The following is a 72,089-nucleotide window of genomic DNA, read 5'->3' as shown; positions in this document are numbered from 1 at the left end:
CTAATGTCACTTCATTAAACACGCTTTGTAAATCATTCGTATGCGCCGCCAGATGGAGTAATATTTGGCGGCGCATGCTGAAATTCTCAAGATCACCCTAAAACGGTCGAGCGAGCAAGACTCTCTGAGCGTGCTTGTCATTCGAGGTCGTTAAGATTTCAAAAAAGACATTTTTCCTCGAAAATTTGCACCACGCACCAAACACCACCGACGGTTCATGGTGCTTGGCGTTTTGTGTCTTTGGCCAAAATGTTAGATCTACCATATCTTTCGACTCGTAGCTCCATTTTATTCACCGTTTTTTTAAAATCGTGTATTTTTTCGAGATCTATCCGTTTGCAAACTGCCGTAGGCGGTTTGTCCCAAATATTTTTCGAAACGAGACCTCGAAAACCTTCAATTTTGCCTTTTCTTAATATTTAGACGCTCTTTTGACCGTTTTGATTTTCTATCATATTATTCTTTTGTGTATGCATGACCTAGCATGGTACATATTGTTTTAAGGCATATTATTTCACTCACAATGTAACTATGTATAACGCATATAATTTTGAATCTAATGTCACTTCATTAAACACGCTTTTTAAATCATTCATATGCGCCGCCAGATGGAGTAATATTTGGCGGCGCATGCTAAAATTCTCAAGATCACCCTAAAACAGCCTAACGAGCGAGTCTCTCTGAGCGTGCTTGTCATTCAAGGTCGTCAAGATTTTGAAAAAGACATCTTTCCTCGAAAATTTGCACAACGCACCAAACACCACCGACGGTTCATGGTGCTTGGCGTTTTGTGTCTTTGGCCAAAATGTTAGATCTATCGTATCTTCTGACTCGTAGCTCCGATTTATTCACCGTTTTTTTAAATCGTGTATTTTTTTTAGATCTATCAGTTGGCAAACTGTCGTAGGCGTTTTATCCCAAATATTTTTTGAAACGAGACCTTGAAAACCTTCAATTTTGCCTTTTATAAATATTTAGACGCTCTTTTAACCATATTGAATTTTGTATCATATTATTCCTTTGTGTATGCATGACCTAGCATGGTACATATTGTTTTAAGGCATATTATTTCACTCAAAATGTAACTATGTATAACGCATATAATTTTGAATCTAATGTCACTTCATTAAACACGCTTTTTAAATCATTCATATGCGACGCCAAATGAAGTAATATTTGGCGGCGCATGCTGAAATTCTCAAGATCACCCTAAAACGGCCGAACGAGCAAGACTCTCTGAGAGTGCTAGTCATTCGAGGTCGTCAAGATTCCGAAAAAGACATATTTCCTCTAAAAATTTGCACCACGCACCAAACACCACCAACGATTCTTGGTGCTTGGCGTGTTGTGTCTTTGGCCAAAATGTTAGATCTATCTTATCTTTTGACTCGTAGCTCCGATTTATTCACCGTCTTTTTAAACCGTGTATTTTTTTCGCGATCTACCCATTGGCAAACTGCCGTAGGCGGTTTGTCCCAAATATTGTTCGAAACGAGACCTCGAAAACCTTTAATTTTGCCATTGTTTAATATTTAGATTCTTTTTTGACCGTTTTGAATTTCAATCGTATTATTCCTTTTTGTATGAATGACCTAGCATGGTACATATTGTTTTAAGGCATATTATTTCACTCACAATGTAACTATGTATAACGCATAAAATATTGAATCTAATGTCACTTCATTAAAAATGCTTTTTAAATCATTAATATGCACCGCAAGATGGAGTAACATATGGCGACGCATGCTGAAATTCTCAAGATCAACCTAAAATGGCCGATCGAGCAAGACTCTCTGAGCGTGCTTGTCATTCGAGGTCGTCTAGATTTCGAAAAAGAAACATCTTTCCTCGCAAATTTTCACCACGCACCAAACACCACCGACGGTTCGTAGTGCTTGGCGTTTTGTGTCTTTGGCCAAAATGTTAGATCTATCGCATCTTTTGACTCGTATCTCCGATTTATTCACCGTTTTTTAAATCGTGTATTTTTTTGAGATCTATCCGTTGGCAAACTGCCGTAGGCGTTTTGTCCCAAATATTTTTCGAAACGGGACCTCGAAAATCTTCAATTTTACCTTTTTTTTAATATTTAGATGCTCTTTTGACCGTTTTGAATTTTTATCATATTATTCCGTTTTGTATGCATGACCTAGCATGGTACATATTTTTTAAAGGCATATTATTTCACTCACAATGTAACTATATATAACGCATATAATTTTGAATCTAATGTCACTTCATTAAACACGCTCTTTAAATCATTCATATGTGCCGCCAGATGGAGTAATATTTGGCGGTGCATGCTGAAATTCTCAAGATCACCCTAAAACGGATGAACGAACAAGACTCTCTGAGCGTGCTAGTCATTCGAGGTAGTCTAGATTCTGAAAAAGACAACTTTCCTCGAAAATTTAGAACACGCACCAAACACCACCGACGGTTCGTGGTGCTTGGCGCTTTTTACTCGTAGCTCGAATTTAGTCATCGTTTTTTTTAAATCATGTATTTTTTCGAGATCTATCCGTTGGAAAACTGCCGTACACGGTTTGTGTAGTGTCCCGAACTTTTCCATGTTTATATATATTAATTGAGATTGATATTTACATGATTAAATGTTTCCAACATGTTAAGCAATCAAACTTGTTAAGACTTGATTAATTGAAATATGTTTCATATAGACAATTGACCACCCAAGTTGACCGGTGATTCACGAACGTTAAAACTTGTAAAAACTATATGATGACATATATATGGATATATATATATATAGTTAACATGATACTATGATAAGTAAACATATCATTAAGTATATTAACAATGAACTACATATGTAAAAACAAGACTACTAACTTAATGATTTTTAAACGAGACATATATGTAACGATTATCGTTGTAAAGACATTTAATGTATATATATCATATTAAGAGATATTCATACATGATAATATCATGATAATATAATAATTTAAAAGCTCATTTGATATTATAAACATTGGGTTAACAACATTTAACATGATCGTTAACCTAAAGGTTTCAAAACAACACTTACATGTAACGACTAACGATGACTTAACGACTCAGTTAAAATGTATATACATGTAGTGTTTTAATATGTATTTATACACTTTTGAAAGACTTCAATACACTTATCAAAATACTTCTACTTAACAAAAATGCTTACAATTACATCCTCGTTCAGTTTCATCAACAATTCTACTCGTATGCACCTGTATTCGTACTCGTACAATACACAGCTTTTAGATGTATGTACTATTGGTATATACACTCCAATGATCAGCTCTTAGCAGCCCATGTGAGTCACCTAACACATGTGGGAACCATCATTTGGCAACTAGCATGAAATATCTCATAAAATTACAAAAATATGAGTAATCATTCATGACTTATTTACATGAAAACAAAATTACATATCCTTTATATCTAATCCATACACCAACGACCAAAAACACCTACAAACACTTTCATTCTTCAATTTTCTTCATCTAATTGATCTCTCTCAAGTTCTATCTTCAAGTTCTAAGTGTTCTTCATATATTCTACAAGTTCTAGTTACATAAAATCAAGAATACTTTCAAGTTTGCTAGCTCACTTCCAATCTTGTAAGGTGATCATCCAACCTCAAGAAATCTTTGTTTCTTACAGTAGGTTATCATTCTAATACAAGGTAATAATCATATTCAAACTGTGGTTCAATTTCTATAACTATAACAATCTAATTTCAAGTGATGATCTTACTTGAACTTGTTTTCGTGTCATGATTCTGCTTCAAGAACTTCGAGCCATCCAAGGATCCGTTGAAGCTAGATCCATTTTTCTCTTTTCCAGTAGGTTTATCCACGGAACTTAAGGTAGTAATGATGTTCATAACATCATTCGATTCATACATATAAAGCTATCTTATTCGAAGGTTTAAACTTGTAATCACTAGAACATAGTTTAGTTAATTCTAAACTTGTTCGTAAACAAAAGTTAATCCTTCTAACTTGACTTTTAAAATCAACTAAACACATGTTCTATATCTATATGATATGCTAACTTAATGATTTAAAACCTGGAAATACGAAAAACATTGTAAAACCGAATTTACGCCGTCGTAGTAACACCGCGGGCTGTTTTGGGTTAGTTAATTAAAAACTATGATAAACTTTGATTTAAAAGTTGTTATTATGAGAAAATGATTTTTACTATGAACATGAAACTATATCCAAAAATTATGGTTAAACTCAAAGTGGAAGTATGTTTTCTAAAATGTTCATCTAGACGTCGTTCTTTCGACTGAAATGACTACCTTTACAAAAACGACTTGTAACTTATTTTTCCGACTATAAACCTATACTTTTTCTGTTTAGATTCATAAAATAGAGTTCAATATAAAACCATAGCAATTTGATTCACTCAAAACGAATTTAAAATGAAGAAGTTATGGGTAAAAACAAGATTGGATAATTTTTCTCATTTTAGCTACGTGAAAATTGGTAACAAATCTATTCCAACCATAACTTAATCAACTTGTATTGTATATTATGTAATCTTGAGATATCATAGACACGTATACAATGTTTCGACCTATCATGTCGACACATCTATATATATTTCGGAACAACCATAGACACTCTATATGTGAATGTTGGAGTTAGCTATACAGGGTTGAGGTTGATTCCAAAATATATATAGTTTGAGTTGTGATCAATACTGAGATACGTATACACAGGGTCGTGGATTGATTCAAGATAATATTTATCGATTTATTTCTGTACATCTAACTGTGGACAACTAGTTGTAGGTTACTAACGAGGACAGCAGACTTAATAAACTTAAAACATCAAAATATATTAAAAGTGTTGTAAATATATTTTGAACATACTTTGATATATATGTATATATTGTTATAGGTTCGTGAATCAACCAGTGGCCAAGTCTTACTTCCCGACGAAGTAAAAATCTGTGAAAGTGAGTTATAGTCCCACTTTTAAAATCTAATATTTTTGGGATGAGAATACATGCAGGTTTTATAAATGATTTACAAAATAGACACAAGTACGTGAAACTACATTTTATGGTTGAATTATCGAAATCGAATATGCCCCTTTTTATTAAGTCTGGTAATCTAAGAATTAGGGAACATACACCCTAATTGACGCGAATCCTAAAGATAGATCTATTAGGCCTAACAAACCCCATCCAAAGTACCGGATGCTTTAGTACTTCGAAATTTATATCATATCCGAAGGGTGTCCCGGAATGATGGGGATATTCTTATATATGCATCTTGTTAATGTCGGTTACCAGGTGTTCACCATATGAATGACTTTTATCTCTATGTATGGGATGTGTATTGAAATATGAAATCTTGTGGTCTATTATTATGATTTGATATATATAGGTTAAACCTATAACTCACCAACATTTTTGTTGACGTTTTAAGCATGTTTATTCTCAGGTGATTATTAAGAGCTTCCGCTGTAGCATACTTAAATAAGGACGAGATTTGGAGTCCATGCTTGTATGATATTGTGTAAAAACTGCATTCAAGAAACTTATTTTGTTGTAACATATTTGTATTGTAAACGATTATGTAATGGTCGTGTGTAAACATGATATTTTAGATTATCATTATTTGATAATCTACGTAAAGCTTTTTAAACCTTTATTGATGAAATAAAGGTTATGGTTTGTTTTAAAATGAATGCAGTCTTTGAAAAACGTCTCATATAGAGGTCAAAACCTCGCAACGAAATCAATTAATATGGAACGTTTTTAATCAATAAGAACGGGACATTTCAGTTGGTATCCGAGCGTTGGTCTTAGAGAACCAGAAAATTTGCATTAGTGTGTCTTATCGAGTTTGTTAGGATGCATTAATGAGTCTGGACTTCGACCGTGTTTTCTTTAAAAATGATTGCTTAACATTTTTTGTTGGAAACTATATATTATTAACATGTATATATTATGTGATATATTAATCTCTTAACATGTTTGATATTGTGTGATAGATGTCTACCTCTAGCATAAATCCCATTGACTCACCTAATAATAACGAAGAGTCGAATATATATTGGACTGATTCACAAGTTCCCGAAGAGGAACCGGAAGAAGAATCAGAACCGGAAGAAGAATCAGAACCGGAAAAGGAGGAACCGGAGGAGGAAATAGAACCGGTGGGCACAAGTTCCCGAAGAGGAACCGGAAGAAGAATCAGAACCGGAAGAGGAGGAACCGGAGGAGGAAATAGAACCGGTGGGGGAAATAATAAAACGGTTAAGTAAAAGAAAATCCTCAACCAACCGACCAAGGTTAATTATGGTCAATTGTGTTTCCGCCAAGGAAGCAAAATATTGGGAGGATTACCAATTCTCCGATGAATTGGATTCCGACGAGAATTCCGATGATGTTATAGAAATTATCCCAACTGAATTTAAAAAGGCAAAAGAAAATAATAAGGGAAAGGGCATAAAAATAGAGAAATCTAATTCCAACCCCGATGAACTTTATATGTATCGTCAACCCCCGAAGTCCTTAAGTTGTAACAATGACCCGGGAACCTCTAAACCACCAGGTTTTTCTAAACCAATGTGGAAAATTACGGCTCGTATTAGGGGAACATCATATATCCCTAGAAACTTGGCAAAACGAACCAAAACCGAAGAAGAAGAAACAAGCTTAGTCGGAATAAGATAGTTGTATTCGTGTGGTGTAATATATGTAATATAGTGTGCTTATGCTTTATGATATATGTAAAAATTGCTTGTATTAATAAGTATTTTTTTTTATGAATCTAACTCTTGTCTATTTTACAGTATAAAAACACAAAATGGATAGACAACCCAATATTTTAAGAGACCTACCCGGAGACATGATTTATGAAATCTTGTCTAGAGTCGGTCAGAATTCTTCGGCACAACTATTTAAGGCGAGATCAGTTTGTAAGACATTCAAAGAACGTTCCAAGAATGCCTTGGTTTATAAAAGGATTTCGTTCGAAAGATGGGGGATATCACATTGGGAAATCCATAAGTTACGATGTGTTTACTTTGACGCATATATTGCGGGGAACCCAAATGCTATTTTACGCAATGGGTTAAGAAATTATTTTGACTCAATATATCCGAATATTGGACTTCGTGATTTAGAAAAAGTGGCTAACATGCAACATAAAGAAGCATGTTATGCTTACGGATTAGTAATGTTCGCTTCTCACCAAAGTGAGAACAAGAACATCGGGCTACAACTATTAAACAAAACGTTCCCACAAGTGACGGAGTCGGTAATTGGGGTAAGAAATGAGGTTTTTAGATTGTTACAGGACTGTTGGACATTACGTAACCCTCGTCCCTTTGACGACGTTACAACACGCTGTCTTATCAACGGCCATAACGGTTATGTTCCACAAGACCAAGGATGGGAAGTAATCCTAGTAAAACCAGAATGCATGACTTGTTTCTGGATGTATGAATTACGTGTCTTTATTGCCTTTGCTGAACGACTTGTGTACTAGCTAGAATTATCTTCACAACCATCTTGTATCAAATTTATTGTGTGCTATATTTCATGCTATATGTAAAATAAGCGGTATTGTAAGTTTGTAAAATATTGTGTAAAAGTTTGAACGCGAAATATTATTATAATCAGTTTTTCATATAGAATTGTAGTAGTTGAATTGTATATTAGCTACTAAGTATGAACTTAACGGGTAGGTACTACCCGAATTTAAACTTATAAAACGCTAATATGAAGAAAAAGCTTTTATAAATGAGTTCATATTATGCTACGAAATACTATTAACTACTCTTAATATTCTGTATGATTAACTTGTTCCATTTGACTATTTTGAAGGAAATGGCACCGACTACTCGACACACCGTGAATATGAACGAAGAGGAATTCCGTACTTTTCTAGCTTCAAACATAGCCGCAGTACAGGTTGCGCTACATACCAACAATAACCTTGGATCTAGTAGTACAGGAAATCGTGTAGGATGTACCTACAAAGAATTCACTGCCTGCAAACCTTTAGAATTTGATGGAACCGAAGGACCGATCGGATTGAAACGGTGGACCGAGAAGGTCGAATCGGTGTTTGCCATAAGTAAGTGTACTGAAGAGGACAAAGTGAAGTACGCTACGCATACCTTCACAGGTTCTGCGTTAACATGGTGGAATACCTATCTAGAGCAAGTGGGACAAGACGATGCGTACGCACTACCGTGGTCAGCATTCAAGCACTTGATGAACGAGAAGTACCGTCCCAGAACCGAGGTCAATAAGCTCAAGACAGAACTTTGAGGGTTACGAACCCAAGGATTTGATATTACCACGTACGAAAGACGATTCACAGAATTGTGCCTATTGTGTCCGGGAGCATTCGAAGATGAGGAAGAGAAGATTGACGCGTTTGTGAAAGGATTACCGGAAAGAATCCAAGAAGATATAAGTTCACACGAGCCCGCCTCCATACAACAGGCATGTAGAATGGCTCACAAACTAGTGAACCAGATTGAAGAAAGAATTAAAGAACAGACTGCTGAAGAGGCCAATGTGAAGCAAGTCAAAAGAAAGTGGGAGGAAAACGGTGATAAGAATCACCAATAAAACAACAACAGCAATTACAACAATAATCGCAACAATTATCCCAACAACCGCAACATCAATCGCAACTACAACAAACGGCCCAACAACAACAACAACAACAACAACAACAACTACAACAATCATCCCAACAACAATAATAACCGCAACAACAACAACAACAATCAGAAGCAGCTATGCCAAAGGTGCGAAAAGTATCACTCGGGGTTCTGCACCAAATTTTGCAACAAGTGTAAAAGAAATGGTCATAGCGCGGCGAAGTGTGAGGTCTACGGACCAGGGGTTAATAGAACGAAAAGAACAAATGGTGTCGGAACGAGTAATGGCGGAGCAAGTAGTGCCGGAGCAAGTTATGCCAATGTGGTTTGTTATAAATGTGGAAAACCGGGCCACATTATTAGAAATTGCCCGAACCAGGAGAACACGAATTGACAAGGCCGCGGAAGAGTTTTCAATATTAATGCGGCAGAGGCACAGGAAGACCCGGAGCTTGTTACGGGTACGTTTCTTATTGACAATAAATCTGCTTACGTTTTATTTGATTCGGGTGCGGATAGAAGCTATATGAGTAGAGATTTTTGTGCTAAATTAAGTTGTCCATTGACGCCTTTGGATAGTAAATTTTTACTCGAATTAGCAAATGGTAAATTAATTTCAGCAGATAATATATGTAGGAATCGAGAAATTAAACTGGTTAGCGAAACATTTAAGATTGATTTGATACCAGTAGAGTTAGGGAGTTTTGATGTGATAATCGGTATGGACTGGTTGAAAGAAGTGAAAGCAGAGATTGTTTGTTACAAAAATGCAATTCGCATTATACGAGAAAAAGGAAAACCCTTAATGGTGTACGGAGAAAAGGGCAACACGAAGCTACATCTTATTAGTAATTTGAAGGCACAAAAACTAATAAGAAAAGGTTGCTATGCTGTTCTAGCACACGTCGAGAAAGTACAAACTGAAGAAAAGAGCATCAATGATGTTCCCATTGCAAAAGAATTTCCCGATGTATTTCCGAAAGAATTACCGGGATTACCCCCACATCGATCCGTTGAATTTCAAATAGATCTTGTACCAGGAGCTGCACCAATAGCCCGTGCTCCTTACAGACTCGCACCCAGCGAGATGAAAGAACTGCAAAACCAATTACAAGAACTTTTAGAGCGTGGTTTCATTCGACCAAGCACATCACCGTGGGGAGCTCCTGTTTTGTTTGTCAAGAAGAAAGATGGTACATTCAGGTTGTGTATCGACTACCGAGAGTTGAACAAACTTACCATCAAGAACCGCTACCCACTACCGAGAATCGACGACTTATTTGATCAACTACAAGGCTCGTCTGTTTATTCAAGATTGACTTACGTTTCGGGTATCATCAAATGCGGGTGAAAGAAGATGATATTCCAAAGACTGCTTTCAGAACACGTTACGGTCATTACGAGTTTATGGTCATGCCGTTTGGTTTAACTAATGCTCCAGCTGTGTTCATGGACCTTATGAACCGAGTGTGTGGACCATACCTTGACAAGTTTGTCATTGTTTTCATTGATGACATACTTATTTACTCAAATAATGACCAAGAACACGGTGAACATTTGAGAAAGGTGTTAGAAGTATTGAGGAAGGAAGAATTGTACGCTAAGTTTTCAAAGTGTGCATTTTGGTTGGAAGAAGTTCAATTCCTCGGTCACATAGTGAACAAAGAAGGTATTAAGGCGGATCCGGCTAAGATAGAAACTGTTGAAAAGTGGGAAACCCCGAAAACTCCGAAACACATACGCCAGTTTTTAGGACTAGCTGGTTACTACAGAAGGTTCATCCAAGACTTTTCCAGAATAGCAAAACCCTTGACTGCATTAACGCATAAAGGGAAGAAATTTGAATGGAATGATGAACAAGAGAAAGCGTTTCAGTTATTGAAGAAAAAGCTAACTACGGCACCTATATTGTCATTGCCTGAAGGGAATGATGATTTTGTGATTTATTGTGACGCATCAAAGCAAGGTCTCGGTTGTGTATTAATGCAACGAACGAAGGTGATTGCTTATGCGTCTAGACAATTGAAGATTCACGAACAAAATTATACGACGCATGATTTGGAATTAGGCGCGGTTGTTTTTGCATTAAAGACTTGGAGGCACTACTTATATGGGGTCAAAAGTATTATATATACCGACCACAAAAGTCTTCAACACATATTTAATCAGAAACAACTGAATATGAGGCAGCGTAGGTGGATTGAATTGTTGAATGATTATGACTTTGAGATTCGTTACCACCCGGGGAAGGCAAATGTGGTAGTCGACGCCTTGAGCAGGAAGGACAGAGAACCCATTCGAGTAAAATCTATGAATATAATGATTCACAATAACCTTACTACTCAAATAAAGGAGGCGCAACAAGGAGTTATAAAAGAGGGAAATTTAAAGGATGAAATACCCAAAGGATCGGAGAAACATCTTAATATTCGGGAAGACGGAACCCGGTATAGGGCTGAAAGGATTTGGGTACCAAAATTTGGAGATATGAGAGAAATGGTACTTAGAGAAGCTCATAAAACCAGATACTCAATACATCCTGGAACGGGGAAGATGTACAAGGATCTCAAGAAACATTTTTGGTGGTCGGGTATGAAAGCCGATGTTGCTAAATATGTAGGAGAATGTTTGACGTGTTCTAAGGTCAAAGCTGAGCATCAGAAACCATCAGGTCTACTTCAACAACCCGAAATCCCGGAATGGAAATGGGAAAACATTACCATGGATTTCATCACTAAATTGCCAAGGACTGCAAGTGGTTTTGATACTATTTGGGTAATAGTTGATCGTCTCACCAAATCAGCACACTTCCTGCCAATAAGAGAAGATGACAAGATGGAGAAGTTAGCACGACTGTATTTGAAGGAAGTCGTCTCCAGACATGGAATACCAATCTCTATTATCTCTGATAGGGATGGCAGATTTATTTCAAGATTCTGGCAGACATTACAGCAAGCATTAGGAACTCGTCTAGACATGAGTACTGCCTATCATCCACAAACTGATGGGCAGAGCGAAAGGACTATACAAACGCTTGAAGACATGCTACGAGCATGTGTTATTGATTTCGGAAACAGTTGGGATCGACATCTACCGTTAGCAGAATTTTCCTACAACAACAGCTACCATTCAAGCATTGAGATGGCGCCGTTTGAAGCACTTTATGGTAGAAAGTGCAGGTCTCCGATTTGTTGGAGTGAAGTGGGGGATAGACAGATTACGGGTCCGGAGATTATACAAGAAACTACCGAGAAGATCATCCAAATTCAACAACGGTTGAAAACCGCCCAAAGTCGACAAAAGAGCTACGCTGACATTAAAAGAAAATATATAGAATTTGAAATTGGAGAGATGGTCATGCTTAAAGTTGCACCTTGGAAAGGCGTTGTTCAATTTGGTAAACGAGGGAAATTAAATCCAAGGTATATTGGACCATTCAAGATTATTGATCGTGTCGGACCAGTAGCTTACCGACTTGAGTTACCTCAACAACTCGCGGCTGTACATAACACTTTCCACGTCTCGAATTTGAAGAAATGTTTTACTAAAGAAGATCTCACTATTCTGTTAGATGAAATCCAAATCAACGAAAAACTCCAATTCATCGAAGAACCCGTCGAAATAATGGATCGTGAGGTTAAAAGACTTAAGCAAAACAAGATACCAATTGTTAAGGTTCGATGGAATGCTCGTAGAGGACCCGAGTTCACCTGGGAGCGTGAAGATCAGATGAAGAAGAAATACCCGCATCTATTTCCAGAAGATTCGTCAACACCTTCAACAGCTTAAAATTTCGGGACGAAATTTATTTAACGGGTAGGTACTGTAGTGACCCGAACTTTTCCATGTTTATATATATTAATTGAGATTGATATTTACATGATTAAATGTTTCCAACATATTAAGCAATCAAACTTGTTAAGACTTGATTAATTGAAATATGTTTCATATAGACAATTGACCACCCAAGTTGACCGGTGATTCACGAACGTTAAAACTTGTAAAAACTATATGATGACATATATATGGATATATATATAGTTAACATGATACTATGATAAGTAAACATATCATTAAGTATATTAACAATGAACTACATATGTAAAAACAAGACTACTAACTTAATGATTTTTAAACGAGACATATATGTAACGATTATCGTTGTAAAGACATTTAATGTATATATATCATATTAAGAGATATTCATACATGATAATATCATGATAATATAATAATTTAAAATCTCATTTGATATTATAAACATTGGGTTAACAACATTTAACAAGATCGTTAACCTAAAGGTTTCAAAACAACACTTACATGTAACGACTAACGATGACTTAACGACTCAGTTAAAATGTATATACATGTAGTGTTTTAATATGTATTTATACACTTTTGAAAGACTTCAATACACTTATCAAAATACTTCTACTTAACAAAAATGCTTACAATTACATCCTCGTTCAGTTTCATCAACAATTCTACTCGTATGCACCCGTATTCGTACTCGTACAATACACAGCTTTTAGATGTATGTACTATTGGTATATACACTCCAATGATCAGCTCTTAGCAGCCCATGTGAGTCACCTAACACATGTTGGAACCATCATTTGGCAACTAGCATGAAATATCTCATAAAATTACAAAAATATGAGTAATCATTCATGACTTATTTACATGAAAACAAAATTACATATCCTTTATATCTAATCCATACACCAACGACCAAAAACACCTACAAACACTTTCATTCTTCAATTTTATTCATCTAATTGATCTCTCTCAAGTTCTATCTTCAAGTTCTAAGTGTTCTTCATATATTCTACAAGTTCTAGTTACATAAAATCAAGAATACTTTCAAGTTTGCTAGCTCACTTCCAATCTTGTAAGGTGATCATCCAACCTCAAGAAATCTTTGTTTCTTACAGTAGGTTATCATTCTAATACAAGGTAATAATAATATTCAAACTGTGGTTCAATTTCTATAACTATAACAATCTTATTTCAAGTGATGATCTTACTTGAACTTGTTTTCGTGTCATGATTCTGCTTCAAGAACTTCGAGCCATCCAAGGATCCGTTGAAGCTAGATCCATTTTTCTCTTTTCCAGTAGGTTTATCCAAGGAACTTAAGGTAGTAATGATGTTCATAACATCATTCGATTCATACATATAAAGCTATCTTATTCGAAGGTTTAAACTTGTAATCACTAGAACATAGTTTAGTTAATTCTAAACTTGTTCGTAAACAAAAGTTAATCCTTCTAACTTGACTTTTAAAATCAACTAAACACATGTTATATATCTATATGATATGCTAACTTAATGATTTAAAACCTGGAAATACGAAAAACATCGTAAAACCGAATTTACGCCGTCGTAGTAACACCGCGGGCTGTTTTGGGTTAGTTAATTAAAAACTATGATAAACTTTGATTTAAAAGTTGTTATTATGAGAAAATGATTTTTACTATGAACATGAAACTATATCCAAAAATTATGGTTAAACTCAAAGTGGAAGTATGTTTTCTAAAATGTTCATCTAGACGTCGTTCTTTCGACTGAAATGACTACCTTTACAAAAACGACTTGTAACTTATTTTTCCGACTATAAACCTATACTTTTTCTGTTTAGATTCATAAAATAGAGTTCAATATAAAACCATAGCAATTTGATTCACTCAAAACGGATTTAAAATGAAGAAGTTATGGGTAAACAAGATTGGATAATTTTTCTCATTTTAGCTACGTGAAAATTGGTAACAAATCTATTCCAACCATAACTTAATCAACTTGTATTGTATATTATGTAATCTTGAGATATCATAGACATGTATACAATGTTTTGACCTATCATGTCGACACATCTATATATATTTCGGAACAACCATAGACACTCTATATGTGAATGTTGGAGTTAGCTATACAGGGTTGAGGTTGATTCCAAAATATATATAGTTTGAGTTGTGATCAATACTGAGATACGTATACACAGGGTTGTGGATTGATTCAAGATAATATTTATCGATTTATTTCTGTACATCTAACTGTGGACAACTAGTTGTAGGTTACTAACGAGGACAGCTGACTTAATAAACTTAAAACATCAAAATATATTAAAAGTGTTGTAAATATATTTTGAACATACTTTGATATATATGTATATATTGTTATAGGTTCGTGAATCAACCAGTGGCCAAGTCTTACTTCCCGACGAAGTAAAAATCTGTGAAAGTGAGTTATAGTCCCACTTTTAAAATCTAATATTTTTGGGATGAGAATACATGCAGGTTTTATAAATGATTTACAAAATAGACACAAGTACGTGAAACTACATTCTATGGTTGAATTATCGAAATCGAATATACCCCTTTTTATTAAGTCTGGTAATCTAAGAATTAGGGAACAGACACCCTAATTGACGCAAATCCTAAAGATAGATCTATTGGGCCTAACAAACCCCATCCAAAGTACCGGATGATTTAGTACTTCAAAATTTATATCATATCCGAAGGGTGTCCCGGAATGATGGGGATATTCTTATATATGCATCTTGTTAATGTCGGTTACCAGGTGTTCACCATATGAATGACTTTTATCTCTATGTATGGGATGTGTATTGAAATATGAAATCTTGTGGTCTATTATTATGATTTGATACATATAGGTTAAACCTATAACTCACCAACATTTTTGTTGACGTTTTAAGCATGTTTATTCTCAGGTGATTATTAAGAGCTTTCGCTGTCGCATACTTAAATAAGGACGAGATTTGGAGTCCATGCTTGTATGATATTGTGTAAAAACTGCATTCAAGAAACTTATTTTGTTGTAACATATTTGTATTGTAAACCATTATGTAATGGTCGTGTGTAAACAGGATATTTTAGATTATCATTATTTGATAATCTACGTAAAGCTTTTTAAACCTTTATTGATGAAATAAAGGTTATGGTTTGTTTTAAAATGAATGCAGTCTTTGAAAAACGTCTCATATAGAGGTCAAAACCTTGCAACGAAATCAATTAATATGGAACGTTTTTAATCAATAAGAACGGGACATTTCAGTTTGTCCCAAATCTTTTTCGAAACGAGATCTCAAAAACCATCAATTTTGCCTTTTTTAAATATTTAGACCCTCTTTTAACCGTGTTGAATTTCTATCATATTATTCCGTTGTGTATGCATGACCTAGCATGGTACATATTGTTTTAAGGCATATTATTTCACTCACAATGTAATTATGTATAACGCATATTATTTTGAATCTAATGTCACTTCATTAAACACACTTTTTAAGTCATTAATATGCGCCGCCAGATGGAGTAACATATGGCGGCACATGCTGAAATTCTCAAGATCAACCTAAAACGGTCGATCGAGCAAGTCTCTCTGAGCGTGGTTGTCATTCGAGGTCGACTAGATTTCAAAAGAGAAACATCTTTCCTCGCAAATTTGCACCACGCACCAAACACCACCGACGGTTCGTGGTGCTTGGCGTTTTGTGTCTTTGGCCAAAATGTTAGATCTATCGTATCTTTTGACTCGCAGTTCCGATTTATTCGCCATTTTTTTAAACCGTGTATTTTTCGAGATCTACCCGTTGGCAAACTGCCGTAGGCGGTTTGTCCCAAATATTTTTCGAAACGAGATCTCGAAAACCATCCATTTTGCCTTTTTTAAATATTTAGACGCTCTTTTGACCGTTTTGAATTTCTATCATATTATTCCTTTGTGTATGCATGATCTAGCATGGTACATATTGTTTTAAGGCATATTATTTCACTCACAATGTAACTATGTATAACGCATATAATTTTGAATCCAATATCACTTCATTAAACACACTTTTGAAATCATTCATATGCGCCTGATGGAGTAATATTTGGCGGCGCGTGCTGAAATTTTTAAGATCACCCTAAAACGGCCGGACGAACAAGACTCTCTGAGCGTACTTGTCATTCGAGGTCGTCAAGATTCCAAAAAAGACATCTTTCCTCGAAAATTTGAACCACGCACCAAAAACCACCGACGGTTCGTGGTGCTTGGAGTTTTGTGTTTTTGGCTAAAATGTTAAATCTATCGTAATTTTTGACTCGTAGCTCTGATTTATTCACCGATGTTTTTTAAATCGTGTATTTTTTCGAGATCTATCCGTTGGAAAACTGTCGTAGGCGTTTTGTCCCAAATATTTTTCGAAACGAGACCTCAAAAACCTTCAATTTTGCCTTTTTTAAATATTTAAACGCTCTTTTAACCATATTGAATTTTGTATCATATTATTCCTTTGTGTATGCATGACCTAGCATGGTACATATTGTTTTAAGGCATATTATTTCACTCAAAATGTAACTATGTATAACGCATATAATTTTGAATCTAATGTCACTTCATTAAACACGCTTTTTAAATCATTCATATGCGCCGCCAAATGAAGTAATATTTGGCGGCGCATGCTGAAATTCTCAAGATCACCCTAAAAAGGCCAAACGAGCAAGACTCTCTGAGAGTGCTAGTCATTCGAGGTCGTCAATATTCCAAAAAAGATATATTTCCTCGAAAATTTGCACCACGTACCAAACACCACCGACGATTCTTGGTGCTTGGCGTTTTGTGTCTTTGGCCAAAATGTTAGATCTATCTTATCTTTTGACTCGTAGCTCCGATTTATTCACCGTCTTTTTAGGCCGTGTATTTTTTCGAGATCTACCCATTGGCAAACTACCGTAGGCGGTTTGTCCCAAATATTGTTCGAAACGAGACCTCGAAAACCTTCAATTTTGCCATTTTTTAATATTTATACGCTCTTTTAACCGTTTTGAATTTTTATCATATTATTCCTTTTTGTATGAATGACCTAGCATGGTACATATTGTTTTAAGGCATATTATTTCACTCACAATGTAACTATGTATAACGCATATAATTTTGAATCTAATGTCACTTCATTAAACACGCTTTTTAAGTCATTAATATGCGCCGCCAGATGGAGTAACATATGGCGGCGCATGCTGAAATTCTCAAGATCAACCTAAAACGGCCGATCGAGCAAGACTCTCTGAGCGCGCTTGTTATTCGAGGCCGTCTAGATTTCGAATGAGAAACATCTTTCCTCTTAAATTTGCACCACGCACCAAACACCACCGATGGTTCGTGGTGTTTGGCGTTTTGTGTCTTTGGCCAAAATGTTAGATCTATCGTATCTTTTGACTCGCAGTTCCGATTTATTCACCGTTTTTTTAAATTGTGTATTTTCTCGAGATCTATCCGTTGACAAACTGCCGTCAAATATTTTTCGAAACGAGACATCGAAAATCGTCAATTTTGCCTTTTTAATATTTAGACGTTGTTTTGACCGTTTTGAATTTCTATCATATTATTCCTTTGTGCATGCATGACCTAGCATGGTACATATTGTTTTAAGGCATATTATTTCACTCACAATGTAACTATGTATGACGCATATAATTTTGAATCTAATGTCACTTCATTAAACACGCTTTTTAAATCATTCATATGCACCGCCAGATGGAGTAATATTTGGCGGTGCATGCTGAAATTCCCAAGATCACCGTAAAACGGACGAACGAACAAGACTCTCTGAGCATGCTAGTCATTCGAAGTCGTCAAGATTCCGAAAATGACATCTTTCCTCGAAAATTTGCACCACGCACCAAACACCACCGATGGTTCGTGGTTCTTGGCGTTTTGTATCTTTGGCCAAAATGTTAGATCTATCGTATCTTGTGACTCGTAGCTCCGATTTATTCACTGTTTTTTTAAAACATGTATTTTTTCGAGATCTATCTGTTGGCAAACTTCCGTAGGCGGTTTGTCCCAAACATTTTTCAAAACGAGACCTCGAAAACCTTCAATTTTGCATTTTTTTAATATTTAGACGCTCTTTTAATCGCTTTAAATTTCTATCATATTATTCCTTTGTGTTTGCATGACCTAGCATGGTACATATTGTTTTAAGACATATTATTTCATTCATAATGTAACTATTTATAACGCATATAATTTTGAATCTAATGTCACTTCATTAAACACGCTTTTTATATCATTAATATGCACCGCCAGATGGAGTAACATTTGCCAGTGCATGCTGAAATTATCAAGATCACCCTAAAATGGCCGAACGAGCAAGACTCTCTGAGCGTGCTTATCATTAGAGGTTGTCTAGATTCTGAAAAAGACATCTTTCCTCGTAAATTTGAACCACGCACCAAACACCACCGACGGTTCGTGGTGCTTGGCATTTTGTGTCTTTGGCCAAAATGTTAGATCTATCGTATCTTTTAACTCGTAACTCTGATTTCTTCACCGTTTTTTTTAAATCGTGTATTTTTCGAGATCTATCCGTTGGTAAATTGCCGTAGGGGGTTTGTCCCAAATATTTTTCGAAACGAGACCTCGAAAACCTTCAATTTTTCCTTTTTTAATATTTAGATGCTCTTTTGACCGTTTTGAATTTCTATCATATTATTCCTTTGTTCATTCATGACCTAGCATGGTACGTATTGTTTTAAGACATATTATTTCACTCACACTGTAATTATGTATAACGCATATAATTTTGAATTTAATGTTATTTCATTAAACACGCCTTTTAAATCATTAATATGCGCCGCCAGATGGAGTTACATTTGGCGGCGCATGCTAAAATTCTCAAGATCACTCTAAAACAGCCAAACGAGCAAGACTCTCTGAGCGTGCTTGTCATTCGAGGTCGTCTAGATTCCAAAAAAGACATCTTTCCTCAAAAATTTGCACCACGCACCAAACACCGCCGACGGTTCGTGGTGCTTGGCGTTTTGTGTCTTTGGCCAAAATGTTAGATCTATCGTATCTTTTGACTCGTAGCTCCATTTTATTCACCGTTTATTTTAAACTGTGTATTTTTTTTTTTTGAGATTTTTGTGTTGGCAAACTGCCGTAGGGGGTTTGTCCCAAATATTTTTCGAAACGAGACCTCGAAAACTTTCAATTTTGCCTTTTTTAATATTAGACGCTCTTTTGACCGTTTTGAATTTCTATCATATTATTCCTTTGTGTATGCATGACTTAGCATGTTATATATAGTTTTAAGGCATATCCTTAGAGTGCTTGTCACTCTGCTTGATCAAGACCATGTAATGACACTTAAGCGATTTGGCTACATCCTTAGAGTGCCAACAAAAGAAGATGAGTTCTATGATACGAAGAATCATATACAACTCCTTCCCGAGTTCATTCCAATAAGAGCATTAACCTCACTCTTCATTGATCCAGAACTAAAACTAAGTACTCTATGTCAAGAAGGAGTTTTTGACAATGATATTCGACCAGAGTATGGGACATGTAAAATGATCATAATTCACAACATCTTCTTCGGAAAAGAAGATGATGATAAAGTATCGACGACTGAACTTGGACTCATGTGTTGCTTAACCAAGTCCATACAAGTAAATCTTGCCTACATAATGGCTTCCAGGATGCAAGATCTTTGTGACGCCCCGTACAAAACCATCGTGTACGATTCGTCATCAACAGGATCTTTACACGGTCAAATACTATATGCTGTTTGAAAACTAGTTTTGCATTCATAAAAGATAGCGTTTACAAAAGATAGCATGACACAAAGGTCGTTACAAAGTCATTATTTGAAAATAACATAAACTATGAATGCAAAAGAAAAGTTTCATGATTGAGACATCTCTAAGTAATGCAGCGGAATTCTAGCACAGCAGGTCCTTAACAGCAAGTTTAAACACCAAGACAGCAAGTCTAAACAGCGGAAGCAACAAACCTCTAGGCACTTGAGAAAACATGCTTAAAACGTCAACAATAATGTTGGTGAGCTATAGTTTAAGTTGTAACAGTAATGTAAGGTAGGCCACGAGATTTCAGTGTTCCAAAACAGTATAAAAAGTATATGTTTAACCGTGGGCACTTGGTAACTAACTTAACGTTTATAACCCCCTAAAAGTACACTTGTCGAGTGCGTATGTTTACGAAGTATTAAACACCCGTTAAATGCTAGCGCGACTAGCCCGAGTGGGGATGTCAAACCCTATGGATCCATATCTAAGATTCGCGTTCACCGGTTCCAAAAACCAATGACTAAACGTTACCGAGCTAAGGGGAAAGTTTATGCCGTTGTATAACCCACACATATATAAAGTTTAAGTACTCGTGCCTAATATGTAAAACATAAAAAGCGCATGTATTCTCAGTCCCAAAATAGTTAAAGTAAAAAGGGATGCTATAACTCACAATGATAAGAGCGGTAAAGTCGATAATGAAAGTATGCAAGTAGTAAGTCGGTCCGAAAGGTCGTCAACCTAAGTCAAAGGTTGCTAGGTCAGTATGTTATCCTCATAAGTTCTAATAGTGCATAAAATAAGTTTAAGGGTCATCATCATCATCATTCATCATTATAAAAGCTAAGTAAGTTGGACAAGAATAGAGATCGAAACAATAGGCTGACTTCGGTCAGCTGCTACGACCTCTACTTAACTCGAAAAGATGCGTAGTCAGTGGCTATGGCTCCGTATATGAGTCCCCTAATTGCTAACCAATTTTCAGAACCTAACTCGTCATCGTTTGACCGTGGCAATGGTTTAAGTGTGAGTAGGTCAGAAATTTCAGCACAACGTTAATAGGGTGTAGTGACTTTCGGAAGGCCATAAATCCTAAACCGTAACTCGGATTAAGACGAGGTCTAAACGGAAAATCATATAATCGAACCGAACTAACTGAAAATTAACTTTTAAGTAGCCCAGGTGGTCTGATCAGATCCCAAAAACAGTAAGAAAGGTGCTCCGATGGGGTTCTTAGTGCTTGATGCTCATCACGGTTCTCATCCTTGATGCTTGTAGCTTCAAGTGTACAACTCGTTGATGAGTTAGCATCACCTTGAACAAGATTCTACCATCAACAAATAATATATTAAGACCAATTAAGAACACAACTCATTTAAGAGTCTTAGATGGATGATGAACCAAGGTTGCATCATATCCTTAGTCTTAACACAATTACAAGTTACATTTACAACTAAAGCTACAAACTTTACTTCAATCAAGCAAGTATGAACATAATCTAAGTCAAATGAAGTGATGGAACCCTAAGCTAGAGATATTGGACCCCTTTCACACAAGTTATAAGGTCACAAAGCTAGAAAGCTTGAACCTTTAGTGTTCTTGAAGAACTTGAAGCATAAAGCTTAGATCTTTAAGTTATATGAAGACCATAAACACAAGTATTGATCTTTATAACAAAATAATGAGATCATGAGTTAGAAAACTTAGATCCCTCAAAATATATGAAGATTCAAGCTAGAAAGCTTGCATCTTGGTTGTTCTTGAAGATCTTGAAGCATAAAGCTTGGATCTTTAAGTTACATGAAGATTACAAACACAAGTTTGAATCTTTATAACAAAATAACAAGATTTAAAGTTAAAAGATATAGATCTACAAAGTGGGTGAAGATTCAAAGCTAGAAAGCTTGAATCTTCCATTTTCTTGAAGGATTCAAATCTAAGTTTGAATCTACAAGATGTAATCAAGATCAAAGCTAAAAAGCTAGACCCATGATGATGATGATGATGAATTCGTGAGAGAGAGAGGAAGAAGAAGAAGAAAAATCAATACTTACACTTTTTAGAGAGAGAAGGACTAGAGAGAGAATTAGAGAGTACGTGTGTGGGAATTAAAAATGAAAGCAAGTGTAAAATGGATGGAATGAGGCTTGTATTTATAGGAGAATGGGGTGAGGGGAGGGGGGTGGTGGCCGTGATTTTTGGAGGGGGACAAGGGAGACCAACTTTTGCTTTTTGGTTAATGGTTGTCTAAAGTTGGTGCTTATGTTAGGATCTCATGCAACATTAAGGATAATACTTGACATAAATGCTAGCATGTTCCCTCTAATAAATGGGCATTTGTCTTACATATTAATGGGTCACTAGCTATTAATAATTGGGCTAATTAAATAGTTCACTAACTAGTGTAGGGTGGGTTAAGGCCCAACAAGGTAGAAAGTCTAACAAGACTAACTAGTAAGCATAAGTAAATTACTACGCGTAATTAAGCATCCAAAAACCCAAGTAATTATTGTTATGAAATAATAATTAAGATTTCGTAGTCATAATATTCCGATTACGACAAAAGTTAGACGTGTACGCAGTACGCAGTTTGTTCATAACGTTAAGTGACACTAACGGTCATAAAGGCGTCCGATGATCAAGTTAAGTATCCTACGTACATAAAGGCACGTTTTAACACCTAAATGAAAGTAAGCCATGTGTATAAAGATTCCAGAGTATAAAGTAGCACAGTACGCACAAATACGTAGTTTCGCAAAAAGCACAAGTCACCAAAACAAGTCGAAAAAGTCGGATCGTTACAATCTTAAACAAGATCCTACGCAACCCTATCCCTATGGTCGCCGCTTGACGCTTCTGTTCAAGCACCTCAACGTACTGAACTTCACATCTCCCTCAGGAACCAAATGCATCATCACCCATGCTTAATTCCATACAGAGCTGCTTTCAAGCATATTAGGATAAAAGTCATTGTTGTACCCTCCATGCATATTTTCATATATGCATAACTATGTTTCTTGTGTGCTTTGAATAAAGTGTGTGCTTGTTCTGTTTTAATAAATATTTTTCAACGTGCACAATTTAAGGGGGAGCTTTGCTCTAAGGGCGAGCTTAGTTCTAGGGGGAGCTAACCTTTTTGCTTTGACAAAAAAGGGAGAAAGATAGATACAAGTGATTGTTAACACTTGCGTATTTATAGCAAAATGTCCCTCATCACTTGTATGTTTGTCATCATCAAAAAGGGGGAGAATGTTGGTTGAATGTTGGTTAATGAACTAAACGACAAACTTAAGTATGATGATTAACCAAAGAATATGTTTTGATGATGACACATACATATGCATAAGTGATGACTGACGTCTTAACATAAAACACACAAGGTCACTAATCCATACTTTATCTTACAAACGACCAAGTCAAACATAGCTTAAAGAATGAAATTAAAAGATCAGCTAAATGCACGGTCAAGGTACGGTCGACCGCACAGCTAGCCGCAGAACCCCAAAATGAAATTGCAACGCAGTTTTGTGAAAACAAGTTGCACGGTCGCTACCACGGTCAACCGCAGTGCGACCGCAGTTTTCTCTGTTACCGATTTTGACCAAATAAATTTTGACTAGTTCCCGACATCTATAATTCATGAAACCTTTCTCAACATACTTAGAATAGATGTCTTCTCCATACTCAATTGAGTTTTGGTCATGAAAATACTAATTGTGGTTAATTACGCCTAATGACATCTTAATGACAAATTAACCAAGATTAGGCATAACACATAAGTGTTAATCAACAACTTGTGATCTTAATTCTTATCTAGACATCCTTAGTATGATCATCAAGTACCAACACACTTAAGCCAATGTCACTAGAACAATAATTGTTATTAAAAATGACTTAGTGATTAATTAAGGTTAAATGAGGAACAATGCTCTCAAGTGTAACTAGTAAAGACTTGTAATCCTAAAATACACTTAGATACATTTAGGATGGTCACCAAGTCCCAACTAGAGATTGATCTTCCCTTGTGCATGTGTTAGACATTAATGTGTGCTTACACATTAATCAAGCAATATGTTATATTGCAATTAAACTTGTTAAAAGCTTGAATTATAAGTTGTGTAAATATTTATATGATTGATCCTAGAATAACTATCTCTTGCTATGTAGTGACCCGAACTTTTCCATGTTTATATATATTAAATAAAATTGGTATATTTACATGATTGTTTTCAACATGTTAAGCAATCAAACTTGTTAAGACTTGATTATTTGAAATGTGCTTCATATAGACAATTGACCACCCAAGTTGACCGGCGATTCACGAACGTTAAAAATTTGTAAAAACAACATGATGATATATATATATATATATATATATATATATATATATATATATATATATATATATATATATATATATATATATATATATATATATATATATATATATATATATATATATATATATATATATATGGATATATATATATATATGGTTAACATGAGATTATGATAAGTAAGTATCAGACTAAGTATATTAATAATGAGTGATATACATAAAAATGAGTTTATTGAATTAAGAAACTCGAAACGATATATATAACGATTATCGTTATAACAACGTCTTACTAAATACATATGAATCATATTAAGATATTGATACACTATATTTAACATGATAAAATGATAATTAAGTATATCATTAAGTGTGTTAACAATGAACTACATATATAAAACAAGACTACTAACTTAAGAATTTCGAAACGTGGCATATATGTAACGATTATCGTTGTAACAACATTTAACTGTATATATATCATAATAAGATATATTAATATATCATAATATCATTATAATGTAATAATTTAACATCTCTTTAGATATAATAAACAATGGGTTAACAACATTTAACAAGATCGTTAACCTAAAGGTTTCAAAACAACATTTACATGTAACGACTAACGATGAGTTAACGACTCAGTTAAAATGTATATACATGTAGTGTTTTAATATGTATTCATACACTTTTGGAAGACTTCAAGACACTTATCAAAATACTTCTACTTAACAAAAATGCTTACAATTACATCCTCGTTCAGTTTCATCAACAATTTTACTCGTATGCACTCGTATTCGTACTCGTACAATACACAGCTTTTAGATGTATGTACTATTGGTATATACACTCCAATGATCAGCTTTTAGCAGCCCATGTGAGTCACCTAACATATGTGGGAACCATCATTTGGCAACTAGCATGAAATATCTCATAAAATTACAAAAATATTAGTAATCATTCATGACTTATTTACATGTAAACAAAATTACACATCCTTTATATCTAATCCATATACCAACGATCAAAAACACCTAAAAACACTTTCATTCTTCAATTTTCTTCATCTAAGTGATCTCTCTCAAGTTCTATCTTCAAGTTCTAAGTGTTCTTCATAAATTCTACAATTTCTAGTTTCATAAAATCAAGAATACTTCCAAGTTTACTAGCTCACTTTCAATCTTGTAAAGTGATCATCCAACCTCAAGAAATCCTTGGTATTTATATTAAGATATTATTCTAAATCAAGGTAATACTCATATATAAACTTTGATTCAATTCCTATAACTATAACTATCTTAATTCGAGTGATAATCTTACTTGGACTTGTTTTCGTGTCATGATTCTGCTTCAAGAACTTTCAAGCCATCCAAGATCCCTGGAAGCTAGATCATTTCTTGTCACTTTCAGTAGGTTTACCTACTAAACTTGAGGTATTAATGATGTTCATAACATTATTCGATTCATATATATAAAACTACCTTATTCGAAGGTTTAAACTTGAAATCAATAGAACATAGTGTAGTTAATTCTAAACTTGTTCGTAAACAAAAGTTAATCCTTCTAACTTGACTTTTAAAATCAACTAAACACATGTTCTATATCTATATTATATGCTAACTTAATGATTTAAAACCGGGAAACACGAAAAACACCGTAAAACCGGATATACGCCGTCGTAGTAACACCGCGGGCTGTTTTGGGTTAGTTAATTAAAAACTATGATAAACTTTGATTTAAAAGTTGTTCTTCTGGGAAAATGATTTTTCTTATGAACATGAAACTGTATCCAAAAATCATGATTAAACTCAAAGTAGAAGTATGTTTTCCAAAATGGTCATCTAGACGTCGTTCTTTCGACTGAAATGACTACCTTTACAAAAACGACTTGTAACCTGTATTTACAACTATAAACTTACACTTTTTCTATTTTGATTCATAAACTTAAGTTCAATATGAAACCATAGCAACTTGAAACACTCAAAACGGATTTAAAACGAAGAAGTTATGGGTAAAACAAGATTGGATAATTTTTCTTGTTGTAGCCACGTGAAAATTGGTAACAAATCTATATTAATCATATCCTAGCTAACTTATATTGTATTACATGTATTCTAATATATTATGTAATCTTGGGATACCATAGACACGTATGCAAATGTTTTGACATATCATATCGACCCATGTATATACATTATTTGGAACAACCATAGACACTCTATATGCAGTAATGTTGGAGTTAGCTATACAGGATTGAGGTTGATTCCAAAAATATATATACTTTGAGTTGTGATCTAGCCTGAGACGTGTATACACTGGGTCGTGGATTGATCCAAGATAATATATATCGATTTATTTCTGTACATCTAACTATGGACAACTAGTTGTAGGTTACTAACGAGGACAGCTGACTTAATAAACTTAAAATATTAAAACGTATTAAAAATGTTGTAAATATATTTTGAACATACTTTGATATATATATATGTACATATTTGTTATAGGTTCGTGAATCGACCAGTGGCCAAGTCTTACTTCCCGACGAAGTAAAAATCTATGAAAGTGAGTTATAGTCTCACTTTTAAAATCTATTATTTTTTTTTGGGATGAGAATACATGCAATTTTATAAGTGTTTTACAAAATAGACACAAGTAATCGAAAATACTTTCTATGTTGGATTATCGAACCGAATATGCCCCTTTTTAGCTTGGTAGCCTAAGAATTAGGGAAATGGCCCCTAATTGACGTGAATCCTAAAGATAGATCTATTTGGCCCAACAAGCCTCATCCGAGTTACGGATGCTTTAGTACTTCGATTTATCATATCCGATGAGAGTCCCGGAATGATGGGGATATTCTATATCCATCTTGTTAAGGTCGGTTACCAGGTGTTCAACATATGAATGATTTTTATCTCTATGCAGTTTGCGAAATGCCTGATATGAGATGTGTTATAAAAATGAAATCTTGTGGTCTATTATTATGATTTGATAATATGTAGGTTAAACCTATAACTCACCAACAATTTTGTTGACGTTTTAAGCATGTTTATTCTCAGGTGATTATTAAGAGCTTCCGCTGTTCCATACTAAATTAAGGACAAGATTTGGAGTCCATGCTTGTATAATATTGTTTCAAAACTGCATTCGAAGACTTATGTTGATGTGTAATATTATTGTAGACCATTATGTAATGGTCGTGTGAAAAATGCTATATTTTAGATTATTATTATTTGATAATCGTCGTAATATTTTAAAGGTTATGGTTTGTTCTAAAATCGAATGCAATCTTTTAAAAACGTCTCATATAGAGGTCAAAACCTCGCAACGAAATCAATTAATATGGAACGTTTATAATCAATATGAACGGGACATTTCAGTTGGTATCAGAGCGTTGGTCTTAGAGAACCAGAAATTTGCATTAGTGTGTCTTATCGCGATTGTTAGGATACATTAGTGAGTCTGGACTTCGACCGTGTTTTCTTTAAAAATGATTGCTTAACACTTTTGTTGGAAACTATATATTATTAACATGTAAATATTATGTGATATATTAATCTCATAATGTGTTTGATATTGTGTGATAGATGTCTACCAATAGTACAAATCCCATGGATTCACCTAATAATAATGAAGAGTCGAATATATTTTGGGAAGATTCACAAATTCCCGAAGAGGAACCGGAAGAAGAGGAACCGGAAGAGGAGGAACCGAAAGAGGAGGAATCGGAAGAAGAAGAGGTTTCGGAGGAAGAAATATTGATACCTATAGTAAATCAATTAAATAAAAGAAAATCCTCAACCAACGGACCAAAGTTAATAATGGTCAATGGTGTTTCCGCCGAGGAAGCAAAATATTGGGAAGATTACCAATTTTCCCATGAATATGATCCCGATGAGGATTCTGATGATGTGATAGAAATTACCTCGACCCAATTTAATAAAGCGAAAGAAAATAATAAGGGAAAAGGTATAAAAATAGAGAAATCCGATTCTAACCTCGATGAACTTTATATGTATCGGCAACATCCGTATTTTCTAAAATGTAACAATGACCCGGGAACCTCTAAACCACTAGGATTTTCTAAACCATTGTGGAAAACGACGGCTCGTATTAGAGAAACACCATATATCCCTAGAAAATTAGGAAAACGAACCAAGTCCGAAGAAGAAGAAACCAATGATTCAGATTAGAGGGTTGTAATCATGTTGTGTATTATATGTATTGTAGTGTGCTTGTACTTTTATGTTCTATGTAAAAATTGCTTGTATTGTTTGTTAATTATCTTTTATGAATCTAACCGTCGTCTATTTTTACAGTATAAAAACACAAAATGGACGTTAAGGGTAGACAACCGAATATTTTAGAAGACCTACCAGAGGATATGATTGATGAAATCTTGTCTAGAGTCGGTCAGAATTCATCAGCACAATTAGTTACGGCGAAATTAACTTGTCAAACATTTGAAAGACTTTCTAGAAATGCCTTAGTTTATAAAAGGCTTTCCTTTGATAGGTGGGGTATGTCACATTGGGGAGATCGTAAGTTATGCCATGTTTTCTTTAAAGCGTTAAATACGGGGAACCCAAATGCAATTTTACGCTACGGGTTAAGAACCTATTTTGACTCAACATATTCCAACATAGGATTTCGTGAATTAGAAATAGCTTCTAACATGCAACATAAAGAAGCATGTTATGCTTACGGGTTAGTGATGTTCGCTTTTTACCAAAGTGAGAAAAAGAACATCGGATTGCAACTTTTAAATAAAACCTTCCTACAAGTGACGGATTCAGTAGTTGGGGTGAGAAACAAGGTTTTTAGATTATTACAGGGCTGTTGGACATTACAAAACCCTCATCCTTTTGACGACATTACAACATGCTGTCTTGTCAACGATCACAACGGTTATGTTCCACAAGACCAAGGATGGGAAGTAGTCTTAGTAAAACCAGAATGCATGACTTGTTTCTGGATGTATGAATTACGTATCTTTATTGCCTTTGTTGAACAACTTGCGTATTTGATGTTATGTGAGGTGTATATAAAATAGCTTATATTTTACAAGGAAATACTATTAAATACGATACAATTTTACACAAGATATTTATTTATTTATAGAATGGATATACTTAAACCTTGCTACAACACTTATAGGTAGTGTACCTAATCGTACAGTAGTGTAGTTTTTAGTAAGTCCGGTTCGTTCCACAGGGAATCTTTTAACAAAGCTTAACGCTATATTAGTTTTATTTTATAAAAATACAAATATATATATATAAGTAATATTATTATTATAAAGGGGGGTTTTTACCGTTTAATGACCGGTTTGTCGATTTTAAAAACTTTAGTCGCAGTTAAAACCTAATGTAAAATATTAAAAATAAATACAAGACTTAATTTAAAGCGTAAAGTAAATAACGATAAGGAAATTGCGATAAATAAAAGTGCGATAAAATTGCGATAATTAAAAAGTACGATAATTAAAAGTGCAATTAAATAAAATAACAATAAATAAAAGTGCGATAATTAGAAGTGCAATTAAATATAAAATAAAGGAAATTAAATATGAAATAAAATAATTATGCTTATTTAAACTTCCGTAATCATGATGTTTGACGTGTTGATTTTAATTTTATGCCCATGGGTTAATTGTCCTTTGTCCTGGATTATTTAATATGTCCGTCTGGTTTTTGTCCATAACAGTCCATCAGTCATAAATATAAAGTGCGAGTGTCCTCGTTAAATTATCCTTATACCCGAAGTTAAATATTCCAACTAATTGGGAACTTAAACTGTAACAAGATTTTAATACTTTGTTTAATAATTACACCAGATTATCGACTGCGTGTAACCCAGGGTTTTAATACTTTGTTAACAATTATGCCAAGTGTCCTTGTACATAATTTCACCCCTGTTTTAATAATTCTAGTGACTATTAATCCATTCCCGTGTCCGGTTAAATGAACGATTATTCGTACATATAAATACCCCGACCATCATATCCGATCGAGTGTATATGGTTATTTATAGGGACGTCCAATTGTAAATCTTTATATTAAAATTAACAAACAATCATTTAGTTAGACAAATATAAAGCCCATTAATAGCCCATAGTCTAATTTCCACAAGTGTCGTTCTTTTGTCCAAACCCCAATTATGGTACAAAGCCCAATTACCCAATTTTAGTAATTAGCCCAACATCATGATTACTTCGGATTAAATAAGTATAATAATAACTTAGCTACGAGACATTAAATTAAAAAGGTTGAACATAACTTACAATGATTAAAAATAGCGTAGCGTTACACGGACAGAATTTCGACTTACACACTTACAACATTCGCTAACATACCCTTATTATTAGAATTAAAATTAAAATTTAAATTAAAATATAAATATATATATATATATATATTACGTATATATTGAGAGAGAGATAGATTATATGATATATTTTTACGTCGAACTGCGCTGGCTTTTATAGGGAATTGAGTCCAGGTGATCTCCGCGACTTGCGGCATTTTTCTTCTTCAAACTCCGCGAGTCGCGGAGTTTATTTTTACAGCTCACCCAGCTTTGGCTCTTTGTTTGCCGACGATTTTTAAATATATTATAATATATATATTAATTTTAAGAATTAATTATATATTATATTATATTCATGTGCATAGTTGACTTGTAATTTTTAGTCCGTTGCGTCGAGCGTTGAGAGTTGACTCTGGTCCCGGTCCCGGATTTTCAAACATCCTTGCGTACAATTTAATATCTTGTACTTTGCGTTTTGAATCTTGTACTCTTGTAATTTCGAGACGTTTCTTATCAATAATTGGAACCTCTTTGATTGTCTTTTGTACTTTTGAGCTTTTTGGTCGTTTGCGTCTTCAATTCGTCGAACCTGCCTTTTGTCTTCACCTTTTATTATTTAAACGAATATCACTTGTAAATAGGACAATTGCAACTAAAAGCTTGTCTTTATTGAGGAACAATGCTATGAAATATATGTTCGTTTTTAGCATTATCAAATATTCCCACACTTAAGCGTTGCTTGTCCTCAAGCAATATAGTCTTGAAATACTAGAATCACTTTCTTATTCTTCACACTTTGTTCATCAGTGATTTCAATACGGCGGTATAAACAATGGTAGTAACGATGTGGTTTACAGTCCCACATGACTATAAAATTTAGATCCATTAAGGAAATTGGATCTTTATAAAAATATTTGATCTTTTTGAAAATTAAATCTAGCTTTTACCCTAGATAAGTTTTCCGGAATAACCCTTCACCGGTGTTTGCAAAATATTTTTGTGGGTTTGGTGGGTTTCAGATTTGAAAATTTTAGCTCAAAACTTGCGGTTTTGTGTCAGCCACTTGCTAACCTTGTATTGGGAAAGCAACACGTCCAGTATACTTGCTCCGAATATTACCTTTCGATAAACTACCGTCCGGTTGTAAAGGAAAGCGTTGAACAAGCAACTGTTAAGGCAATGTCCCCTGACATGCTTTTAATTATGGTATATAACGTGTCGGACGCAATTACTATCCTTTGTAGGAGCAATAGTAAAGCTCACCCTTATGATTTTTCGGTCTGGCACAAGGTCCTGTCTTTGACCATGCTATGCAACCACCGTTCTTACGGTTGACACCCGATTTGGTTCAGATGACCTAATGAATTCCAGATGAATTCCTAGGATTTTACGTTCAAAGGTAATGAACGCATTAAAAATAGGGTTTTCAGAAAACAAATCGGTTTTAATTTGATCAAAATATTTTCGCGTTCAAGCTCGAGTTTAGATATCATCGAATTCCATGAGTTTGTAATTCTCAATCTTTAAGGTCAATCTCTAGGATTGAGTAATATCAGTCTTAAAAGCTGATTTTTGATTTTTAAGGAGATTATCCTTTCTGGGGATCTGATTCATTAGTCTTATCCAGCTAATTTGCACGGTGCCCCCCTATTGTACGAGATAAATCCTTCTCATGGTTAGGATAAATCTGACCACTTGGCGACCCTGTTTTATGCTGAGGTCCGTGGATTTCCTGCTGATTTTAGAGATGACTTTTCTAGATTTTTCATCAACCTACAGCTGGTCTGGACGACAACTTCCTGACCTAAATTAAGAAGCGCGTTTCTTTTTCGGAAGACTTTACTTCCTTTTAATGATGGAATTGATTCATCGTGTAGATCCATCTCTTCTTTTCTTTCATCGGGTAAAACATTTTAGTTTAGTCCAAAGCAAAAGTATTTTCAGTTATTTGTTACAGAAATATGTGACTTTTTTTTAAAATAACTTGGTAAATTTTCCCACACTTGGCTTTTATTTTCCTTTTTATTGTCCTCTATTCCATTTTAAATGAATTCTAACATTTTGGTTTGTTTCTCAATTTATGTCCTTTCCGAGGTAACAATAATTTCGGTGTTAAAACCTAGTTTTATCATTCATAAATATGTATAAACATGATTTTGAGTTCATTTAATTGAAAATTTTGAAAAATTTTACTAGAATTGGGTAGTCAGTATATAAGACTAGGGCTGTTCTTTATTATCAGAGAGCACTAGATTCTAATACAACTACTGCTTTACTAGTATTTTTAATGGTAACCAAGTGTTTAAGATAAAAATTTTAAAAATTCGAAAGAATTTAACCCCTTCCCACACTTAAGATCTTGCAATGCCCTCATTTGCAAGAAATCAGTAACAATTTAAATTATTGAGGGTGATTAGCGTAGAAAAATGATTAAATTTTACCAAAGTTTCCAAACATATCGTTGTTTGTGTTGAATGATAAATGGTGCACATCATTTGTTCATTCCGTCTTGTTGTTATTTCACATATATTTTGCATCTTGTCGTCAAAATTAGTTGCTTTTGCTGAACTTAATGCCAGTCTTTGAAAATGCATTGTTTTACCCTGTTGTGTACATAATATAAACTGCAAACATATATACATATTTTTGAAGTTTGGTATATTACCCCACATTCAAAAATTATTAAAATCTAATAATAAAAGTTAGAAAATTATAAAAACTATTACAATATTAACATAAGTATTAAATGTATCAACATTACAAATTATAAAATAAATAAAACTAAGTAGATTAGGGATGATACTGATACCAGTAGGGGTTCCATGCATAACCGTATGTGTTATAGAATGCTTCAGCTGGGTTATACGTAGGATACGGTGGTTGGATCTCTATAGACCAGGGAGGAAATACGGGCGATGGAGTAGGAATATAGTTTCTACCTACATGTTGGCAATGAGCTATGATTTGGTTTTGATGAACTTGCCAATCTTCAAATGCTCGATGTCTAGCATTTTCATACTCTTGTGAAGCTATAAACCTTTGCATTTCTGTCATTTCATTTCCCCCTCCCACATTACATGGCTGTTGGTTTCTCTCAACCTGTGAATGTCTACCATTATATCGTACTGCGGCGTTATTTCGCCTCTTCAAAACTTTAGCACCATGGTATACATTTAAACCAATTGTATTTTGGGGTTCTGGTTCTTCGATTAATAATCCCCCCCGACTTATATCCACACCGAGATATTCAGCAATCAAAGTAATAAATATACCACCTCCTATTATGCTATGTGGTCTCATCCCCCTAACCATAGCTGATAAATAATAACCCACACAATAAGGTATACTTACAGCGCTTTGTGGGTCTCGAATACACATGTGGTAAAACAAATCCTGTTCATTTACCTTTTCCTTATTCTTACCTCGTTGTGTAATCGAATTGGCTAAAAACCTATGAATTACTCTTAACTCTGCTCTATCTATATCCAAATAAGAGTAATTTCCCCCATTAAATCGGTGATGGCTAGTCATTTGACTCCATACACCATGCGTATCAAAATTTTCATCAATTTTCCTACCGTTCAATATCAACCCTCTACAATCGGCAGATGCTAACTCCTCAGGCGTATATATACGTAAGGCCTGAGCCATGTCTAGTAGAGACATGTGGCGCATCGAACCTCCTAACAAAAATCTAATAAAAGATCGATCGGTTAAACTAGCTACCCGATCATTTATTTCTATACTACACAATAATTCTTCACACCATACTTTATATACAGGTCTACGCATGCTGAATAATCGTACCCAATCGTTAAAAGTAGAATTACCATACCTCTGTGTAAGTAATTCTCTAATTGGCCCGGCCAATTCTACAGCTTCTAATGGTCCCCATTCTATTACCCTAGGTACTTCAATAACTTTAGAATGAAGAGTATGCAAGCCCCTTTGGTATTTTGGATAATCTATCCAGCGTCTGTCAAATCTCAAGTTCGGGTGCAAATCTTCCAAGTGCATATCTGAAAACGTCATAACTGGATGAGGTATATCTTGTTTATAATAGCTATCAACATCCTGTTGTTCCGCATTCTCAGGAGGAGCATTGCGAGCTTGGGATGAAGATTCACCCCTTTCAGTCTGCAAAACACAGCAAACACAATTTTTGTGCATCCAAATATGCATTAGTGTCACCAAAATCATCAATCAAAATAATTACAATGACATGTCCAATTTATATCAAACTTATGCTCATTTTCATATTTTTATCAAATCTACACTTTTTCAAATAAGCATATACGAAAATGTTCGCCAAGTTCATAAGCATTCAACTCAAATAACATGTCAAAATAATCATTACTAGCAATTAAACAAGTTTCAAATGGCATTATCTCTCAAAAATCAAGTTCATGAATTTTAGACTTGAAAAAGTCCACTTTAATTCTCAAAATCATGTTTAGGCTCAAAGTTTGGATCATTTAACTACCTAAACATGTTACACTACTTAATTTAGCAACAATTCATGACAAAAATCGGCCATAACCTGTTTATATCAAAAAGCCCCAAATTTGCTCAAGAACACAAACCCTGGATTACTCAAAATTTGAAGTTTAAAGCTTCTAATCATGTTAAATAGCATCACTCTAGGTTATACAAGCATAATACATAAACAATTTAAGCATAATTACACTAAAAAGCATCAAAATCGAATTGGGTATAAAATTGCTCAAGAACACTAATTTTCGGATTAAATGGTGTTTAGGTGTAGAAATTTACCGTTTTCCTTGAGTAATTCCTTGATAGCATCCTTCTCAACATGATTTTAGTTAAAAATGTGATGAAAAACGGCTAAAAATTATGAATTTTGGAGTGTTTGTGTGTGTATTTTCGGGTATTTTTTCGCAGTTTTTGTGGTGTGGGGATGGGGACTAATCAGTTCAGCTCGTTATATTTTTTTCTGGATTTTAGTCCCTCCGCGAGTCGCGGCAAATTTACCCTTCAAACTCCGCGAGTCGCGGAGTTTGTATTTTTTTTTTTTTAAACATCTTATACTAATTAAAACAATTAAGTAATTAATTTTAAAATTTTGTTTCCCTTGTTATTTAGGACGAGGTCGTTTCGGAACGATGTCCTAGTCCGTCCCTCGACAAAATTTTAAAATTTGTCTTTTTCAAGCGATTGTTTATAAGCTTAGATTTTTGGGTTTTTTTTAATGTTTTTGGCATACTTTAATTCAATAAGATTAAAAATAATGATAATAAAAGTTCTCGTCCCTCCCTCGGGTAAAGTAATTTCGGTTCAAAGACCTAGTCTTCAACGTACAACGAATTTTAAAAATCATATTTTTAACTTAGCAAAATAAAGTAAATTTTTGTTTTTAAATTCACACCAAACTTAAATTTAAAATGCATAAAATTAAAAATTCACACCAAACTTATATTATATTTTTATTTTTATACATACAAACTTATATTAAAAAGATTAATTTTTCAAATATTTACAATTTTAAATATATTGATTTAAAAAGTTTACAATAATTTTTTTTTTAATACTAATTTATTAATTTTAAAAACATGTTAAAAATAAAATTAAAAATCTTTTTGGTCTTTTATCCCACTTTAATCAATCAAATATTATCAAAAATATGCGCCTCTCGTTTCGGTAAAGTAATTTCAGTTCCATGACCTAATTTAACTCATGACGAATTTTTCAAATATTTTGGATTGATTGATTAAAGATATTTATACCTTAAGAATAAACGTTAAATTTCGCAGTGATGTAATAAATTTTTGTATGATATCAATAATTTCGGTCGCCAAACCTAATTTTATTCAATACCAATTTAATACTTTATAGCGAACAAATTAGCGTTTATTATCAAAAGGTTAAAAATAAAAATAAAAATAAAAACTGTACAGACTTACCTGTGAGATAGTATTCTTAGTGATATGATCTATCCCATTCATAAGATAGTCGGTTTAATTGATTTTCCATGGCTACATAGGCGTAACCTCGAGCATTCAGTGTTTTTTCTTCTAAACATATGAACGGTCCGTCTCTGCATAAAGTAACAAATTTGGTGTTTGAATAGGTTTGATTATTTGAACATTTACCTCCATGTGACCATTTTCCGCATTTGTGACATCTTTCAAGGTGTCGTGCTCTTCTTTTCGCTGCGGATTTTGATTTTCCTTTACCAAATTGTAACTTATTATCTTCGCATCTGGATTTTTTTCTTACTCCGTTCAGTCTTTCTCTGATTACTGATACTAGTTCACTCGGAAGTGTGTCATTATTACGTTTAGTGATCAAAGCGTGTAGCATTAGACCATGGTTTAGTTCACAGGAAGTCTTCATTTCGTAAAAACCTAAAAAAAAAATAAAAATTCAGAATGGGGGGAGAAGACTAGTTCTTTAGGGTCGGCTAGGGAAAGACCATTCGGGTTCCATTTTCGAGAACTACACGAAAACAGAAAATCTAACTCTAACAGAAATACATAAAATCCTTAAAAGACTTGATTCTCCCCACACTTAGTTAGCTGTGGTATCGAAATTTGTGATTAACTTCGTTGTCGACTTCCGTCGGACTATCTATGTAATGTTTAACTCTGTGACCATTAACTTTAAATTCAATTCCATTTGAATTTATTAATTCTATCGTTCCGTATGGGAAAACTCTTTTGACTATGAATGGTCCAGACCATCTTGATTTCAATTTTCCAGGAAATAGCTTGAATCGTGAATTGAAAAGAAGAACTCTGTCTCCTTCTTTAAATTCTTTTGAACTTCTGATTCTTTTATCATGCCATTTCTTCGTTCTTTATTTATAGATTAATGAATTTTCGTATGCTTCATGTCTTAATTCTTCTAATTCATTTAGTTGACTTAACCGTAGACGTCCAGCTTCATGTAAATCAAGATTACATGTCTTCAAAGCCCAAAATGCTTTGTGTTCAATTTCTACTGGAAGATGACATGCTTTTCCATTAACGAGTCTAAAAGGTGTGGTTCCAATTGGAGTTTTGTAGGCTGTTCTAAAAGCCCAGAGTGCATCCTCCAACTTAATGGACCATTCTTTCGGATTTGATTCTACGGTTTTTTCTAGAATACGTTTTAAAGCTCGGTTGGTATTTTCAACTTGTCCACTTGTTTGTGGATGATATGCAGTGGATATTTTATGAGTTACTCCATATCTTTTAAAAACTTTCTCAAGTTGATTATTACAGAAATGAGTTTCCCGATCACTTATTAAAGCTTTCGGTGTTCTAAACCTTGCAAAAAGACGTTTTAAAAAGTTGACTACAACTCGTGCATCATTAGTTAGGAGAGCTTGTGCTTCCGCTCATTTAGATACATAATCAATGGCTACGAGAATATATAGATTATTATGAGATTTTGGAAATGGACACATAAAGTCAATACCCCAAATGTCAAATACTTCACATACTTGAATGACATTTTGTGGCATTTCATCACGTTGACTTATTTTTTTGGCCCTTTGACAAGCATCACAGGATTTGCAAAGAAGGTGTGCGTCTTTGTAAATTGTAGGCCAATAGAATCCAACATCATAAACATTTCTTGCTGTTAGTTGAGGCCCATAATGCCCTCCTGTTGGTCCTGTGTGACAATGGTTTAAAATTTTACTAGCTTCATCTCCGAATACACATCGGCGTATTATTCCATCGGGACAACTTTTAAACAGATGTGGATCTTCCCAAAAATAGTGTTTTATATCACTGAAGAATTTCTTTCGTTTTTGGTACGATAATCCTTTTTCAAGGAATCCACATACTAAGTAATTTGCATAGTCTGCAAACCATGGTATTTCATTATAATCTATCTTCAATAGATATTCATCGGGAAAGTTGTCTTGTATGGTCGATTCATTTAGAACTTCTAATTCGGGATTTTCAAGACGAGAAAGATGATCAGCGACGAGATTTTCTGCTCCTCTTTTATCTCGGATTTCAATATCGAACTCTTGTAAGAGTAAGATCCAACGGATTAATCTTGGTTTGGCATCTTGTTTCGAAAATAGGTATCTGAGAGCAGAATGGTCGGTATAGACCACCGTTTTTGCTAGAACGAGATATGATCGAAATTTGTCAAAAGCAAAGACAATAGCAAGGAGTTCTTTTTCAGTAGTTGTGTAATTCGTTTGTGCTCCTTGTAACGTCTTACTAGCATAATATATAGGTTGAAATCGTTTTTCAATCCTTTGTCCTAAAACGGCTCCCATTGCAAAATCACTTGCATCGCACATTAATTCAAACGGTAGATTCCAATTTGGTGTTATCATGATCGGCGCATTAGTGAGTTTCTCTTTAAGAATATTAAAAGATTTAATACATTCATCTGAAAAGATGAATGGAGCATCCTTTTCTAGGAGTTTATTCATAGGAGTGGCAATTTTAGAAAAATCTTTTATGAAACGTCGGTAAAAACCGGCATGCCCTAGAAAACTCCTAACTCCTCTAACATTGGTGGGATGTGGAAGTTTAGCAATTACATCTACTTTAGCTCTATCCACTTCAATTCCTTCCTTTGAAATTTTATGACCAAGAACGATTCCTTCTTTAACCATGAAATGGCATTTCTCCAAATTAAGTACTAGATTTGATTGTTCGCATCTAATAAGCATTCGTTCCAGATTAACTAGACATGATTCAAATGTATCACCGAAAACTGAAAAGTCATCCATGAAAACTTCCATGCATTCTTCTATCATGTCGTGAAAAATCGCCATCATGCACCTTAGAAAGGTTGCAGGGGCGTTGCAAAGTCCAAATGGCATGCGTTTGTAAGCAAAAGTACCATAAGGGCACGTGAATGTGGTTTTTTCTTGGTCTTCGGATGCTATTGGAATTTGAAAATATCCGGAAAATCCATCAAGAAAACAATAATAACTATTTCCGGCTAATCTTTCCAACATTTGATCAATGAAAGGTAAGGGAAAGTGATCTTTTCTGGTGGCATCATTTAATTTTCTATAATCAATACATACATGCCATCCTGTTACAGTCCTAGTAGGAATAAGCTCATTTTTCTCATTTGTAATGACAGTTATGCCACCCTTCTTAGGCACGCATTGAACTGGGCTTACCCATGGACTATCAAAAATTGGATAAATTAAACCTGCATCTAGCAGTTTAATTATTTCTTTTTTAACAACATCTTGCATATTAGGATTTAGTCTTCGTTGGCGTTGCACATACGTTTTATGACCTTCTTCCATAAGGATTTTATGTGTGCAATACGAAGGACTTATTCCTTTAATATCATGAATCTTCCATGCAATGGCTGGTTTATGAGCTTTCAACACAGAAATGAGTTGTGATTTCTCATTTTCAGTAAGAGAAGACGATATTATTACAGGTAATTCAGATTCACCATGTAAATAAGCGTATTCCAAATGGTTTGGAAGTGGCTTTAACTCTAATGTTGGAGGTTCTTCTATCGATGATTTATATCGATATCTGTCTTCTTCTTTTAGCATTTGAATTTCTTCTGTTGTTGGTTCATATCCATTAGCTATTAGTGTAGCTAACATTTCAACTTCATCAATTGGTTCAGTTCCTTCTCCTAAAGAACATTCTCCTGTTCTTTGTAATTATGGAAATTCTTCTAATAATTCTGCATGTGAATCTATAGTTTGAATATAATAACATGTATCATCTGCAGATTGCGGTTGTTGCATTGCTCTATCAACTGAAAAGGTAACACTCTCGTCCTCTATACTTAGGGCCAGTTTCTTACCAAACACGTCTATCATTGCTTTAGCCGTGTTTAAGAATGGTCTTCCTAATATGAGAGGAACTTGAGAATTTTCTTCCATGTCCAGAACAACAAAATCTACTGGAAATACTAAAGTACCAACTTTAACTAGCATGTTCTCCATTATCCCTCTAGGATATTTTATTGATCTATCGGCTAGTTGTATACTTATTCTGGTTGGTTTCAATTCTCCAAGGTCTAGTTTAGCGTATAGTGAATACGGCATTAAATTTATACTAGCACCTAAGTCTGCCAATGCTTCTATTGAACTAAGACTACCCAGAAAACATGGAATTGTGAAACTTCCTGGATCAGATAGTTTTTCTGGTATCTTATTCAACAGCACTGCTGAACAATTAGCATTCATAGTAACAGCCGAGAGTTCTTCCATTTTCTTTCTATTCGTGATTAGATCTTTCAGAAATTTAGCATATCTAGGCATTCCTGAAATTACATCAATGAAAGGAAGATTTACATTTATTTGTTTAAACATATCCAAGAATTTAGATTGCTCGGCTTCAAGTTTCTCTTTTTTCATTTTACTCGGGTAAGGAAGTGGTGGTTGGTATGGTTTAACATAAGGTTTAGCCTTAACTGTGTTATCTTCATTAACCTTTTCAACTACCGGTTCTTTTTCCTTATCTTGATCAGGTTGTGGTTCTTGTGGAGTAGGAATAGCTTCATCAGAAGTTACAGGTATTTCAGGTGGTTTAAGTGTTGTACCACTTCTTGTGGTAATGGCTTTAGCTGTTTCATTCCGGGGGTTAGCATTTGTATCACTAGGTAAACTTTCCTGTTTTCTTTCACCTATTAACCTTGCTAGGTTACTTACTTCTTGTTCCAAATTTTGAATAGAAGCTTGTTGATTTCTAAATGCTTGAGCATTTTGTTCATTGGTTTGTTTTTGAGATGTGAAAAACTGCGTTTGAGTTTCAACTAGCTTTGTCATCATATCTTCTAAATTCGGCTTTTTATCATCGGGTTGTGGTGGTTTGTTTTGAAAATTAGGTCTTTGCTGATTGTAAGTATTATTGGATACTTGTTGATTGCTAGGACCTTGTTGGTTGTTGTATGGAATATTTCGGTTATAATTCTGGTTTTGATTGTAAATCGGTCTTGGCGGTTGATAATTATTCTGATAATTATTTCCAGGCCTTTGGTTTATGTATGAAATATTCTCTCTTTGTTCCATTGTTAGTTCAATACTGAGACAATCTTTTGTCAAATGTGGTCCTCCATACTGCTCACAACTAATTCGTATTGAGTGAATATCCTTAGTCATCTTTTCCATTCGTCTCTCGACAGCATCTATCTTTGCGGAAATGGAATCTAAGTCATGGCTAGAATCGGCTCTAGCTGCTTTAGATGATCTAACGATATCTTTTTCTTGGTGCCACTCATGTGAGTGGGAAGCAGTGTTATCAATAATTTTGTAAGCATCAGTTTCGGTTTTCTTCATAATGGAACCACCAGCTGCTATATCGATGTCTTTCCTTGTAGTGATGTTGCATCCTTGATAGAATATTTGTACTATTTGACAGGTGTCTAAACCATGTTGCGGACATCCTCTTAATAACTTTCCAAATCTTGTCCATGCCTCATATAGAGTTTCATTCGGTTTCTGTGTGAACGTAACAATTTCTCCTTGAAGTCTTACGGCTTTAGATGCAGGAAAGAATTGTTTAAGAAATTTTTCAACTAAAACGTCCCATGTATCAATCGCCCCTTCAGGTAACGATTCCAGCCAATCTTTGGCTTCTCCCTTTAAAGTCCAGGGAAATAACATGAGATATATCTGTTCATCCTCAACTTCTCTTATTTTAAATAGTGTGCAGATCCTATTAAAGGTACGAAGATGTTCGTTTGGATCTTCCTTCGGCGCACCACTAAATTGGCATTGATTAGTCACCATGTGTAGAATTTGTCCTTTGATTTCATAATCTGGCGCATTAATGTCTGGATGAGTAATTGTGTGACCTTGGCCAGTGCGTTTAGCTCTCATTCGGTCTTCCATACTTAAAGGTTCCAGATTCTCCATAATTGAATTTGTTGAATCGGAATCACTAGAGGATTCTGATTTAATGGTTCGTTCCTCAACAATCTCTGTTTGAATGATTGGTGGTTCCGGAGGAAAAATTAATGGTTCAGGATCTATGAATTGTCCCTGAATATTCTCCGGATTCTCAATTGTGAGGTCGGGTTCAAAAAATGGATTATCGGAAATTTGAACTGGAGTACTTGGTCGACTGGATGAAGATACTAAAGAAAAATTAACGACGGTAATATTTGCTAAATGTCTTGATCTAGTTACAGGTGGTGAACGTACAAAAGGTGGTGAACGTCTTGCTCGGTGCATTCACTGAATATCCTATTAGTTTTTAAAAGGAAAGAAAAATTATATAAGTTATCCAATTAATAGACTTTTCTGATTTTGCCCACGTTTCGAATAGCCAAAAGATGCAGCAGAGGGGCAGGATTCGTTTGGTCTCAATATAATTGAGTACTGTTTGGCTCCAATAACTCGGTCCACGTACAAATCCAACTATTACTACGAACCAGAAAATTTTGATGTCTATCAATTTAACCACTTAAAATAAATTTTCGTAATTTTAAGAAATTTAGATAAGAAGTAGAATAAAAATCTATGTCCTAAAACTAGAATTGCGAGAAATAAGAAAGAAAAAGAGCGCGTCGAAAAACAAAAGGGTTGAAAAATAAAAGGCGTCGAAAAATAAGAAATAATAAAAAAAAATGACTTATAGAACTTAAAAATACTCGACTAACCCAACCTTATTACTATCACTAACTTAAAATTATAATCGCAAATTGAGATTACTAATTGGAATGATAATTGATACATAGGTAAAAGGCGTCTAAAAATATTAAAGCTTACAAGTAAATCTATATCCCAAATGGAAATATCTTAAAAAGGTACTAAAACTTAAAAAGGCGTCACAAAATTCTAAAGCACCTAAATCATAGTCTAAAGAAAAAGCACTTAAGGGATTTTACGGCAAGGCCTAAAAATCTATAAATAAAAATAACTATGGCAAAAACTAAGTTTAAAACTAAATACGAGCGAAAAATACAAATATTACGCTAAAACAATTAAAAAGAGACAAAATATAAATATATACTAAAAGTTGTAAAAAGTACAATTTTTATAAAAATATTATTTTTATATTATTTATTTTATAAAACTATTAATTTTATAATTTAATTAAACTAAATAAAATTAAATAAAATAAAATAAACTAATTAAAACTAAATATTATAATAAAAATACCCTAATTAGGATTTTTAATTATTAATAATAATAATTACACCGTAATTAATGCCTGATTAGGGTTCTGTGTACCCATGTCAGGGCTGCTCCGCGACTTGCGGTATTCCTAGCTCCAAACTCCGCGAGTCGCGAGGTTTCAAATTTCAGATTAGGTGAACTCGTTTGACAGGTTTCGATGTAATTATTTTTATTTCTATTTTTAATTTAATTAATATATTTATGTAATTTAAATAAAACTTATTTTTAAAAACTAAAATAGAAATAAAATACTTTATAATTTTATAAATAAAAATCTTAAAACTAGATTTATATATATATTTTTTTCGGTTTTTTTTTATTATGTTTTTAATAAAAACAAAATATTTAAATAAGACTTATATTTTTATAAAATAAAAATAAAGAAACTTTATAAAACTTAAATATTTAACAAACTCTTAAAAATATTTATATTTTTGTTTTTCTTTTTATATTTTTGAATATATTAAAACGTATTTTTACAAAAGCGTATTTTAATAAAAGTAAACTAAAAATAAAAATCTTTTTGTTTTTTATATATATTAGCGTTGCGCTTCCGGCTTTTAAGCTAGATGATCCCCGGCAGCGGTGCCAAAAATACTTGATGTTATGCGAGGTGTATATAAAATAGCTTATATTTTACAAGGAAATACTATTAAATACGATACAATTTTACACAAGATATTTATTAATTTATAGAATGGATATACTTAAACCTTGCTACAACACTTATAGGCAGTGTACCTAATCGTACAGTAGTGTAGTTTTTAGTAAGTCCGGTTCGTTCCACAGGGAATCTTTTAACAAAGCTTAACGCTATATTAGTTTTATTTTATAAAAATACAAATATATATATATATATATATATATATATATATATATATATATATAAGTAATATTATTATTATAAAGGGGGGTTTTTACCATTTAATTACCGGTTTGTCGATTTTAAAAACTTTAGTCGCAGTTAAAACCTAATGTAAAATATTAAAAATAAATACAAGACTTAATTTAAAGCGTAAAGTAAATAACGATAAGGAAATTGCGATAAATAAAAGTGCGATAAAATTACGATAATTAAAAAGTACGATAATTAAAAGTGCAATTAAATACAATAACAATAAATAAAAGTGCGATAATTAGAAGTGTAATTAAATATAAAATAAAGGAAATTAAATATGAAATAAAAGAATTATGCTTATTTAAACTTCCGTAATCATAATGTTTGACGTGTTGATTTTAATTTTATGCCCATGGGTTAATTGTCCTTTGTCCTGGATTATTTAATATGTCCGTCTGGTTTTTGTCCATAACAGACCATCAGTCATAAATATAAAGTGCGAGTGTCCTCGTCAAATTATCCTTATACCCGAAGTTAAATATTCCAACTAATTGGGGACTTAAACTGTAACAAGATTTTAATACTTTGTTTAATAATTACACCAGATTATCGACTGCATGTAACCCAAGGTTTTAATACTTTGTTAACAATTATGCCAAGTGTCCTTGTACATAATTTCACCCCTGTTTTAATAATTCTAGTGACTATTAATCCATTCCCGTGTCCGGTTAAATGAACGATTATTCGTACATATAAATACCCCGCCCATCGTATCCGATCGAGTGTATATGGTTATTTATAGGGACGTCCAATTGTAAATCTTTATATTAAAATTAACAAACTATCATTTAGTTAAGCAAATATAAAGCCCATTAATAGCCATAGTCTAATTTCCACAAGTGTCGTTCTTTTGTCCAAACCCCAATTATGGTACAAAGCCCAATTACCCAATTTTAGTAATTAGCCCAACATCATGATTACTTCGGATTAAATAAGCATAATAATAACTTAGCTACGAGACATTAAATTAAAAAGGTTGAACATAACTTACAATGATTAAAAATAGCGTAGCGTTACACGGACAGAATTTCGACTTACACCCTTACAACATTCACTAACATACCCTTATTATTAGAATTAAAATTAAAATTAAAATATAATATATATATATATATATATATATATATATATATATATATATATATATATATATATATATATATATATATATATATATATATATATATTACGTATATATTGAGAGAGAGATAGATTATTTGATATATTTTTACGTCAAACTGCGCTGGCTTTTATAGGGAATTGAGTCCAGGTGATCTCCGCGACTTGCGGCCTTTTTCTTCTTCAAACTCCGCGAGTCGCGAAGTTTGTTTTTACAGCTCACCCAGCTTTGGCTCTTTGTTTGCCGACGATTTTTAAATATATTATAATATATATATATTAATTTTAAGAATTAATTATATATTATATTATATTCATGTGCATAGTTGACTTGTAATTTTTAGTCCGTTGCGTCGAGCGTTGAGAGTTTACTCTGGTCCCAGTCCCGGATTTTCGAACGTCCTTGCGTACAATTTAATATCTTGTACTTTGTGTTTTGAATCTTGTACTCTTGTAATTTCGAGACATTTCTTATCAATAATTGGAACCTCTTTGATTGTCTTTTGTACTTTTGAGCTTTTTGGTCATTTGCGTCTTCAATTCGTCGAATCTGCCTTTTGTCTTCACCTTTTATTATTTAAACGAATATCACTTGTAAATAGGACAATTGCAACTAAAAGCTTGTCTTTATTGAGGAATAATGCTATGAAATATATGTTCGTTTTTAGCATTATAGTATTAACTAGAATTGTCTTCGCAACTGTTTTGTATCAGAGTTTTTATGTGCTATATTTCATACTATATGTAAAATAGCGGTATAGTAAGTTTGCAAAATATTGTATAAAAGTTTGAATGTGAAATATTATTATAATCAGTTTTTTATATAGAATTGTAGTAGTTGAATTGTATGTTAGCTACTAAGTATGAACTTAACGGGTAGGTATTACCCGAATTAAAACTTATAAAACGCTAATATGAAGAAAAAGCTTTTATAAATGAGTTCATATTATGCTACGGAATACTATTGACTACTCTTAATATTCTATATGATTAACTTAATTCTTTTGGCTATTTTTGAAGAAAATGGCACCGACTACTCGTCAGAACTTGAACATGAGTGAGGAAGACTTCCGTGCTTTCCTTGCAGCAAATATAGCCGCAGTACAGGCTGCAATGTAAAACAACAATAACTCAGGGTCTTGGAGTTAACTCCACAGGAAACCGTGTAGGATGCTCCTACAAGGCTTTCACTGCCTGTAAACCTCTGGAATTCAATGGAACTGAAAGACCAGTCGGACTGAAACGATGGACCGAAAAGGTCGAATCTGTGTTTGCTATAAGCAAATGTGCTGAGGAAGATAAGGTAAAGTACGCCACGCATACCTTCACAGGTACTGCGTTAACATGGTGGAATACCTATATCGAACAAGTGGGACAAGATGCTGCTTACGCACTACCATGGTCAGCATTCAAACACTTGATGAATGAGTAGTATCGTCCCAGAAACGAAGTTAATAAGCTCAAGACAGAGCTTAGAGAATTACGAACGAAGGGATTCGATATCACCACATACGAACAACGATTCACCGAGTTGTGTTTATTGTACCCAAGAGTGTTTGAAGATGAAGAAGAGCAGATCGATGCGTTTGTAAAGGGGTTACCAGAGAGAATTCAGGAGGATGTGAGTTCAAGCGCGCCCAATTCAATGAAAAAGGAAAGCCAAATGGCTCACAAACTTATAAACCAGATCGAGGGAAGGATTAAAGAGCAGGCGGCCGAGGAGGCCAAAATGAAACAAGTCAAGAGAAAGTGGGAAGAACCCAGTGATAAGAGTCACAATTTCAACAATCACAACCACAATCGCACCATTTTTCGCAACAACAAACGCAACAAAAACCATTCCAATAACAACAACTACAACAATCATTCCAACAATAATACCAACCGCAACAACAAAAATCCCAAAAACAATCTCAATAACAACACTGGTAATCAAAATCAGAAAATTCCATGTCTGAGGTGTGAAGGGTACCATCCAACTACTTTTTGTCCAGCAACATGTACTAAATGTAATAGAAAGGGTCATGATACAACGAAGTGTGAAATTTATGGACCATCAGGTAAAGGAACAAGTAATGCCCATATTATTTGTTTTGGATGCGGGAAGAAGGGTCACTACAAAACTGCGTGTCCAAACCAGGGAAATAATAATGGGCAAATCCGTGGGAGAGTTTTTAACATTAATGCGGAAGAAGCGCAGGAAGACCCGGCGCTTGTTACGGGTACGTTTCTTATCGATGAAAAACCTGCTTATGTTTTATTTGATTCGGGTGCGGATAGAAGTTATATGAGTAGAGATTTTTGTGCTAAATTAAGTGGTCCATTGACGCCTATGAATAATAAATTTTTACTCGAATTAGCAAACGGTAAATTAATTTCGGCAGATAAAATATGTCGGAATCGAGAAATTAAACTGGTTAGCGAAACGTTTAAGATCGATTTGATACCAGTAGAGTTAGGGAGTTTTGATGTGATAATCGGCATGGACTGGTTGAAAAAGGATAGAGCGGAAATTGTATGTTACAAAAATGCAATTCGCATTGTACGAGAAAAAGGAAAACCTATAATGGTGTACGGAGAAAAGAGCAACGTGAAGCTAAATCTTATTAGTAATTTGAAGGCGCAAAAACTAATAAGAAAAGGTTGCTATGCCGTTCTAGCACACATCGAAGAAGTCAAACCCGAAGAAAAGAACATCAATGATGTTCCCGTCGCAAAAGAATTTCCCGATGTATTTCCGAAAGAATTACCGGGATACCTCCACATCGATCTGTTGAATTTCAAATAGATCTCGTACCAGGAGCTACACCAATAGCTCGTGCTCCATACAGACTCGCACCCAGTGAAATGAAAGAACTCCAAAGCCAACTAAAAGAACTTTTAGAGCGTGGTTTTATACAACCAAGTACATCACCATGGGGAGCTCCTGTTTTGTTTGTCAAAAAGAAGGATGGTACATTCAGGTTGTGTATCGACTACCAAGAGTTGAACAAACTTACCATCAAGAATCGTTATCCACTACCAAGAATCGACGACTTATTTGATCAACTACAAGGCTCGTCAGTTTATTCGAAGATTGATTTACGTTCTGGGTATCATCAAATGCGGGTGAAGGAGGATGATATTCTAAAGACTGCTTTCGGGACGCGTTACGGTCATTACGAGTTTATGGTTATGCCGTTTGGGTTGACTAATGCACCAGCTGTGTTCATGGACCTCATGAACCGAGTGTGTGGACCATACCTTGATAAGTTTGTCATTGTTTTTATCGATGACATACTTATTTACTCAAAGAATGATCAAGAGCACGAAGAACATTTGAGAAAAGTGCTAGAGTTGTTGAGGAAAGAAAAACTGTATGCTAAGTTTTCAAAGTGTGCATTTTGGTTGGAAGAAGTTCAATTCCTCGGTCACATAGTGAACAAAGAAGGTATTCAAGTGGATCCGGCAAAGATTGAAACCGTTGAAAAGTGGGAAACCCCGAAAACTTCGAAGCATATACGCCAATTTTTAGGACTGGCTGGTTACTACAGAAGGTTCATCCAAGATTTTTCCAAAATAGCAAAACCCTTGACTGCATTAACGCATAAAGGGAAGAAATTTGAATGGAAGGATGAGCAGGAGAAAGCATTTCAATTGTTGAAGAAAAAGTTTACTACGGCACCTATATTGTCATTGCCTGAAGGGAATGATGATTTTGTGATATATTGTGATGCCTCAAAGCAAGGCCTCGGTTGTGTATTAATGCAACGAACGAAGGTAATTGCTTATGCGTCCAGACAATTGAAGATTCACGAGCAAAATTATACGACTCACGATTTGGAATTGGGCGCTGTTGTTTTTGCATTAAAGACTTGGAGGCACTACTTATATGGGGTCAAAAGTATATATATATACCGACTACAAAAGTCTCCAACATATATTTAATCAGAAACAACTGAACATGAGGCAGCGTAGGTGGATTGAGTTATTGAATGATTACGATTTCGAGATTCGTTACCACCCGGGGAAGGCAAATGTGGTAGCCGACGCTTTGAGTAGAAAGGACAGAGAACCAATGCGGGTAAAAGCTATGAATATAATTATTCGTACTAACCTTAATACTCAAATAAAGGAGGCGCAACAGGGAGTTGTAAAAGAAGGAAAGTTGAAGAATGAAATACCCAAAGGATCGGAGAAGCATCTTAATATTCGGGAAGACGGAACCCGGTATAGGGCTGAAAGAATTTGGGTACTAAAGTTTGGAGATGTGAGAGAAAAGGTACTTAAGGAAGCACATAAAACCAGATATTCAATACATCTCGGAGCGGGGAAGATGTACAAAGATCTCAAGAAACACTTTTGGTGGCCAGGTATGAAAGTTGATTTTGCTAGATACGTAGGAGAATGTTTGACGTGTTCTAAGGTCAAAGCTGAACATCAGAAACCATCAGGTCTACTTCAACAACCCGAAATCCCAGAATGGAAATGGGAAAACATTACCATGGATTTTATTACTAAATTGCCAAGGACTGCAAGTGGTTATGATACTATTTGGGTAATAGTCGATCGTCTCACCAAGTCAGCACACTTTCTGCCAATGAAAGAAGATGATAAAATGGAGAAGTTGGCGAGATTATACTTGAAGGAAGTTATCTCTAGACATGGAATACCAATCTATTATCTCTGATAGAGATGGCAGATTTGTTTCAAGGTTTTAGCAGATATTACAACAAGCATTGGGAACTCGTCTAGACATGAGTACTGCCTATCATCCACAAACCGATGGGCAGAGCGACAGGACGATACAGACTCTTGAAGACATGCTACGAGCATGTGTTATTGATTTTGGAAACGGTTGGGATCGACATCTACCATTAGCAAAATTTTCCTACAACAACAGTTACCACTCGAGTATCGAAATGGCACCGTTCGAAGCACTTTATGGTAGAAAGTGCAGATCTCCAATTTGTTGGAATGAATTGGGGGATAGACAGATTACGGGTCCGGAGATAATCCAAGAAACTACAGAGAAAATCAAATTCAACAACGGTTGAAAACTGCTCAGAGTCGACAAAAGAGCAACGCGGACCTTAAAAGAAAAGATATAGAATTTGAAATTGGGGAGATGGTCATGCTTAAGGTTTTGCCTTGGAAAGGCGTTGTTCGATTTGGTAAACGGGGAAAACTAAATCCAAGATACAATGGACCATTCAAGATTTTAGATCGTGTCGGATCAGTAGCCTACCGACTTGAATTACCTCAACAACTCGCCAATGTACATAATACCTTTCATATCTTGAATCTGAAGAAGTGCTTAGCCAAAGAAGATCTCACTATTCCTGTAGACGAAATTAAAATCAATGAATAACTACAATTCATTGAAGAACCCGTCGAGATAATGGATCGTGAGGTTAAAAGTCTCAAGCAAAATAAGATATCGATCGTCAAGGTTCGATGGAATGCTCGTAGGGGACCCGAGTTCACCTGGGAGCGTGAAGATCAAATGAAGCTGAAATACCCATACCTATTTCCAGAAGATTCGTCAACACCTTCAACAGCTTAAAATTTCGGGACGCAATTTATTTAACGGGTAGGTACTATAGTGACCCGAACTTTTCCATGTTTATATATATTAAATAAAATTGGTATATTTACATGATTAAATGTTTTCAACATGTTAATCAATCAAACTTGTTAAGACTTGATTATTTGAAATGTGCTTCATATAGACAATTGACCACCCAAGTTGACCGGCGATTCAAGAACGTTAAAAATTTGTAAAAACTACATGATGAGATATATATATATATATATATATATATCCATATATATATATATATATATATATATATATATATATATATATATATATATATATATATATATATATATATATATATATATATGGATATATATATATGGTTAACATGAGATTATGATAAGTAAGTATCTCACTAAGTATATTAACAATGAGTGATATACATAAAAATGAATTTATTGAATTAAGAAAGTCGAAACGATATATATAACGATTATCGTTATAACAACGTCTTACTAAATACATATGAATCATATTAAGATATTGATACACTATGTTTAACATGATAAAATGATAATTAAGTATATCATTAAGTGTGTTAACAATTAACTACATATGTAAAACAAGACTACTAACTTAAGAATTTCGAAACGAGGCATATATGTAACGATTATCGTTGTAACAACATTTAACTGTATATATATCATACTAAGATATATTAATATATCATAATATCATGGTAATGTAATAATTTAACATCTCTTTAGATATAATAAACAATGGGTTAACAATATTTAACAAGATCGTTAACCTAAAGGTTTCAAAACAACATTTACATGTAACGACTAACGATGACTTAACGACTCAGTTAAAATGTATATACATGTAGTGTTTTAATATGTATTCATACACTTTTGGAAGACTTCAATACACTTATTAAAATACTTCTACTTAACAAAAATGCTTACAATTACATCCTCTTTCAGTTTCATCAACAATTCTACTCGTATGCACCCGTATTCGTACTCGTACAATACACAGCTTTTAGATGTATGTACTATTGGTATATACACTCCAATGATCAGCTCTTAGCAGCCCATGTGAGTAACCTAACATATGTGGGAACCATCATTTGGCAGCTAGCATGAAATATCTCATAAAATTACAAAAATATTAGTAATCATTCATGACTTATTTACATGTAAACAAAATTACACATCCTTTATATCTAATCCATATACCAACAACCAAAAACACCTACAAACACTTTCATTCTTCAATTTTCTTCATCTAAGTGATCTCTCTTAATTTCTATCTTCAAGTTCTAAGTGTTCTTCATAAATTCTATAAGCTCTAGTTTCATAAAATCAAGAATACTTTCAAGTTTACTAGCTCACTTACAATCTTGTAAAGTGATCATCCAACCTCAAGAAATCCTTGTTGTTTACAGTAAGATATCATTCTAAATCAAGGTAATACTCATATACAAAATTTGATTCAATTCCTATAACTATAACTATCTTAATTCGAGTGATAATCTTACTTGAACTTGTTTTCGTGTCATGATTCTGCTTCAAGAACTTTCAAGCCATCCAAGATCCTTTGGAGCTAGATAATTTCTTCTCACTTATAGTAGGTTTACCTACTAAACTTGAGGTAGTAATGATGTTCATAACATCATTCGATTCATACATATAAAACTACCTTATTCGAAGGTTTAAACTTGAAATCACTAAAATATAGTTTAGTTAATTCTAAACTTGTTCGCAAACAAAAGTTAATCCTTCAAAATTGACTTTTAAAATCAACTAAACACATGTTCTATATCTATATGATATGCTAACTTAATGATTTAAAACCGGGAAACACGAAAAACACCGTAAAACCGCATATACGCCGTCGTAGTAACACCGCGGGCTGTTTTGGGTTAGTTAATTAAAAACTATGATAAACTTTGATTTAAAAGTTGTTCTTCTGGGAAAATGATTTTTCTTATGAACATGAAACTGTATCCAAAAATCATGGTTAAACTCAAAGTAGAAGTATGTTTTCCAAAATGGTCATCTAGACGTCGTTCTTTCGACTGAAATGACTACCTTTACAAAAACGACTTGTAATCTGTATTTATGACTATAAACTTATATTTTTTCTGTTTAGATTCATAAACTTAAGTTCAATATGAAACCATAGCAACTTGAAACACTCATAACAGATTTAAAACGAAGAAGTTATGGGTAAAACAAGATTGGATAATTTTTCTTGTTGTAGCCATGTGAAAATTGGTAACAAATCTATATTAATCATATCCTAGCTAACTTATATTGTATTACATGTATTCTAATATATTATGTAATCTTGGGATACCATAGACACGTATGCAAATGTTTTGACATATCATATTGACCCATGTATATACATTATTTGGAACAACCATAGACACTCTATATGCAGTAATGTTGGAGTTAGCTATACAGGGTTGAGGTTGATTCTAAAAATATATATACTTTGAGTTGTGATCTAGCCTGAGACGTGTATACACTAGGTCGTGGATTGATCCAAGATAATATATATCGATTTATTTCTGTACATCTAACTATGGACAACTAGTTGTACATTACTAACGAGGACAGCTGACTTAATAAACTTAAAACATTAAAACGTATTAAAAATGTTGTAAATATATTTTGAACATACTTTGATATATATATGTACATATTTGTTTTAGGTTCATGAATCGACCAGTGGCCAAGTCTTACTTCCCGACGAAGTAAAAATCTGTGAAAGTGAGTTATAGTCCCACTTTTAAAATCTATTATATTTTTTTTGGGATGAGAATACATGCGATTTTATAAATGTTTTACAAAATAGACATAAGTAATCGAAAATACTTTCTATGTTGGATTATCGAACTGAATATGCCCCTTTTTAGCTTAGTAGCCTAAGAATTAGGGAAATGGCCCCTAATTGACGCGAATCCTAAAGATAGATCTATTTGGCCCAACAAGCCTCATCCGAGTTACGGATGCTTTAGTACTTCGATTTATCATATCCGATGAGAGTCCCGGAATGATGGGGATATTCTATATGCATCTTGTTAAGGTCGGTTACCAGGTGTTCAACATATGAATGATTTTTATCTCTATGCAGTTTGCGAAATGCCTGATATGAGATGTGTTATAAAAATGAAATCTTGTGGTCTATTATTATGATTTGATAATATGTAGGTTAAACCTATAACTCACCAACAATTTTTTTGACATTTTAAGCATGTTTATTCTCAGGTGATTATTAAGAGCTTCCGCTGTTGCATACTAAATTAAGGAGAAGATTTGGAGTCAATGCTTGTATAATATTGTTTCAAAACTGCATTCGAAGACTTATGTTGATGTGTAATATTATTGTAAACCATTATGTAATGGTCGTGTGAAAAACGCTATATTTTAGATTATTATTATTTGATAATCGTCGTAATATTTTAAAGGCTATGGTTTGTTCTAAAATCGAATGCAGTCTTTGAAAAACGTCTCATATAGAGGTCAAAACCTCGCAACGAAATCAATTAATATGGAACGTTTATAATCAATATGAACGAGGCATTTCATGCTATGTGTGAGTTTTACTTGCTACTTGCCAATATGCTTAATACTCATAAATTTGTCAACTTGATTAATAGGTTTGCTATGTGCTTACTAGTTGGGATTCATGTAACTAACCTACTCCAATAAATTAAGTGTAAAATGGTTCACAATGAAATTATAGTCAATTGTCTATTTGGTCTAAGTAACTAAGTGTGATTGCTTATTCAAGAATGACTTAACTTTGATGTCTCTACATACTTCATGATTATCTTATAAAGACATCATTCAATTAATCTCTACCTAAACTCAAATGGAACATAATTTGTGATTAATTGAAACTAGGAAGTTAATGACATAGTGACTAGTCTTTAGAATTGAACCAAAGACATTAATGTGACTAACTAAGTCTTGACCAAACTGAGATTTCCCAAAATATCAATCAAGACACTTCTCCAAGAATGTTGGGTTTACCACTTTTTGAATGTTAATTCACTTTCATGCAATAAGACCAAATCTCACACACTTAATGCATATAGTACTTGTATAGGATGTTTGGTTTCTTTTAAAGGTGCTAGAAGGAGTAAAGGTAGTCAAACGGCTATACAACGGATATTAAATTTGGACTGGAGTACGCACGGTCGAACCACGGTCGACCGTGCAGACAACCGTGTGTCAACGGCTATTTTTTGAATTCCACTATAAAAGGCAAACATTAAAGAGCATTTGAAGCTGACCCTCTTGCATATTTAAAAGGCTTATTTTCAGAGATCACAAGGGCTCTAACTACTACTCAAATGTGATCAAGCAAGAGAAGATTCTATGATCTTATAGATATAGAATTTGGTTGTTGTAAACTTACTAATCAAAATCATTAATCTTGTGAGTTTACTTAGTGTAATGTATGTCCTAGTATTGTCGTAGGATCATCATTACAAAGTGTATAAGTCTTGTAACTTTAATTAGTAGAAGCATAGGCTAGCTTAGTGATCTACTTCCTTAAAGGGACTTAGGAAGCTGATTAATCTTATTTGGAGATTAATACTTGTCAAAGGTGAAGACAAGTTGATCTAGGTTGGAGTTGATCTTTCAAAGGGATAGAAAGATTAGGTTTGTTGTCTACCAAAGAAGTTGAAGACTTGTAAATCGGATCTCCACCGGGTTTGGAGAAAAGTGCTTAGTGAAGCAACAAATCCCGATTAGTGTAATCGTGGAGTGGATTAAGGTGGCTTAGTTAACATCCACCCGAACCACTATAAATCCTTATGTCTATGTTCTTTACATTACTTCATTCATCATTTTAAACATATACACTACACACATCAAGTTTGAGTTGAATTAGTTGATCATAGTTAATCGAATTTGGTGATCAATCAAAAAAGTGTTAAAAACATATTAAGTAACTATTAACCCCCTCTAGTTACTTACAATTGTTATCAGAGCGGTTGCTCAAATCATTGCTCTATAAACGATTGTGAAAGTGTCAAAATTCATTTTGTGCAAAAAATCGAGTCAACGATTCTCGGATCAACTCAAACTATGAGATACTTGGAAGAATTGGTGAAAGATGCACCAATCTTTGATAAGATGGATATTGATGTGCGGAAATTAAGATTTGAGGCTTATCTCAAATCCAAGGATTACTACTTGTGGAGAATAATCAAAGTATGAGACTTTGTACCACAAGCTAGTTCAAGACTAGTGAAGTCAACATTTCAAAACAATGAGGTTTTGAAACAATTTGATGCAATTTCACTACTTCATGGAATTCTTCCTAGTGAAGAAAGATTAAAGATAATTTCATGTGAAAGTGCAAAGGAATGTTGGGATCTACTATGTTTTCAAGAAGAAGAAAACTCTAGGAGTTTAAAGGGTAAAGGAATATGGAAGGATTTGGAGAAGCTTGGTGATTCTCAAGCAAAAGGTTTGAATGGAAATGAAGACTTTTGCCTCATGAGTTCTTGGAATGATTTGGATCAAGACGGTCAAAGTGAAGAAGAGGTTGAATCTCCTTTCAAAGAAGATGATGTCTCAGGCATGGATTGCAATGAGGTACATATATTCTATCCTTCGAATTATGAAGAATTGTTAGATGATTACAAGACTATTAAATTTGTGTATGATAGTAGTCGTGACAAAGTAAAACTTTTAGAGAAAGAATTACACAATGTTAGACAACTTAACAAAACCTTAATTGATGAAAACAACGCGTTGAAAAGAAAATTTGAAAGAATGATTATTTGTGATTCATCAAGAGGTAAACATGAAATGAATATGTGTCACTACTCTAGCAAACACAAATTGTGTGATCAAAGTCCATTGTCTATTATTAGGAAAATTGAGAACATGGGAAAAATGGACCAAGCTAGCAATTCAATGGTTGGGATAAGTCAAGGATTGGGTAATCTTAAAATCAATCAAAATCAATGATCAAAATGCTAATGAGAATAACCTTCTCAAAAAGACTTTGTATTAATGAAAGGTTTTTCTCACAAATGCAAATTTGTTTTTGAAAAATGATTTTAAAAGATTAGTGAAGGAAGCTTACTTGCATTAGGATTGTGTGTTTATGTGAAACTATGTATTGCATGCTAAATACTAGATTGATGCGTTTTGTGTATACTATGTGCATGATTGAATATATATATATATATATATATATATATATATATATATATATATATATATATATATATATATATATATATATATATATACATACATATATATACATATATATACATATATATATATATATATATACATATATATATATACATATATACATATAAATATAGTATATTATGTGTCATTGATGATTAAACATCGGGAGGATGTAATCATTCAATGTTAGGAAAAGAAAACTTGTCCTCAAGTATTCTATAGAACCTAAGAATCGTCAAAACGCGCTCAAAGAAAGAAGAAGTGAAGAGATTGGTGATCAGAAGAATCTACAGCTGGAACACGGCTGACCGTATACTCAACCGCAGATCCCTGCTATGTACGTTTGGAAATTCATTCACGGCTAACACCACGGTCGACCGTGCTTCGACCGTGCATTGTCTGATCTGCTTTAATTTAAATAAAACCCTCACTTTTATTTCTTTCAAACCCACTTCAAAACACACACACCTTGCACACGGCTGAGGAGATCGACCGCACGAAGAAGAACACGCATTCCTTCCATCTCAATTCCTACTCTCGGTATGATTAATCCTTGCCTTCCTAGCATTCAATTATGTTTGTATAATAAATTTGGGTTATGAAGAAACCCTAACTAGAATGACTCATTGTTGCAAATTGAGTGTGATAATGTTATATGTCAAAACATGTGTTGATGATGATCTCAAAGTCTTAGACACGTATGAACTTTGTGAAAATCGTAATCTAGTTGCAAACTCATTAACACTAATGAAGAGTGAAAATGTGAAGAACATTAACATCAAAACATCTAAGTATTGATGATAAATAAAGTTTGCAAAACTTGTTGCCTACAATTGAATTATACACTTTGAATTAATTTGAAGTATCATTGTGTAGAAAATGGCAAAAGGAAAAGGCAAGACGATTGTCACAAAAAGAAAGGACTCATACGATCCACCATCGGATCCTGAAGAGAGAATCACTTACAACATTGAATTCCTGTCACGCAGAAAAATCGTTGAAGGAAGAAGAGTTGCTCACACTCAAATGCCTGAACTCGTAAGGCAATTTGAAAAACTCAAATGGAAATCCTTTCTTACTCTAAATGGCCCTATTTATCCGTCACTCATTAGAGAATTCTACGCCAACTTCAACTTTGTAAATGAAGAAGTATTCTTCAACCTTCTGGGCATCAATTATCGTTATTCACTTAAGAATTTCAGAATTATGCTGGATGTTCCCACCGATGGTGAAAAATTATACAATAGGCAACATGACCTCTCAAATCTTCCTGACTTCATCTCAGACAGTACTCCTCTGATTGATACACTTTGCAAAAATGATGCTCCTAGAGCTGAAATTAAGAAATCTGGTGTATAAGGAAAACACCTTCGTCATGAGTATGACATCTGGAACAAAATCATCATCTACAACATCTATTGCAAATCCAGTAATCACTCAAATGTTCATGCCACTCAATTTGCTCTGATGTGGTGTTTAGAGAACGATATCAAAGTAAACATGGCCTATCTTATGGCATCAAGAATGAATGGAATTGTCACGGAAACCACTCGTGCACTACCCTACGGACTGCATCTCAATAAAGTATTCGATTATTTGGGTGTCACAAGTGATAATCTTCGTCAACCCACTTTAGCCATATTCGAAGGACCAAAAACTTCAAAAGTAACCACTCGCAAACGAAAAAGAACTACCAGTGAAGCAGGTACCATTAGAGAAAATACTGAGATACCTAACAGCGAGGACGAAGAGACTGAGGAACAAATTCAAGAATTAAGAGTGATAGCAAAGATGGAAAAAATCTACAAGGAACAAATCAAGAATCTCAAGAAGGAGACAAAAATTGTGAAGATAATGAAGGGGGTAATGAAGAAGTTAACTTGCCAGACAAGTGATACAGAGGACGAAAATTCGAGTGCGTCAATCTAAGAAATTCCTGAAGTAGAATAATTAGGTTGTGGAATGTGTAAGACGATTATGCTATGACTCTATGGTTGAATGTAGACATAATGCATTTGAATACTGTAATGCCTTAATCTTACTCAAAAATATGAAAGATTAAATAACTGAAAATGTGTTACAGATAACATGCGGCCGTAGCACGGCTGACCGTGACAGTGACCGTAGATTGACTGCAATTCATTCAAGTTTCATTAAATGCACACCAATAGCAAATCAATATCACTATCTTACAAACAATATCCAAAAGCAATCAAATTTAACTCCAACTTTAAAATTTTTGAACAAAACAATTACTCAAAATGGATGGAAACCCTTTACTCAAGATTCTTTAAATTGAGAACTCTCAAAGAACATCTTGCACCCCAAAGCAATGAGCTCTTCAAAACCCTTTATCTTCTCAAATTCCAAACATCACTCAAATCTCAAAATGATAAAAGTTCTCAACAAACTTCCATGTGATCAAAAGAAGAACACTCAAGACGATTCAAGACACATCTAAGAAGAACATGAAGTGTTCTATGACTCTCCTACTCTTCAAAGTGAGTTTGACAAAATTGGATGGGGATCATTTCTTTCACTCAAAACCTACACATTTCCTTCGCTTGTCAAGCAATTCTATTCAAGGTTTGAATTTACCTCTGACTGAAGGGTAAAATTTACTCTGCTTGATCAAGACCATGTGATGACACTTAAGCGATTTGGCTACATCCTTAGAGTGCCAACAAAAGGAGTTGAGTTCTATTATACGAAGAATCATATACAACTCCTTCCCAAGTTCATTCCAAGAAGAGCACTAACCTCACTCTTCATTGATCCCGAACTAAAACTAAGTACTCTCTGTCAAGAAGGAGTTTTTGACAATGACATTCGACCAGAGTATGGGACATGCAAAATGATCATAAGTCACAACATCTTCTTCAGAAAAGAAGATGATGATAAAGTATCCATGACTGAACTTGGACTCATGTGGTGCTTAACCAAGTCGATACAAGTAAATCTTGCCTACATAATGGCTTATAGGATGCAAGATCTTAAACAAGATCCTACGTAACCCTATTCCTATGGTCGCCGCTTGACACTTCTGTTCAAGCGTCTCAACGTACTGAACTTCACATCTCCCTCAGGAACCAAATGCATCATCACCCATGCTTAATTCCATACAGAGCTGCTTTCAAGCATATTAGGATAAAAGTCATTGTTGTATCCTCCATGCATATTTTCATATATGCATAACTATGTTTCTTGTGTGCTTTGAATAAAATGTGTGCTTGTTATGTTTTAATAAATACTACCTCCGTCTCATTCCAGTAGGCCAGTATTCCATTTTGAGATGTCCCATTCTGATTGTCCACTTCCATAAATAGAAAGGAAAGATGATATTTCATTGGTGGATCTGGAGAGAGAAGATATTTCATTGGTGGAGAAATGAAGTTAGTGGGGTTTTCTAAAACTGCGTGTTTTTTGTCTGTGGACTATTGGAATGAGACGGAGGGAGTATTTTTCAACGTGCACAATTTAAGGGGGAGCTTTGCTCTAAGGACGAGCTTAGTTCTAGGGGGAGCTAACCTTTTTGCTTCGACAAAAAAGGGAGAAAGATGGATACAAGTGATTTTTAGCACTTGCGTATTTATAGCAAAATGTCCCTCATCACTTGTATGTTTGTCATCATCAAAAAGGGGGAGAATGTTGGTTAATGAACTAAACGACAAACTTAAGTATGATGATTAACTAAAGAATATGTTTTGATGATGACACATACATATGCATAAGTGATGACTGATATCTTAACATAAAACACACAAGGTCACTAATCCATACTTTATCTTGCAAATGACCAAGTCAAACATAGCTTAAAGAATAAAATTAAAAGATCAGCTAAATACACGGTCAAGGTACGATCGACCGCACAGCCAGCCGCAGAACCCCAAACTGAATTGCAACGCAGTTTTGTGAAAACAAGTTGCACGGTCGCTACCACGGTCAACCGCAGTGCGACCGCGGTTTTCTCTGTTACCGAATTTTGACCAAATAAAGTTTGACTAGTTCCTGACATCTATAATTCATGAAACCTTTCTCAACATGCTTAGAATATATGCCTTCTCAATACTCAATTGAGTTTTGGTCATAAAAACACTAATTGTGGTCAATTACGCCTAATGACATCTTAATGACAAATTAACCAAGATTAGGCATAACACATAAGTGTTAATCAACAACTTGTGATCTTAATTCTTATCTAGACATCCTTAGTATGATCATCAAGTACCAACACACTTAAGCCAATGTCACTAGAATAATAATTGTTATTAAAAATGACTTAGTGATTAATTAAGGCTAAATGAGGAACAATGCTCTCAAGTGTAACTAGTAAAGACTTGTAATCCTAAAATATACTTAGATACATTTAGGATGGTCACCAAGTTCCAACTAGAGATTGATCTTCCCTTGTGCATGTGTTGGACATTAATGTGTGCTTACACATTAATCAAGCAACATGTTATATTGCAATTAAACTTGTTAAAAGCTTGAATTATAAGTTGTGCAAATATCTATATGATTGATCCTAGAATAACTATCTCTTGCTATGTGTGAGTATTACTTGCTACTTGCCAATATGCTTAATACTCATAAATTTGTCAAATTGATTAATATGTTTGCTATGTGCTTACTAGTTAGGATTCAAGTAACTAACCTACTCCAATAAATTAAGTGTAAAATGTTTCACAATGAAATTATAGTCAATTGTCTATTTGGTCTAAGTAACTAAGTGTGATTGCTTATTCAAGAATGACTTAACTTTGATGTCTCTACATACTTCATGATTATCTTATAAAGACATCATTCAATTAATCTCTACCTAAACTCAAATGGAACATGATTTGTGATTAATTGAAACTAGGAAGTTAATGACATAGTGACTAGTCTTTAGAATTGAACCAAAGGCATTAATGTGACTAACTTTGTCTTGACCAAACTGAAATTTTCCAAAATATCAATCAAGACACTTCTCCAAGAATGTTGGGTTTACCACTTTTGGAATGTTAAGTCACTTTCATACAATAAGACCAAATCTCGGACACTTAATGCATATAGTACTTGTATAGGATGTTTGGTTTCTTTTGCAGGTGCTAGAAGGAGTAAAGGTGCCAAAATGTGGTGTTCAAATTTGAGTCAAACGGTTATACAACGTATACTAAATTTGGACTGGAGCACGCACGGTCGAACCACGGTCGAACATGCAGACAACCGTGTGTCAACGGCTATTTTTTGAATCCTACTATAAAAGGCAAACATTAAAGAGCATTTGAAGCTGACCCTCTTGCATATTTAAAAGGCTTATTTCCAGAGATCACAAGGGCTCTAACTACTACTCAAATGTTGTAGTGACCCGAACTTTTCCATGTTTATATATATTAAATGAAATTGATATTTATATGATTAAGTGTTTCCAACATGTTAAGCAATCAAACTTGTTAAGACTTGATTAATTGGAATAGGTTTTATATAGACAAATGACCACCCAAGTTGACCGGTGATTCACGAACGTTAAAACTTGTAAAAACTATACGATGACATATATATGGTTATATATATAGTTAACATGATTTTATTATAAGTATGTATATCATTAGGTATTTTAACAATGAGTTATATACATAAAAATGAGACTATTAATCATATTAAGATATTGATACACTTGGTTAATTATGTTAAATGATAAGTAAATATATCATTAAGTGTATTAACAATGAACTACATATGTAAAAATAAGACTACTAACTTAATGATTTCGAAACGAGACATATATGTAACGATTATCGTTGTAACGACATTTAACTGTATATATATCATACTAAGATATATTATATATCATAATATCATGATAATGTAACAATTTACCATCTCATTTGATATAATAAACAATGGGTTAACAACATTTAACAAGATCGTTAACCTAAAGGTTTCAAAACAACATTTACATGTAACGACTAACGATGACTTAACGACTCAGTTAAAATGTATATACATGTAGTGTTTTAATATGTATTCATACACTTTTGAAAGACTTCAAGACACTTATCAAAATACTTCTACTTAACAAAAATACTTACAATTACATCCTCGTTCAGTTTCATCAACAATTCTACTCGTATGGACCCGTATTCGTACTCGTACAATACACAGCTTTTAGATGTATGTACTATTGGTATATACACTCCAATGATCAGCTCTTAGCAGCCCTTGTGAGTCATCTAACACATGTGGGAACCATCATTTGGCAACTAGCATGAAATATCTCATAAAATTACAAAAATATGAGTAATCATTCATGACTTATTTACATGAAAACAAAATTACATATCCTTTATATCTAATCCATATACCAACGACCAAAAACACCTACAAACACTTTCATTCTTCAATTTTTTTCATCTAATTGATCTCTCTCAAGTTCCATCTTCAAGTTCTAAGTGTTCTTCATAAATTCCATATGTAGAGTTTCATAAAAATCAAGAATACTTCCAAGTTTGCAAGTCTACTTCCAAGCTTTCTAATCCATTCCAAGTAATCATCTAAGATCAAGGAACCTTTCTTATTTACAGTAGGTTATATTTCTAATTCAAGGTAATATTCATATTAAAACTTTGATTCAATTTCTACAACTATAACAATCTTATTTTGAGTGAAAATCTTACTAGAACTGTTTTCGTGTCATGATTCTGCTTCAAGAACTTTCAAGCCATCCAAGGATCCTTTGAAGCTAGATCCATTTTTCTCATTTCCAGTAGCTTTATCCAGAATACTTGAGGTAGTAATGATGTTCATAACATCATTCGATTCATACATATAAAGCTATCTTATTCGAAGGTTTAAACTTGTAATCACTAGAACATAGTTTAGTTAATTCTAAACTTGTTCGCAAACAAAAGTTAATCCTTCTAACTTGACTTTTAAAATCAACTAAACACATGTTCTATATCTATATGATATGCTAACTTAATGATTTAAAACCTGGAAACACGATGAACACCATAAAATCGGATATACGCCGTCGTAGTGAAACCGGGGGCTGTTTTGGTTTGGATAATTAAAAATTATGATAAACTTTGATTTAAATGTTGTTCTTCTGGGAAAATAATTTTTCGTATGAACATGAAACTATATCCAAAAATCAAGGTTAAACTCAAAGTGGATGTATGTTTTCTAAAATGGTCATCTAGACGTCGTTCGTTCGACTGAAATGACTACCTTTACAAAAACGATTTGTAACTTATATTTCTGACTATAAACCTATAATTTTTCTGTTTATATTCATAAAATATAGTTCAATATGAAATCATAGCAATTTGATTCACTCAAAACGGATTTAAAATGAAGAAGTTATGGGTAAAACAAGATTGGATATTTTTGATCTTTTTAGCTACGGGAAATGTTTAACAAATCTATACAAATCATATCCTAGCTAACTTATATTGTATTATACATGTATTCTAATATATTATGTAATCTTGGGATACCATAGACAGCATGCAAATGTTTTGACATATCATATCGACCCATGTATATATATTATTTGGAACAACCATAGACACTCTATATGCAGTAATGTTGGAGTTAGCTATATAGGGTTGAGGTTGATTCCAAAAATATATATACTTTGAGTTGTGATCTAGCCTGAGACGTGTATACACTGGGTCGTGGATTGATTCAAGATAATATATATCGATTTATTTTTGTACATCTAACTGTGGACAACTAGTTGTAGGTTACTAACGAGGACAGCTGACTTAATACACTTAAATCTTTAAAACATAATAAAAATGATTGTAATTATATTTTGATCATACTTTGAGATATATGTACATATTTGTATAGGTTCGTGAATCAATCCGTGGCCAAGTCTTATTTTCGAGGAAGGAAATATCTGTGAAAGTGAGTTATAGTCCCACTTTTAAAATCTAATATTTTTGGGATGAGAATACATGCAGGTTTTATAAATGATTTACAAAATAGACACAAGTACGTGAAACTACATTCTATGGTTGAATTATCGAAATCGAATATGCCCCTTTTTATTAAGTCTGGTAATCTAAGAATTAGGGAACAGACACCCTAATTGACACGAATCCTAAAGATAGATCTATTGGGCCTAACAAACCCCATCCAAAGTACCGGATGCTTTAGTACTTCGAAAGTTATATCATATCCGAAGGGTGTCCCGGAATGATGGGGATATTCTTATATATGCATCTTGTTAATGTCGGTTACCAGGTGTTCAATATGAATGATTTTTATCTCTATGTATGGGATGTGTATTGAAATATGAAATCTTGTGGTCTATTGTTACGATTTGATATATATAGGTTAAACCTATAACTCACCAACATTTTTGTTGACGTTTAAAGCATGTTTATTCTCAGGTGAATACTAAGAGCTTCCGCTCTTGTATACTAAAATAAGGACAAGATTTGGAGTCCGTGTTTGTATGATATTGTGTAAAAACTGCATTCAAGAAACATATGTCGATGTAATATATTTCTATTGTAAACCATTATGTAATGGTCGTGTGTAAACAGTATATTTTAGATTATCATTATTTGATAATCTACGTAATGTTTTTAAAACCTTTATTGATAAAATAAAGGTTATGGTTGTTTTAAAAATGAATGCAGTCTTTGAAAAACGTCTCATATAGAGGTCAAAACCTAGCAACGAAATCAATTAATATGGAACGTTTATAATCAATATGAACGGGATATTTCAGTTGGTATCCGAGCATTGGTCTTAGAGAACCAGAAAATTTGCATTAGTGTGTCTTATCGAGTTTGTTAGGATGCATTAGTGAGTCTGGACTTCGACCGTGTTTTCTTTAAAAATGATTGCTTAACATTTTTGTTGGAAACTATATATTATTAACATGAAATATTATGTGATATATTAATCTCTTAACATGTTTGATATTGTGTGATAGATGTCTACCTCTAGCACAAATCCCATTGACTCTCCTAATAATAACGAAGAGTCGAATATATATTGGCAAGATTCACAAGTTCCCGAAGAACCGGAAGAAGAGGAAACGGAACCGGAAGAAGAGGAACCAGAAGAAGAGGAACCAGAAGTAGAGGAACCGGAAGAAGAAGAGGCTCCGGAGGGGGGAATAGTAGGAACCACAGAAAACCGGTCAAATAAAAGAAAATCCTTAACCAATGGACCAAAGTTAATAATGGTCATTGGTGTTTCCGCTAAGGAAGCAAAATATTGGGAAAATTACCAATTTTCCGATGAATCGGATCCTGATGAGGATTCCGATGATGTTATAGAAATTACCCCGACCTAATTTAATGAGGCAAAAGAAAATAATAAGGAAAAAGTCATCAAAATAGAGAAATCTGATTCCGACCCCGATGAACTTTATATGTACCGTCAACACCCGTATTTTCAATATCGTGACAATAACCCGGGAACTTCTAAACCACCAGGTTTTTCTAAATCATTATGAAAAACGACGACTAGTATTAGAGGAACACCATATATTCCTAGAAAATTAGGAAAATGAACCAAGTCCGAAGAAGAAGAAACCAGTGATTCAGATTAGAGGGTTGTAATCATGTTGTGTATTATATGTATTGTAGTGTGCTTGTACTTTTATGTTCTATGTAAAAATTGCTTGTATTGTTTGTTAATTATCTTTTACGAATCTAATCCTTGTCTATTTTACAGTATAAAAACAAAATGGACGTTAAGGGTAGACAACCGAATATTTTAGAAGACTTACTAGAGGATATGATTGAGGAAATCTTGTTTAGAGTCGGTCAGAATTCATCAGCATATTTAGTTATGGCGAAATTAACTTGTCAAATATTTGACAGACTTTCTCGAAATGCCTTAATTTATAAAAGGCTTTCCTTTGATAGGTGGGGTATATCACATTGGGGAGACCGTAAGTTACGCCGTGTTTTCTTTAAAGCGTTAAATGCGGGGAACCCAAATGCAATTTTACGCTACGGGATAAGAACCTATTTTGACTCAACATATCCCAACATAGGATTTCGTGAATTAGAAAGAGCTTCTAACATGCAACATAAAGAAGCATGTTATGCTTACGAGTTAGTGATGTTCGCTTCTTACCAAAGTGAGAAAAAGAACATCGGATTGCAACTTTTAAATAAAACCTTCCCACAAGTGACGGATTCAGTAGTCGGGGTGAGAAACAAGGTTTTTAGATTATTACGAGGCTGTTGGACATTACGAAACCCTCGTCCTTTTGACGACATTACAACATGCTGCCTACCTAATGGTCATAACGGTTATTTTCCACAAGACCAAGGATGGGAAGTCGTCTTAGTAAAACCAGAATGCATGACTTGTTTCTGGACTTATGAATTACGTGTCTTTATTTCCTTTGCTGAACAACTTGCGTATTAACTAGATTTATCTTCAAAACTGTCCTGTATCATAGTGTACTATATTTCATGTTATATGTAATATAGCTAAGTTGTAAGTTTGAAGAATATTTGTATGTGATATATTATTATAATCAGTTTTTCATATGGAATTGTAGTACTTGAATTGTATATTAGCTACTAAGTATGAACTTAACGGGTAGGTAGTACCCGAATTTAAACTTATAAAACGCTAATATGAAGAAAAAGCTTTTATAAATGAGTTCATATTATGCTACGAAATACTATTGACTACTCTTAATATTCTGTATGATTAACTCGATTCAATTGGCTATTTTGAAGGAAATGGCACCGACTACTCGACAGACCATGAATATGAGCGAAGAGGAATTTCGTACCTTTCTTGCTGCAAACATAGCCGCAGTACAGGCTGCGCTTCATACCAACAATAACTCTGAATCTAGCAATGCAGCTAACAGCGCAAGAAATCGTGTAGGATGCTCCTACAAAGAATTCACTGCCTGCAAACCTTTGGAATTTGATAGAACCGAAGGACCAATTGGATTGAAACGGTGGACCGAGAAAGTCGAATCAGTGTTTTCCATAAGTAAGTGTACTGAAGAGGACAAATTTAAGTACGCTACGCATACCTTCACAGGTACTGCGTTAACATGGTGGAATACCTATCTTGAACAGGTAGGACACAATGCTGCTTACGCACTACCATGGTCGGCATTCAAGCACTTGATGAATGAGAAGTACCGTCCCAGAACCGAGGTCAATAAGCTCAAGTCAGAACTTAGAGGGTTACGAACACAGGGATTCGATATTACTTCGTACGAAAGACGATTCACAGAATTGTGCCTATTGTGTCCGAGAGCGTTTGAAGATGAGGAAGAGAAGATCGACGCGCTTGTGAAAGGGTTACCGGAGAGAATCCAAGAAGATATAAGTTCACACGAGCCTGCCTCCATACAAAAGGCATGTAGAATGGCTCACAAACTAGTGAACCAGATTGAGGGAAGAATTAAAGAACAAGCGGCCGAAGAGGCCAACGTGAAGCTAGTCAAAAGAAAGTGGGAGGAAAACGGTGATAAGAGTCACCAATACAACAACAATCCCAACAATCGCAACATCAATCGCAACTACAATAAACGGCACAACAACAACAACAACAACTACAACAATCATCCCAACAACAATAACAACTACAACAACAACAACAACAACAACAACAACAACAACAACAACAACAACAACAACAACAACAACAACAACAACAACAACAATAATCAGAAGCAGCTATGCCAAAGGTGTGAAAAGTATCACTCGGGGTTCTGCACCAAATTTTACAACAAGTGTAAAAGAAATGGTCATAGCCGCCCGAAGTGTGAGGTCTATGGACCAGGGGTTAACAGAGCAAAAGGAATAAATGGTGTCGGAACGAGCAATGGCGGAGCAAGTAGTGTCGGAGCAATTTATGCCAATGTAGTTTGTTATAAATGTGGAAAACCGGGCCACATTATTAGAAATTGCCTGAACCAGGAGAACACGAATGGACAAGGCCGCGGAAGAGTTTTCAATATTAATGCGGCAGAGGCACAGGAAGACCCGGAGCTTGTTACGGGTATGTTTCTTATTGACAATAAATCTGCTTACGTTTTATTTGATTCGGGTGCGGATAGAAGCTATATGAGTAGAGATTTTTGTGCTAAATTAAGTTGTCCATTGATGCCGTAGGATAGTAAATTTTTACTCGAATTAGCAAATGGTAAATTAATTTCAGCAGATAATATATGCCGGAATCGAGAAATTAAACTGGGTAGCGAAATATTTAAGATTGATTTGATACCAGTAGAGTTAGGGAGTTTTGATGTAATAGTTGGCATGGACTGGCTGAAGAAGATGAAAACAGAGATCGTATGTTACAAAAATGCAATTTGCATTGTACGAGAAGAAGGACAACCCTTAATGGTGTATGGAGAAAAGGGCAACACGAAGCTACAGCTTATTAGTAATTTGAAGGCACAAAAACTAATAAGAAAAGGTTGCTATGCTGTTCTATCACACATCGAGAAAGTACAAACTGGAGAAAAGAGCATCAATGATGTTCCCGTCGCAAAAGAATTTCCCGATGTATTTCCGAAAGAATTACCAGGACTACCTCCACATCGATCTGTTGAATTTCAAATAGATCTTGTACCAGGAGCTGCACCAATAGCTCGTGCTCCTTACAGACTCGCACCCAGCGATATGAAAGAACTGCAAAGCCAACTACAAGAACTATTAGAATGTGGTTTCATTCGACCAAGCACATCACCATGGGGAGCTCCTGTTTTGTTTATCAAGAAGAAGGATGGTACATTTAGGTTGTGTATTGACTACAGATAGTTGAATAAACTTACCATCAAAAACCGTTATCCACTGCCGAGAATTGAAGACTTATTTGATCAACTACAAGGCTCGTCGGTTTATTCGAAAATCGATTTACGTTCTGGATATCATCAAATGCGAGTAAAGGAGGATGATATTCCAAAAACTACTTTTAGGACGCGTTATGGTCATTACAAGTTTATGGTTATGCCGTTTGGATTGACTAACGCATCAGCTGTGTTCATTGACCTTATGAATCGAGTGTGTGGGCCATATCTTGACAATTTTGTCATTATTTTCATCGATGACATACCTATTTACTCAAAGAATGATCAAGAGCACGAAAAACATTTGAGAAAAGTGCTAGAAGTATTGAGGAAAGAAAAACTGAACGCTAAGTTTTCAAAGTGTGCATTTTGGTTGGAAGAAGTTCAATTCCTCGGTCACATAGTGAACAAAGAAGGTATCCAGGTGGACCCGGCAAAGATCGAAACAGTTGAAAAGTGGGAAACCCCAAAAACTCCGAAGCATATACGTCAATTTTTAGGATTGGCTGGTTACTACAGAAGATTCATCCAAGATTTCTCCAAAATAGCAAAACCCTTGACTGCATTAACGCATAAAGGGAAGAAATTTGAATGGAAGGATGAAAAAGAGAAGGCGTTACAGTTATTGAAGAAAAAGCTAACTACGGCACCTATATTGTCATTGCCTGAAGGGAATGATGATTTTGTGATTTATTGTGACGCATCAAAGCAAGGTCTTGGTTGTGTATTAATGCAACGAACGAAGGTGATTGCTTATGCGTCTAGAAAATTGAAGATTCACGAGCAAAATTATACGACGCATGATTTAGAATTAGGCGCGGTTGTTTTTGCATTAAAGACTTGGAGTCACTACTTATATGGGGTCAAAAGTATTATATATACCGACCACAAAAGTCTTCAACACATATTTAATCAGAAACAACTGAATATGAGGCAGCGTAGGTGGATTGAATTATTGAATGATTACAACTTTGAGATTCGTTACTACACGGGGAAGGCAAATGTGGTAGTCGACGCCTTGAGCAGAAAGGACAGAGAACCCATTCGAGTAAAATCTATGAATATAATGATTCACACTAACCTTACTACTCAAATAAAGGAGGCGCAACAAGGAGTTTTAAAAGAGGGAAATTTAAAGGATGAAATACCCAAAGGATCGGAGAAGCATCTTAATATTCGGGAAGACGGAACCCGGTATAGGGCTGAAACAATTTGGGTACCAAAATTTAGAGATATGAGAGAAATGATACTTAGAGAAGCTCATAAAACCAGATACTCAATACATTCTGGAACGGGGAAAATGTACAAGGATCTTAAGAAATATTTTTGGTGGCCAGGTATGAAAGCCGATATTGCTAAATATGTAGGAGAATGTTTGACGTGTTTTAAGGTCAAAGCTGAACATCAGAAACCATCAGGTCTACTACAACAACCTGAAATTCCGAAATGGAAATGGGAAAACATTACCATGGATTTCATTACTAAATTGCCAAGGACTGCAAGTGGTTATGATACTATTTGGGTAATAGTTGATAGTCTCACCAAGTCAGCACACTTCCTGCCAAT

The sequence above is a fragment of the Rutidosis leptorrhynchoides genome, chromosome 9, assembly GCF_046630445.1.
Source record: "Rutidosis leptorrhynchoides isolate AG116_Rl617_1_P2 chromosome 9, CSIRO_AGI_Rlap_v1, whole genome shotgun sequence".
Taxonomy (NCBI): Eukaryota; Viridiplantae; Streptophyta; class Magnoliopsida; order Asterales; family Asteraceae; genus Rutidosis; species Rutidosis leptorrhynchoides.
This window is presented reverse-complemented; position numbering follows the sequence as displayed.